Here is a 72,089-nt window from a genome sequence, read left to right as displayed (position 1 = left end):
GCTGCGTGTACTTAGCGTCCGGTGTGCGGTGGGAGTGGAAAATAAACTTGTTGGGTGAGAAGTACATGTTACAGTAGCTGCATTTGATGCACTTGGCGCGCGAGCTATTGTAGCGCGCGGGGATGAAGCTGCCTCTGCAACCCCAAGCGCACTCGTGCGACACGTCGAAGGCGAAGTTGTCGGGCAGCTTGGGTGGCCTGTTTTCACCCAGAAATGACTTGCATAGACGCTCGGCTTCGCGCTTGGTGATCATGCCGCAGCGACGCGATGAGATGGGCATGGCCCCTGCGCGCCGAAGGATCTCTAGCTGCACCGGCGTGCACTGCACGCACGTGATGCCCAGCGCCACGCGGCGGTTGTGGATCTCGTTGTAGCTGAAGTTTTTGAGAAGGGTGTTGGAGATCTGCGCCAGGCACAGGCGCTCCTGCCCATCGATCACCAACGACACGATGGGAATGCCGTAGAGGATCACCTGGCCCACCTGGTTGGGTTTGAGGTTGGCGTGGCCTGGCCGCGGCTGGCTCAGTGCGTCGGGCTGGAAGGCGCTGGACGGGGACGCCAGCAAGATGTCGTTGGGCCCCGGCAGCGGGCTGGAAGCCATCTCCTCCGCCGTGGAACCCTGGGCCGAGCCCTCCCGGCTTGCCTTGAAGACTGGAAGGGAAAGGAGAAAAGGTTGTTTTGAGACCTTTCGTTCTAAACCAGAGGCGTGGGGTGCATCACTTACTGAAAAATTACTGTTAAGACATAATTATTACTAGGCAAGGGACCAAGTTTCAGACACAGGAAAATCATCTTTTTTAATTTCCTTCAAGGTCGCCCTTTATTAAATGTAGTGATTTGGAGGTAGCAATTTTTCTACTGCCCCCCGCCCCCCCACACACACACACTAAAGCAGTCAGTTCCTAAGAAACTCAAGACCTTATCCCGGATTTATGGAAGCAGTTGGAATAAAATGACTTGCCTGCTAGAAATGAGAAAGTAATGACAATTGTAACTAGTACAGATTATAAAAGTTATGAAACTGAGGCTTGATCGTTAAAACCTAAATTTAAAGAGAGAGACCATTCACATTTGCTTGAAAATGAATTGATTTTGGTTAAAAAGAATTAAACCCAAACCTTTTTAAAAGTGATTTTTGTGGTGTTTGTGGTTTCCTTGGGGAAATTCACTACTGGTTGAAATACAGCTCATTTAAGCAAAAACGAAATCCCTTTTACCCAATCCTTGCCATTAGATATTTAGCTACTGTAATTAGAATGTGGGGTGAGGAGTGGGGGAAGAAAGGTGGAAAAATGTACAAAGCCATTCTCATTATCACTAGAATAGAGTGTTTCACTTTCATTTTTTCCCCAAAAAATCCTGTTTGTTGAACTAATTGAGTGGTTCTGGTTCTAGACAGGTAGCTTTAAAAGATGAAGTTGAAGATCTGTAAACATTAACTGTTTTCCTCTCATTCCATAACAAGGAGCAAGTAACTTCAGGCCAGCGTGTTAAACCAAGGCTCTGTGCAAAGAAACGGTTCTGGGCATCTTTATTGGTTAAATTTAAAAGGCAAATTCAGTTCAAAGCTAACTACCGTCTGTGACATTTTTTTCCCCTCATCTATGTTGATGGCTCTATATCTTTAGGGGGAATTTAGGTGCCCCACAGTAAAGATAATCCCTAGAGTAGGTAATCATGGGAGCTTTGAAAAATGGAAGCCTGAGATTAAGTATGAGATAAAATTCCTAATTTCATCTCAGGTCAACAGAATGCCACAATGGGGGAACATATCCCATAAGTTGAAAATATAGAAAAAGCAGGTGAAAGAAAAATTTGTGACATTGATGTTAAGTAAAAACAGGCTAAATGGCATTCCATAGGAAAACAGTGACCTTTCCAGTGCTAATTGTCCAGTGCGTAGGCCAAAAACTACCCTTTGCCCTGGAAAATCATCAGTGAAGGTAGCATGACCACTCTTGACCAAGTACATTGGATTTTGTTATTACAGCTATTTCAGAGGATACACTGTCATACAAATTGTCACACTCCGTGCTCCTTCATGGGCTCCTATGACATCTATACTGCTGCCTTTGCTCTGCTGCCCTGGGGATCCTCAGCTCTCATTACATTCTGTGGCCTCCAGGAAGGCCGAACAAACCTCGTCGCGATCAAACGGGAAGAGAGCCTGACTTGTCACTTTGGTTGGATCAGAGACAATATTGCTAGGGGGCAGGGCGTTAAATGGCAGTTCAAGGCACAGTGATACCTGAGCCTGATAAAACCAGCCCCAGCTTGGCCAAATGGCCCTTCAGTGCTCATTTCCCTCCCAAACAAGAGTCCTATTATTTCAGTAAGACCTGGGGATACCTCAAACTCTCACTCCCCAGAAAGGCTCACAGCCGGCGACCAGGCGGAGAGCTGGCTTTTAGTTAGGGACCCGCACACTTATCAGCCAGGGCAGAAGTGTCTCCTCCAGAGTGTCTTGCACTCTCACCCCAAAGTGCTCTCAAAAACTCCCGACAGAACAGAGACTCACATAAGAAGTTTCGGGTTGGGGATATTTTAAGGCTTGGGAGAAGAGACATTAAAAGTTACTTGAACTGAGATAGGACCAGCGAACTTCCCTATCCAGCTCACGAGCCACCGACCCCCAGCTTAATTCTCCTGGCTCCAAACCCATCCCCATAGAAGCCGGGGGCTGTCCCTCAACCTAACGCGGAAAATTCCACGGCTGGGGATCTCAAATGGAGAACCGCGAACTGTGTGCCGAGTCAGGGCCGGCGGGTTCAGGCAGTACCTGGTCACCCCTAGAAGTCTTTAGGCGCGTGGCTGCCGGCCCATCTTCCGAGGGCGCTCGGAGGCGAAGCATCCAAGCGGGTCCTCGAATCCAGCGGGCGGGACTCCGGCGGGCTCCGCTCGAAGATCCAGGCGCTGGTGCGAGCTAACGGCTCTGGAACCCCGGGTCTGGGAGGATGAAGGCCTGAACTGCAGCGAGGTGTCCCCTCGACCGCAAAAAGTGAGGGCGCGGAAACCTGCGGCAAGCGAGCCCCAAGTGGAGCGCAGTCTGACAGCGCCTTTCTCTGTCTCTGAACTCGTGTCGGACCGAGGGGACGCCACCCAGCGGGCAGGGTGACGTCACCGTCTCCCTGACACTCCACATTAAAGGGCTGGCATGTTACAGGGAGGGAGGGGGAGAGTGAAAGCGAGAGAGAGCAACATAGAGATCCTTTCTTATGCAGGCACGAAAGATACCACCTCACCAACTCGCAATTGACGACAACCTCCCCAACCCCATAGCAAAGCGCCGCAATGGGGCTGGATCGGCAGATCTGATTTAGGAGTGGAAAGCTGAAGGGTCTGCATGCATCCTGGGGACGTGGCTCCTGGAGGCCCTGGATTCTATAAGAACACCTCCAAATCAGCTGTATGCCTGACCGTTATTGGCCCCTTCTCATTTCTCCGAGTCACTCTCCTTCATGAATGATTTCTCTGGTATATGGTGCAAACAAGTAACCTCTCCTGAAGATACAGAATCTGGGCGAATAGATTAGTTTTACTGCTTCCTTTGAAACACTGTGAAATGAGAAAAAGGAAAGAAGTTTCCACATAGTTGCCAGATCTGAAACTTGGAAGGAAGCATGAACAGTGTTCCCCACTTTTGCATATACATTTGCTTTATAGGGGAAGATACAAAGAATCATACAGCTTTCTCTGTTTTATATAGTGTGTACATTTGGGTGAGGACCCCAGTGCATGCATGTGTACATTCATCCTTTAACTTTGCTTGGAATAGTTCTATAACCCATTTTCTAAGTTCTATGCAGGCTACCTGAGCACAAGGAAAAGGTGGAGTGGAAAGTCAGGGAGGTCCCCAACACTTGCTGGTCCCTGAACAATTGTCAATTCCATTGAAAAGAAAATTTTCTAAGAATCATATGCATCTCCCTCCCCTACAAAAGGGGACAACTAGGATGAGAAAGAACCTTTTACCATAGCTCCCCAAAGTGAGGCACACCCTAGGATATTAATGAAGTGTTGAACCTTACCTCCTAACTGACCAGTTCTTAGGAGTTGAACAACCACTGGTTAAAAGGAAAGAAGCTATTTATTTGAAGGACACTCTAAGAAGTTTACCTTCTGAGATGGGGTAGGGAATCCTTTAAGGTCTTCCTTTACTACCAGAGCTGAATTTTCAATTACTGCCAGATGAAAACACTGGGCAATTACATTGTAGAAATGATGGAACAAACTCCACTAAGCCCAAACCAGACTTGGTCATAGCATCAATATACCTCTGCTAAATACGAAAGTGTGAAATCTTAGCACTTAATAAAGCCAACTCAACAGAAATGTGAGGGGCATGTTGCTCAGGAGTTGCAGCTTTTAAAAATTAATATCCTGAAAATATTGTTTCAGAGTCATGAAAATTATAATGTTTGTTTGGGCAGAAGTTTCAACAGCAGTGGAATAATTTTGTACTTATCTCCTAGTTTCTAAAGGCATTAATTAGGCACAAATTAGGCTTTGTCCTAAGCAGCTGAAATCAACCCATCTCTCCCTCACCAATGCCCCTAAGGCTCCCATCTTAAAGGAAAGAAAATGTGTTTTCTGCCTGCCCAGCCCATTCCCTAAAAGAGCACCATTATCCTCCTCAAATCCCTTCCTCAGAAAGACTAAAGGCCTGGTGCACTCTTCTGAAGGCTCCAGAGCCAAACCTGGTTCTTCCTCCTTCTCTGCCTCCTCTTTGGGGTCAGGAACTCTCACAAAGGGAATTTATGGCTTGCTCACTATTCCCAGAGCTCAGGCTGCTAGAAAGAAAGCTTGAGTCTGGAAAGAAAGCCTGGAAGTGGGACAGGTTTTAAGACTGAAAATAGGGAGGAATGAACAATCCTATCCCCTTACTAACACCACAGGGAAATGTCTGGGCATTCTGGAAGGAAGCACTGTGTGTTTTTGTGGAGGGGGCTTCTGCTGCTGCTGCTTCTTCTTCTTCTTCTTCTTCTTCTTCTTCTTCTTCTTCTTCTTCTTCTTCATTACATAGCTCCCATTTTACCCAAAAGGCTTCCTTCTCCTCCCCTAACACATCCTGACTTAAAACAAAAACACCAAAACAAACCACCATCTTCAGAAATATCTTTCTTTGAAAAGAAAAATGGGCCAAATCTCTGCCTTTCTTCCCATCCCAGGTTACTCTGAGGAATGAATCCACACCTGGGTGACACATGTAGTGACCTCCTAACCTAAATCTTTAAGCATAAACATTTATACAGTACTCTGGGGACTTATTGGATAGAAGCCTGTAACTTTATTTTAACACAAAACAAGTTTCATAGGAAACAGAAACGTGGAGTATTAAGCAAAAATACATTTGCACAAATAATTGTAAGAATAGTGCAGTGTTTTATTATCCCCAATGGGCCTAGGGGCCTGTTTAAAAAGTCAGGTCAATTGTATTTTTGGAAGGTGAATGTGGAGAACAGTTGTTCACAGCAGAGCCCTGGAGAATCCTTATCTAGACACCGAATTGGAATGTGAAGTTGTTTGTATGTTTGGAATCTGTGAGCAACTCTCTGCCATCCACTGTCTCTTTGACCCTTTGCTTTCTTTACAGTTTGAACAAATCTCTTGCTGGCCCTCCTTAGGGTTCTTGTTAGTCCCTGCCCTGGCCCCTGGGACCCTGGCAGGCTCAGGGAGGAGTCCGTGATGGCGGGAGGAGGCTGTTCGGGGGCCGAGTTAATCAATGTTTTCCTATTCGAGCTGACATGCCTTTTACACGTCGGGACTCTCTTCAGCCGGCTAATTGATTCAAATTGTTTTATTGGTTAAACTGGTGTCACCCGTTTGCATGATCTATCACCGCACGAAAGAGAGTATTTCCATTCCCATCTCTCTTCCGGGTGGCTGCGGTTCACCCAGGCCAAGGACAGGTAGAGGAGCCCAGACGCCGGACCCAAAGGAAAACCACAAACCCAGCTGATCCCCCTCGGAACTGAAGAGGCGACGCCTAGAGTGCAAGCGCACGCGGCCGGTATGGCAGCGCAGATGGAGGATTACAGTCACGGCTATTAACATAGTTGAAGTGAACCCCAAACCCTGCAGGGACCAGGGCCCAACATCCTCGGTTTTGGAAGCAGTTTAACGGGCTGCGGACCCTGAGGGATGAGTGACCAACGTCAAAGCCAAGGCAGGAGCTGTCCGTGGTGCTGACGCGATGCGTCGCTCCAAGGCATAGCAGATCCTGGAAAAAGCCTCCCAGCCTGTAACCATGGGAGCCCTAGATTAGGCTTTGGGCTGGGGCATGGTCTGGTAGGCTTAAGGTACAGGTAATGGGTGTCTACTTCTGTAACATCTGCCACATATCCAAGGACTTAGAAATGCAGCCTTCCCACAAACCCACCCCCTTCCTTGCATTGACAGCAAGGAAGATAAAGGCCTTAATATAAATTCATTACAATCAGAAACGCAAGATATTATTTCCTCTCCTCTCCTCCCACTCCCAGCCTGCTGAGAAACCCATGGCAGCTACAGATCCAAGAACAACCCTCTATCCCTCTCTCCCATTTCCTATCACCACATTCTCACTTGCAGGCAGAAATACTACTCTTCTGTGTCCTTGCCAGAAGTGCAGATATTGGTATTTCTGCATTAGATAGGGCAAAAAATAGTCTGTCTGTTAGTCCAAGGTTTGCACAAGGAGACCCAAATGGCCCAGAAAGAAAATGGAAGAGTGCAGAAGTGGAGAACAGAAGAATTCTGACATATCAGACAGTACAGGGGATTCAGAGTCAGATGAAACTGGGTCCACATTTCTCCTCAATCACATACTAGCTGGGGAATCTTGTAACTAGACTTCCCAAGCCTTCTCAGAGTCTTCATCTTCAAGACAAGGAAATTGAAGGTAGCCTACAGGGGTGCAGCAAGAATTAAATAATATCATATATGTGAAGTGCTTGGCATAAAGTAGTTAAAAGCACCTTCCTTAGAGAATGGGGACAAGAGCCAGGCCTGTCCTGTTATATGTCTGATTTTTTTTTTCTAGAATAAAAGACACCAAAGCATTTTACCTAAGTGATGAGCAGAGGAGGAACCAAGGTCCCTGGAGGAACATTAGTTCTTTTCATTAAAATTTTATCCTACCTCTAATTGGTCTTGTGTTTATTTTACATACAGGTGGCCAGAACCCCAGCTACTACTTGTTTAATTCATTTTAAGGAAGTTCGCAATAACAATTACCAATGATAATCATTGATAACTCTTAGTTCTGATTTTCTATCACCAAAAGCTTTTCTGCAGCCTGGGGAGCCCAGGTCAGATACCCTGGTTTTGGCTCCATTGCCTCAGCTGGAGTTGCATGAGGAAAACCAAGGACAAGAAGTAAACCAGAGACTCATCTATGATGGAAATCATAGGAGAATGAGGAGGGCCTCTGCGGATTCTAGAGCTGACTCAATCTTTGAGCTTTCTCTACAATATTGTCTATAAACGAGGCCCCTTCTCCCTGGGGTCAGAGATGCCTGAGAGAAACACAATAAGAATCTACACCGAAATCTAAATCAGAATTGTAAAAAGAAAGGAAAGAGAAAAATGAATACATGGTGCAGGACCTGTTTCCCTGCCCCCATGACCCTTAGACTTCCAATGACTGTGGGAATCAATGAGTTCTTCTTATACTTCAAACAAGCACTTTTGTAAGAAATAGAACTGTGGAAGGAGAAATCAAGACTTAAATTCCCTTAATCAGAGGAAAGCATTCTCATAAGAAAACTTGCATTTTAGGGCTGGGTGTGGTGACGAATGCTTGAAAATCCTTGGAAGCTGAGGCAGGAGGATTGCAAGTTCAAATCCAGTCTTAGCAACTAAGGGAAGCCTTAAACAACTCTTATTGTTTCAAAATAAAAAATAAAAGTGTGGAGTTGTAGCTCAGTGGTTAAGTACCCCTGGGTTCAATCCCCAGTGCCAAATAAACAAACAAAAAACCCAAAAGCAAAACCAAACAAAACACGTTGCATTTTGGGTAAGTGATAGAGAAGGCTTTTACCTTACTAGTGCACAGAAACTAGGGACTAATCCCAACGTTTGCTGTTGTACTTTCTTTTTCAGTAAAGAGAACCTATATTTCCTCATAAATCCTCACAAACCTGCAAGTACAGAAAGGCACATGTGTGTTCAAATAGTTTACATGAAGTAATGAAATACAGAATGGAATATAAACTTAGTGTACGTGGTGGTCACTTAGCAAATGTTACTTGATCAAGATAAAATTCAAAAGCACACAAAAACACCCACAGATATACATAAGCCCATGAATGCATACTCTCCCTGAACACACCTGCAAATGTGCACCAAAGAGGAACACTGGCACAAGGAATAAGCCCACTAGACTTTCTTCTACCCACCCCCCAGCGCATGCATACACATATGCACCCGCCTCCTCCGCTTCCCTCCTCCCCACATTGAAAAGGAGGGGGTCCTTTGAAATGGAGGTGGTCCCAGCTGGAAAACCCCGGAGCTCATTTAGATCACATCACTTCAGGCTTTTGTCTCTGCTCCTGAATAACCTAGGCTGCTACAACAAAAGGATAGGCATCTACATGGAGTTTTCATTGGCAAAGATGCGTCTCAAAGATGCTGCTATAATAACGAATAACGAGGCAAGATGCTTGCCTTTTTTGATTGCTACTCCTAAAGAAGGGAGAGGACAGAGGAGAAAAAAGGAGAAGAGGAGAGGGAGAAAGTGCAGCTAGAAATAGAGGTTGTGGGAGAGGAAACCAAGGCAAGTATTTGGGTGAATATCTGCAAAATAGTCTTTAAGTGTACCAAGACTTCAACTACTACAGAGTATATATAATGGGGCTTATTTTATTTTACAACTGGCTCTTTTGTTTCAGGGAACCAATTTAAGAAGTAACCACTACTGAGGATGCAGACAGGGTGTGGAGCAGGACCTTTTAAAGCTTGCAGAGGGGTGGCAGGGGACTGGGAGTAGGGGGAGGGGTTTAGATTGTCTGTTGACATGTCACAAGAGAGAAAATGACATAGATACACATTTAACATCTCCCCAGCTGACACTGGTGGAAGGAACATTAGATTTTATTTCCTGGGGAAATGAAGGCAATCCCCCCCTCTTTCCTGCTCTTTTCCCCATTCCCTCACCCATCTGAAAATTTTACTTTGCTATTCAGCTTCATCTCATTAGTTAATACACTATTAAATTATCATGTGCTCTCTAGCTGGCCAATAGATAGCATGCCTTCAGCTTTTCTTCTGCATGCGGACTTTAACTCAGTGATAGCAAAAGGTGAAATTAGATACTACCAAAATAAATCCCAAGGTTAACAATACCTTCACTTTGAACCCTCTAAGTCCCATGGTTGAGACCCTTTCTTGTTTAAAAAGTTATTTTTAAATACACAAAAAGGGAAATTTTTTTCATTATTCTCTCCAAATATGCATTGGGTACCATATTTTCAAGAATAAAAACCAATGACTCAGATTTCTGCCCCTGATACTGAAGGCAATACCATCCCAAACTTTTTCAAGACGCATTATGATATCATCGACAAACTCTTAATGTTGGCAAATAATTAAATTTTCCATCTTTTAGAACTGTGTAACCTTGGGTGTCTTAGAAACAAATTGTACAAACAAACCATGGAGATGAGCACTGAGGGTTTCAGAGGAGATATAATGAACCAACTTTAATTACTAACTTGAAATTAAAAATGTAATATACAGATTTAAATTTATTTTCACCTAAATTGTGTATAAAATTATATGGCTTTTGCAGGCTAAGAAATGCTTTGTAACCAACCATGCTACTAAAAAGTCTGAAGTAGTTTCCAAAACCGAGTTCCCAGACTCACACAGTAATAATGATACATTTATCATTACTGATGACCACCTACTGGGTAATTATTGCTTTGTTACTACTATTACAATCAAGAGATTTCTTTATTTACTGTTAACATTCACTTAAAACTGAATGTTAATGACTGTTCTGAATTCACCAAAGAGAGTTTTCTGTTATATTTCAGAAGTACTTATGTTCTGGTTCAGAAATGGAAAACCATATCATAACAGAGAGGAAGGCTGGTTGAGTGCTTGGTTCTCACCCTCTCTTGAGAATGAAAATGACATTCTGGGGATTTCTGGAGCAAAATTTTCCAGCTCAGAGTTGCAAAAGGTTAACATAATGCAACCACTTGACTTGTGCTAATTATGTAAGTATTTTATTACAGGAGATTCATTCATTATTGATACTTGTTTGCAGTAACTTCCTGCTTGGGGGAGTTATATTTTATATGAGAAGTAAACAACCCACTGCTCCAGGGCTCTCCACCCCTCCAAATCTGGTTTTCTCCCACCCCTTTGTCTAGTTTCATAACCCTTCAGGGTTGTTATGTCCCTATTGGGGCAGAGAGACAATTCCCTAATACTTTCCTCTTCTTTCTCTATTTCCCTTCCCCATCCACAACTTCCCAGTTCTTTAAAGGTAGAGCTCAGGGTTTGCAAAGTTGAAGTGGGGACGAGGCGGTGAGAAAATAAAACTGGTGGTAGTGTTTTCTTTATATCACATAAACAGAAAAAATTCACAAGAAGTCCAAGACTAGATTACTTGAGACTTGAATACCAATTTTCCTCTTTGGAAATACTCTTAACTCTCAACTCAGAAATATCAGAAGTTAGGTGGACTTTTGGTATACTTAGGGATCAGGAGATTGTCATTAGAGAAGTGGGCATGAAGGAAGCTCTTAATCAGTGGGCAAGCTCTGAAGAAGTTCCTTCCACTGTGCCAAAGCCAGAGCCTCATCTCACAGTTAGTGGTGGTTGGTGCAGTCTACAGCATTTTTCTTCCCAGGGCCCATGCCAAGTTGCGCCAAGGAAACACATGGCTTTGTTTGTGGGATGGCTTCACTGAACCCCTCTGAAGGATTATGCTGTTTGCTTGCCTGAGGGATCCTCAGGAATTTCACTCCAAAAATGTCTGACGCTGGCTGGCTGGTGAGAGGTGAGTGTTTCCCTGAGGAGCCCAAAGTCTATGTGTAGGCCTCAAGCCTAGAAGCAAGGGTTGCTTCTTGGGCTTTCTTCTAGGTTCTGAGACCCCTACCTGAGGGTCTCAGTTCAGAGCTGGATGGATGCAAGATGCCAGAGGTCAGCATGCTGGAGACGCTGAAAGGAAGTCAGGCATTGGAGATGGTGGAAAGGCAGTGGAAGAGTGTGAAGCAGATAGTGGGGGCAGCATTACACTTTCTGTTCTTTGAGATGGGCTGGTGGGCAAGGACCAGCTGGAAGCTGGAGTCTGGAGGGATCATTTGAAAAGAACAAAATAGTATGGTTTGGAATGGGACAGGGGGAACTTGGAGGATGGCCTGTGAATTGGTTGGATGGAACAGGTCTGGTCACAGACTTGAGCAGAACTGATTGTGCACAAAAATCCAGGTTCATCCCCGGGTCTCTACTACCTACTCTAGAACTTCTGCACTTTTGTAGGCACAGGGAGGAGAGGGATGACTCTGGGGAAGAATGCTGGATGGGAGAGAGGGGATGGAGAGAATGCTGAGACTGGGTCCAGAACGAGTGTTCTGGGGTCTGTCCACGTAAGCCCCACTCCCCTGGGCTCCTTGTTTCCTTGCTTTCACCCCACATCAGGGTGGAACCTCTCTTCTGATCTACGGAGGAATGCCGTTCCCAGCAAGGCTTCCTTAATGGTCCTTTAACAAACTCTTCGATCTCTCTTTGGCCGCCCTGACTCTCACCCACCTCCTCCCTCTTCCCTTCTCTACTGCCTCCGTCAATTATTTATGACCAGCGTTAATTATTCACGAAAAGAGAAAACTCCAGCTTTGGGAACTTTTCTAGGAGGCATTTGAAGGGTTTCTCCCTTCCCCACCCTGACAGTGGGTTTGAGGATGGGGGATTTTCAGGACTGCATTTGGACTGATCCAGCAGGGAAAGGGAAGCAGTAGGAAAAAGGAATCCAGTGGTTGGGTTGAAGAAGAGGTGGGGGATGTTACCCTTGTCCAGCTCAACTTCGACCGGTCACTGCCTGTTTTGTGTAACCTCGAGAGACAAGAAGTTAGTTACTAGACTCGCCCGCGGGAGTCGCTGTCCGGGCTTAGCGGTGCTGAAACCCCGGGCAAGAGCCCTAGGACTGTGGGCTGCGGGGGGTGTGAGGACGATGTGGATACTGTCCCAGGCGGAGAAGACCTTTTTCACAGCTTCTCCAAAAAGTCTCGTTTGCCTTCTCTCTCCAGCACCCCTCCCCGTGACTCCAGGACGCTGTAACCAAAGATTAATTGCCTTAATCAAATCGACCCATCCTCTGCAATTAATCTTTTAGCAACAAATTAGAGACAATTTACCTTAACCTCGAGGGTCAGGAGGAGAGAGGAGGTGGGATGGGATGGGGAGATGGACAGAGTAGGAGACTTCGACAAAATTCACAAATGGTGAGAGGTGGGGACTTGGGACTAGGTGCGTTTAAGGCGAGAGGGGAGGGAGGAGGTAGAGGTCAGCTGTGGAGCTGTGCTGACAGAAATTCCTGGAGTCCCTTTCAACCCAATATTCTCCAAAGGAGGAGAGGCCGAGAGCGGAGGACAAGACCACTTACCTGTCCGCGCCGCCAGCGCGGTCTCCGGCCCTCGGCGCCCAGTCCTCCCGCCTGCCTTGCGCTCGGCGGCTCCTTCGCCCGGCTCTGCCTCCCGCGGCGCCTGCCGCCTCCCCCGCGCGGGATCCGCCGCCGCCGCCCGCAGCCTGCTGTACTCTGCGTTCCTGTTCGCTGTCGGGTCCTCCGTGGCAACCCTGTTCTGTCCCACCCCTCCCCTTCTCGAGGCCCCCCTCAGTCCCTCAGCTCTTCCCACTCCCTTTCTGGGCAAGTTTGCAAGTTTGGGGTGAGGGTCGATCTCCTCGCGCCCAGCTTCTCGGTTTAGCTTGCTCAGATCTGCACCCCCCACTCCCCAGCTCAGACCTGGGTCTCCGACGCCGCCTGTTGGTCAGGCAGGGCAGGGCAGGGCCAGGAGCACAGAGGCAGTCCCAGCCCCCTACCCTTCACCCCTCGGTACCCAATGGTCCAGCAGGACAGAAAAGAGGCGAAGATTGAAGGGCTGGTAATTAGAGTGGGGCTAGGGGTAAGAGGGAGCAATCAGCCTTAGGCGTGCGCAGCTTGGGCTGACAGCTTGGGCTTGTCCTATGTCCTGCAAGTGTGCTTCTCCCACAAGCAGTCCACTAAGAACCGGCACCCCTTCCCCAGTCTCTCAGGGTACGACCACCTGGGACGTGGTCGGGCCAGAAGGCCGGCGTCTATAGGTAGTGCTGGTCGTGGGCCCCTCTGCTGGGTCTCCAGAATCCAGATAGATTAAAGACCAGAGAGTGAGTCCTTCTCAGCACCCTCGGGGAAGAAAACTTTGCAGAAGCAGGTTAAAAAAAAAAAGAAAGAAAGAAAGAAAGAAAGAAAGAAAAGAAAAGAAAAGAAAAGAAAAGAAAAGAAAAGAAAAAGAAAAAGAAAGAAAAAAATTCCTCTCATTAAGAAGAAGCGTCAGACCAAAAGATGGGGCAAGCGCGGGACCTGGGTTCCAGGCAGAGCCCAGAGCAGAGTTCTGGATGGGGATGAAGAGGGTAAGGACCGAGTTCAGGAGGGCTGTGTGATGTTACAATGACAGCCTGTCTGGCCTAGTCCCTTCCTTGGCAACTTCCCAAAGTGCGGGCAGCGCTCATCCGGTCACACTACCCTTTGAACTTCCTGGGAAGCCTCCGTCTAGCCCTGGCTTCCCCCAGATATTGCGGAATGGAGGCGTTGCATTCTCCCGGTTCTCATCTTGTCTTTTTCATTGAAAGAATTGATGGACTGTTTCTCCTCTACCCCCTCCTTCTCTAATAAACGCTTCCCATAGATTATTCGACGCAGAGAAGGAAGGCGGCTGCTTAAAAAACAAAAAGCCATAGCCCTAATGAGTTCAATTACAATGTGGTAAACACATTGCCTCTACGCTTTAATTAAGCCTGCTGCCCAATTTTAACTCATTAGTAATTCATTAAGAGAACAGCCCCGTGCTGGCGGGTGGAAGGCACCACAGACCGACTGTGCGCGGCGGACTCCACACACGCGCAAGCAGCCGCCGGCCCTCGCGTTGCGCAGGAGCGAGTCAGATTTGCGACTCAGTGCCTTTAACGTGTAATCAGTCTAGTCCCGGCTCCCCGACCCCCCCCCCCCCGCCCCGACACAAGAGGCTTTGCCACTCCCAGCACTCCACGAGTCCCAGATGGAGTCTCCAGGGCTTGTAACAGGGTTTGCAAACCTCTAGGGTATGCGGAGGTGGTGCGGGACTGGGCCAAAAGTGGGAGGAGAAAGTCCCCCAAGTTAAACCAGTTGCCCACTTCAGAACTCAGTCTTTTTTCACTTTGCACAATAAAGCTTTGGAGCTCAACTCGGGCTTCCAGCTTCATATTTCCGGACCTTCTACCTCGAGAAGATTTGCTAGAAATCAGATCTTGGTTTTTGGAAGGGAGATGAGGTTGATGATGGGGGAAGAAGACTGTATTGTTGGTTAGAGAAGTGGGGGACTGAAAGGCGGGGGATAGAGCTCTCCTCTATCCTTTTTGACTCTCTTCTCCAGTGTTTGGGAGTGGTTTGGGGGTTGTGACCACATCTCTATGCCGGTTGAGAGCAGCTCTCTAGACCAGCTTTCTGTATGTAAAATAAAGAGTACCGCTGAGTGAATGACGCACTGGCAACAGGAGGACTGTTAGCGTTTTTGCTTTTAATAATCTGGGGAGAGAACTCATGCAGTTCAACCTCGACAGACCCCTCTCCTCCCACCCCCAATTTGGAGAGTTCTGGGAAGAGAGAGCGCGTTCTGAGCTTCCAGCAATTTGGATAGGACTGAACTTCTACTTCCCCAGGTTCCAGCGTGGAGTTTCTAAAGAGAAACAAGGCGCGATTGTTACGGACCAAGGCTTTGGTTAAGAAAAGGGTCTCGCGCGCCCTTGGTGCCCCAGCTCTGGGCGCTTTCTTTCACCGGAAGAATTAGGTGCCTTACTGCGGCCCACCGCGCCCCCTAGGTGAGGCTGAAAACTTTTCTCGCGGGGCCGGGCCTAGCTCCGCCCCAGGAGGGCGGGACTCCCCGCTGGGTGCAGGCGGGTTCCTCCAACCCGCCTCCCAACCCTCCAGGAAATGGTGGGGGCGGTTTGCCCTCTGCAACTGAGATCCCCTCCTAGGAGTTGCCGTTTGCTTCTGCTGGCGTCGCGCCGCTCCCTTCCCTGGAGTAAGATGCAACTCCTCCTGGAAGCGAGTGGACTGACGGGATTTCCTCAGCGGAGGGTAATGGAACCAAAGTCGTAGGAGTTTTTCTGATTTGTCAGTGTACAGTTAAGAACCTAGGCTTTGGCGAGAGAGGACGGGAGAGGGAGGGGGAAGGAGGGGGGAGGGGGAAGGAGGGGGGAGGGAGGGAGGGGAAAGGAGGGAGGGAGGGAGAGAAAGAGAGTGAGAGAGAACTCTCGGTCTAATCCACGCTTTCTGCTTCTTTCAATTTGGAGTTAGGAAATACTGCGGGATCAAATTGGGTACAGCAAGGACCAGGGTCATGCCAGACTTTACCCTTTTACCCTCCTTGAGTTTCCTCTGGTGGTTTCGGAAGAAACCCGGGCCCAGCCGAAACTGGGTCTCAGCCTTTTTCCAGGGGATCGGTTGGAAAGGGGCGAGGGCGTGCCTGGGGAGCATCCCGCTGCGCAGCGAGTGCGCGGACCCCGGCCCTCGGTAGAAGACTAGGTGTTGGTTCTTGCTCTTTTCCGCTGAGGCGCGCGGGCCTAGTCAGCTGCGCCCTGCCGCAACAGCGCCTTCTAGCGCCCCGAGGATTGGCAGCTCGGGTTCGCCTGGAGAAGGGCCCCTCTCCTGCGGAGTTTTATGAAAATATAAAAATTGAATCCCGGCCCTAGGCGATTTGGGCTCCTAACATGAAGGGGGGCAGCGATGGAATCAGAAAAGTATGCAATCTGGTCTCTTTACCTGTTTCCGGGCTTGAAATCCAGTTAGATGTCTACTAGGGTAACCCCAAGGCGCTCACCCCATGAGGGCATTTTTATCCACTCTGGGGGAAAAGTTGCCAGGGCAAACATTTCAGAAAGGTCCCTCGTGCCTGATGTTAATTACAACTGAAATAAATTGTCTTTCTTCATTTTTTCCCTTCCCTAATGTAGGGATGGGAGATAGGATATAATTTATTTCTGTTGACAGTGGGATAATTAAGTACATTTTTGGATTACTATGAATTGGCTGCTGAGGGAGGATCACTTTCCTCTAGTGTCAGATGGAGCATTTAGACTGGGCCCTGGGACAAGACAGTGGCCTTGTCAAGGGCTTTTATCCAAGCCTCATCCCAATCTGAACCCACTTCTTTCTTGACCTGGGATGTGGAGGACAAGGTTGAAGGAGGCCAATTTAGTGGGTAGAGCAGCCAGGGTCAGCTGAAGCCAAGCTTTTGGTTTCATGAAATTTTCTTTCCTTTTATTTCTTTTGCAACCCTCCAGAGTACCAGTGTCTGTGAAGGTAGACACTTAGAAATTAACTATTAATGTATTAAAACCATTTTTACCTTTTTGAAGGATGACTATTAGGAAAGGGATGTTACCCCATGGTGTAAGACTGTATATTGAGAGAGATGTGGAGTGGGAAGAATTAGAAGAAAAAAGGATTTTGGCAAGGTGCAGAAAGCAAAGATACCAATTTATTAGTGTCTAAGCAGACTACTCCCTACTTACAAGCTTGTCTTAACAGGAACTGGGAGAGTCTGAGCTATTGTTTATAAAAAGTATGACTTGCCACCCAGTGGGAAGTTCTGTAGGGAGCATCATGAGACTCACTGTTGTAGTAAAATAGCAAGCATGCTCTGACTCATGCTTGAGATATTTTCTGGGAAGGAGAAAAATGTGTTCATAATTAAAATACTATGTGCTAGGCCTGTGTTAGACATTTGAACATACAACTTTTCATTTAGTCTCATGTGACTTTCAGGAGTTAGGTTTTATTGTCCACTTTTCATAGATTTTGAGAAATTGAAGCTCAGAGAGGATCCTTCCTTCCCAAGGCCTCACAGCTAATAAGTTTTCAAGGTTTCAAGTTCACATCTGTTTGGATTCCAAATATGCTTTCCACTAATAAACCAGAGAGTGTACTACTTTACACACACTATGCTATTTTGATACTTATAATAACCTTGTTAAATAAATTTGACCTGTGTTAGTCCCATTTAACAATAATAAATGTAGAGTCCTTAGACTGTAGGGTTCTCAAACATGAGTGTGATCCAACATCTAGAGACTGATTCTATCAGCCCATCTGGGATGGGGCCTGGGTCTGTGGTATCTCACTTTGAAACTGGTATTTTGGGAGTGTATTTTGAGAAGTACCACTGCTGTGGCTTGGGTGTGTTTTACCCTCAAAAGGTTGATGTTTTGGAAGCATGGTTTCCAATGTGGTGGTATTAAGAGGTGGTGGGACCTTAAAGATGTGGGGCTTAGTGGAAGGTGGTTAGGTCATTGGGCATGCTCCGGGAAGGGATTAATATAGTTTTCTGGGGATCTCCATTAGTTCTTACGAGTTGTTATAAAAAAAGAGTAAGCCTGGTCCCTAAATCTCTCTCTGGCTTCCTATCCCACCATGATGTCCTCCACCACTAGTCCCTTAACAAATGCCAAATTGAGATAGCTGTCCAAAATTGGACATTTAGTCTCCAAAACTGTGTGCTAAATAAACCCATCTCTGTCTTTTCAATACTTACCTTCAGGCATTTTGTTACATCAACAGAAAATGGACTAATAGAACTACAACAGAGGATGGTAACTTGCTTAAAGTCATTAGGACTGGGGCAAACGGTTAACAGACTTCTGTTCTCCTTTCCTCTCCTTCAAGATCTCAGTGAAAGTTGATGGCTTCTTTATTGGAATTCATATAGTTAAACCCAGAGGCTGGCATGGAGAAAGAAATTTCTGAATATGGTAGCAGATTGATCTCCCAGAAGTCACTAACCTAGGAAGTGTCTTGGGGTTTCTTCAAATCACTTGCATCTGACTAACCTGGAGAAACAAACTCAGGCCCTTCAGTGAACAAGAGACACCCAACTGCTGGGACTCAACAGCATGCTTTAAAAGGAAATACCAAACAGAAAGTATGAGCCACACATGTGGACTTGTAGTCTCCATAGTGGTGTGGCTTGGAAGTGAGTGGGAAACATGGTGGAAGGAGATAAATGTTTAGGCCTAACTGGAAAATACAATTTAGGAGATGCTTTAAATCAGGAGCTGTAGGAATATGGATCTGGCTTATTCCAGTGCCTAGGAATAAGAATGTGCCTAGCCTGAACTGCACCCACAGCAGGTAAACATGGCCTTTTTTTTTTTTGCTTCTGTCACATTAACCTCTGTGAACAGAATTTTCTCCCTGGAGCAATTCTTCTGCTTATCTGTTTTTTAGGCCAATGCAAATGTTAATCACTAAGATTCAACCAAATCACTGTCCTGAATCTTGAAAAATAGGGTTTTTGAAAGCAGAAGTAGGAGATCCTTACCTGCCAAGTTATTCCTAGGAGATTATGGTAGAAACCAAAATATTTAGACCTATATCTAGCTTGGTCATTAGGCATTTAAAGCCTATCTTAACTGTGGTAAATCATGTTTTTGCATTATGCATGAAATAATTTGATATGTGTAGTTTTAATAGCCCATTATTAACTGTAAATGGAGTATTCACCAGTCCGGCTGTTTGAATGACATACATTATGTGTTAATCTAGGTAGTCCAGCAACATAAATGTATTTAATGACATGAAAAAGCCAGATTTTTCACACTTTCCTGTTATTATATCATATGGCACCAATGTATTTGAAAGGTAAGCTGCTCCCCTGCAGTAAGACACTTGAAAAGAGTTACCTTGTTTTTATTTCTTTTTTCTTGTCCAGGAAGATAGTAAATATCTACATTTTTTTTAAAAGCCTGGTACAAGTAGGAACTAGGAATTAGAGAAAGAATTGACAGAATTTTTTACAGGCCCAAAGTGTTGGCTTCAGGTCTTAGGGAGAATTATGAAATTGGAAAAGTCCCAGCAAGACCTTCTGCCCCTCAAAGTAACCATTGTGACATCCTGCTAATACTTGAAATCCTACTAATGGTAATTTGTTTCTTTGCACAGCTCTTGAAGCTCAAGTGATTGTTTATGATTTAGGGTGAATTAATTTATCCACTTTTCCCTGAGATTATATTTTGGTTGACTTGAAGGTATAAGAGTGTGAAGATGCCGGATACCTGGTCACAATCCACTAGGAGAAAAAGAGCAAAAGAAAAGGGCCTAGGGATAGGGATACAGCTCAGTTGGTAAAGCACTTGCCTAGCATGTAAAAAGTCCTCATTTGATCTCCACTACTAGAAAAAAAGAAAAGTCCCCAGAGGAAGATCTACTTCCTTCACAAATTTTCCAAGGGTTAGCTCCTGCCTGGCACTAGTTGAGATACTACAGAGACGCAGGTCAGGTGCCAGTGAGACTCCTTACATTCCACTTGGGGAGACAAGATTAATATTAATATTAATGTAACAGAGGATAAGATGGGACAACATGCAACCAGGATTAATATGATACTATGACAACAACAACAAAACCCCCCAAAACAAAATAACAAACATTTCTTGAATTTTACATTTTTTTATTTCAGAAGTCTTCAGAAATGAGTCTCCAGCAGAGGCATACAAAGAAACATGGAGAAGAATAACATAAGGGCAAAGCGAAAGCACTAGGCATCATTGCACCTGCCATCAAGAACTGCTGACGTCAGAAACACATCAGCCTCTTTTTTTGGTGGCTGGTCCTGATTCATCTTTTGGTGGAAACATCACTTGGTTGCACTTAGTGATGTCCGACCCAGATGGTACTTAGTGCTCAGATCATCCTTATGCTCCTCCCTTAAGAAAAGCAATGCTAACTAATATAATTGGTTTGATTCAGGAAGTGAATAGGACCACATTTTCTAGGGGAAGATGCTGTGCCATACAGGTCAGTGCAGAGTGGGTGGGCATTGATTTATCTTTTATCTCTAGGAATATGGTAAGATTTGGTGCTTGTGCATGGGCATGGTAAAGGTGGAAATGAGCTGGAGGTTTCCTGGCTTACTTGATCAATTTAGCAAAATAATGAGTGACCTGGTCTCACTTCTTACAATAGTTTTTTTTTTTTTAATTGTTGAGATTTGGGGTCCAAACTGAGGTAGTAATAAAGTATTACTTTGAGGGACATTTCCTTCTCTTCCTCCTGTAATCATGTTCCTTAGGAACCTCACGGGAAGGGTGGCTTTGTTCATATTCTCATATTTTAAAAGTTTTCTGTCTCTTCTCCAAGGATAATCTTGTGTTATCATTTGGGATTCAGCTCTAGTTCTTCCTCTTTGAAAATGTCTATTCCATACTCAGTGATTTTTCCTTTCTCGGATCTTTTCCAACACCTGGGCTCTCTCCTACCTTCTTGTCATTTACATACAGCCTTGCTGCTTGCTATGTCTGCCATGCTAAGAGTGTCCTAAACTGCCAGCTAAATACAAATATCTCAGTAGCCCATGGCTGCCTCCTGGAGAACAGGACATACACCACAGTGAGTTTATTCCAATTTTGTGTTGCTCTTTGATGGTTTAACATGTTGTTTTCAGGGCCTTTGAGGTTACCTTATACTTTGACATTCACAATAGCATGTAACAAAGAGATGAGAACTTAAAGGATGGTCGGTAAATATCTGCTGACCTTTGACTTATTTCAAGATACGCATCTTAGTTTTTTTCTGTACCTCTGACCCTCAGATGATTTTGTATGTTGGCTTTGCCATGATACTGGGTATGTTTTGAGATTCCATCATCAGCCAGGGCTTGGGAGTGATAAAACATGGAAAGGAACTACAGTGGACATACTGCATGCTGAGGAAATAAGTGGAGATGGATTGTCCTTGTCTGTGCTGCCCTCACTATCAACAGGTCTAGTCTATTTCTTACTCCCTTGAATATAGGCTGGCCCATGATTTATTTATTTATTATTTATGGTTTAGTGTATCGAACCCAGGGGCACTTGACCTCTGAGCCACAGTCCTAGCCCTTTATTTATTTACTTTTTAAAAATTTGAGACAGGTTCTCACCAAGTTGCTTAGGGCCTTGCTAAGTTGCCGAGGCTGTATTTGAACTTGTGATCCTCCTGCCTCAGCCTCCCAAGCGGTTGGGATTTTAGGCGTGTGCCATCTTGACCCATGATTTATGTTGATATATTTCACAATATCATGAGCTGTGATGAAAGTTATGTTGTTCAGGATTCTGAGTCTAGTGTCTTCTAACTTCTGCTTCACTCTTTTGGGAACCCAGCTACTAAACAGAGAAGCTTGGGTTAGACCACTGAATGATGAGAGACTTCACAGAGACAGAGGTCAGCCCCCTAGCCTTTCTGGTTAAAGTGAGGCCCTCTTAGATTTTGAAGCTCTCCCTGGCTCAGCATTTGAATGTGGCCACATAAGTTAGCACAGAATTGCCCAACCAAATCACAAGATCATAAGTAACAAAAAGTTTTTTTGTTTTCAAGCCGTTGATTTGGAGTTGTTTATTCAAAGCAATAAGTAACTAAAAGCAAGGCCTGTGTTTTAAGTTACTAAGATTTTGGCATCGCTGATCTTTAACTGAAGCTTAACTTGACCTATACTGACTGATAAAGCTAACGATTATAATTTAACCATATAACTTGATTTATTCAAATGGGTTTATTTTCATTAATGATATATTTTAATTTGTTTCTATCATTTTATTGTGTGTTATTTGTCCAACTTTTCTTCTTTTTCATCTTTTTCTTCATTTTATTTCTTTTTATCTTTTCCTTTTCCTGTGTTGATTGAATATTTTTAAAATTCAAGATTATCAGTTGAATTCAATTCAACTTACACTTATTTTAGTTTATCATCTTTATGTTCTTTAATGATTACCAGGGTCATTTAAAATTGCCTAACTTACTTAACAAACCTAACTATCTTAATTATTTTCCTGAATGATACAGTGATTTTATCAAGCTTTAACTGATTACTTCTTGCCCAACTTGTTGACTGTGTTGCTCTGTGTTTAATTTGTTGTACTTTGGTCTTATTTTTCAGTCATACAAGGTAAACATTATTAATATTGTCTTAGATGGTGAATGCTTATTTTTATTTACTCACACATTTACCTATATATTTATAATTATTTATACATGCATTAATATCTTTTGTCTCTCAGTTTTTTACTCACATTTCAGATTTTATCATTCGTTTTTGTTTTGGGAATGACTTTCTGTTGTGTGAAGTACATTTCTTTAGAATTTCCCTTAACAGGGCTTTTTGGTAGTATGATCTTCCCTTTTGTTTCTCTCTTGTCTATAAGTTATTTTATTTTCACTTAGTTTGACAGGTCATTTTTCTGGCTGTAGAATACTAAGTCCAGTGTTTTTCTCTATCAGCACAATAACAATATGAGTCCCCTTGTTCTGGCTTTCACTGTTGCCCTCATAAGTTAGCTACCATTTTAACTGCCATTTTGTTAGGTGAACTCTCTTTCCTTCCTGGCTATTTTAAATATTTCATTTTTGTCTTGGTGTTTTTCAGTTATAGCATGATGTGTATAGGTTTTTAAATATCGATTAAGATTACTTTGGGCTCCCTGATTTTGAGGATTCCTATTTTTCATCATGAGAACATATTTCGAAAAGTTCCCAGCCACTGTCTCTTTAAATGTCCCTTCTTACATATTCTCTATTGTCTCTTTTGGGAATATAGAAGTCTGCTTTATTCTATCCTGCATGCCTTGCAAATTCTCTTCCTGTCATGATTTCTGGTTAATTTCTTTAGACCTGCCTCCCAGTTTATTATTCTCTCTTTGGATATATCTAATCTACGACTTAAAACAATTCATTGAAATTTAAGTTCAAATTATTATATTTTATTTCTGGAATCTGTCTAATTCTTCCACATATTGTTGGTTGTCTTTAATACCTTTTGTGGCTTACAGTTAATTCCCAAACATCCCTTTTACTTCACAGTTACAGTTAATATAGTTAGTAATATTGTTTATTTTGTGTCAACTGATTCCATTATCTGAAGACTTTTTTTGGTTTGATATGCTGTCTATAATTCTGATAGTTCTCACTCATAGTGTCTTGGTTTCTTTTCTTTTTTTTTTTTTTCTTTTTGACTGTGAGTTACACATTTTCTTTGTACCTTTATCTATGGGAATTCTTTATGAAGTTATATAAACATCTAGAAAGAGTTTACATTTCATTTTGCTAGTCACCTATACACTATGAGCCCAGGATCATTTAAAAAAACAAACAGCACCCGCCCTCCAAATGAAACAACTTTATTGAAGTATAATACCAAAAAATTTACCCATTTTAAACATATAGTTTATTGAGATTTGGTAAGTTTATAGTGTTATACAACCGTCATAATGATCCAGTTTGAAAACTTTTCCATATTTCTCCAAGATCTCTTTGCCTGTTTATAGTTTTTTATATTCTTATACCTCAGGCCCCAACACCTATAAATCTACTTTCTTCCTCTGTAGATTTGGGGTTTTTTTTGACTGTTTTATATAAATGAAATAATACAATATGAAGTCTTTTATACATGGCTTCTTTCACTTAGCATAATATTTCTGAGGTTCCATGTACTTAGGATAATTTTAGGCTTGAAATTTGCTGAACCTCATAAGTAGCATGAATTAAGATCAACAAGGGCCAGCTTGGAGACACAGATTTTTCCCTCCATCCAATGCTAATGCTGAAGTAGACAAGTTTCCCTGTTGACTCTTTCTGAGTAGCAGATTTATTGATAAGTGACCCTCTTGCAGAGGGTATATCTCTTTGTGATCCCACCTTTATGTTAGATTCTCAACTTATCTCCAGTGTGGCCATCATAGTGGAAACTCAGTGTCTCCAGGTTTCAGAAGAGACCCTGGGGCAAAGCTAGCCTTAGCCCACGGCCCTAGACTTTTTCCATTTACTTCATTTTTTGCTCTCTCTTTTTCATACAATTGTGTCAGTTCAGCAATGCTTTCAGAAATATATATTTTTTTGTTTCCCCCAGTATTTTCATATATTTTAGTAGAAAGAAACCTTCAGAGTATTTCATTTGCTATCCTGCCTGAGATAGAAGGCTGACATGTTCCTTCCCCTTACAAGTGTCACTTTTTGCCTGTTTGGATCTCAGGTTGAGAATGAGGGGGAATCTTCCCATTCCCATCTCAGTCTCTCCTTACCATTGCCACCTCCTCCCTCTCCCCACTTACCTGTACAGTCTGATCAGTACTGTCATTCATGTGTCCACTTTGTTTAGCAGCAATTTACAATCACATCGGTACATTCATTCCCTCATATGCCTTTGCTAATCCTTTGCACTCCTGGTGGGCCAGGAAAAACAGCTGTTTCTCAGACTGCAGTGAGAGTTGCTAAGGTGTCTGTTCAGCTTAAGGCATGTCATATTCAAAGTTGAGATGGGAGGGGCAGGGATTAGAGCTGAATAAACTGAGGCTTTGAGAGGCAAAGTGACTTGCTGAGTTTCACAGACAGCTGGAACTTGAACTCAGACCCAGAGATTCCCTGAGACAGTGTTGTTTCTACCATGTCTTTCTGCCCCTTCTTGGTGACAGGGAAACTGGTATGGGAAAGACTAGCACTGATGCATTCATTGATTGAAGAGGTAAAGTTTTGGAGGGTCCGTGAGTTTTCTTCATCTTTGACTTCTGCATCTCATTGCACATTGTTATGTGCGAGTAGCAGTTGAGGAAAACAAACACATGAGCAAAAAACCCCAGCTGCTCACTGTTTCTGTTTTTAAACAATATGGATCATTTTGTAGGGAAATTTCTCACTTCTCAGCATGTTAGAGATGGCCTGCTGGCTTGACCCTTTAAGTGAAAGCAAAGGAAAGGTTACCCCAAAGTCTTAATCCCAGTCCATCAGCCCCTCTTTAGTAAGTTTCTTACCTCACTTTGGGGGAAGGATGATGATATTAATGTCCTTTCTAGCAGTTTAAAAAAAAACCAGACAAATGTGGCTTAGAGTGAAATCCTCAGTGATTGAAAATATCATTAGAAACAGGCTCCTGGTGTTCATTCTGTCATTTCCAAGGGCTTCTGATGAACTTCGTTTATGTGATGCACTGTGTGGAGCTGGTGGAAGCCCAGGACAGTGTGTGTGTGTGCGGTGACAGAGTTCCTTCTGTGGAGAGAGGTGGGAAGATAGAGGCAGGCGGGTGTCACCTACTCATTTGAAACTGGGGCAAGCCCTAGACAGGACCTGCAGGCTTGCTTGTGGTGCAGTTCCCAGGCCTTACATCCAAACCAGCTCCAGATTTGTCTGCCTGGTGCCCAAATAACGCACTGGTGAGACGTTAAAGCATCCAGTAGGGCCATCTGAGTCAAGGAGATGGACAATCACAGCCATGGGGGGGGGCGGGGGAGTTACAACTAGGAAAAAAAAAAAGCAAGCAAACAAATTAACAGCTGTTGGCCTGAATTCAATAGCTAAAAGAAAGTGGGAAGGAGTGGAGATAAAGAAATACAGCAAAAATTCTCTGTCTCTGTCTCCTGCTCCCCATACTTTCTGGGAAAATCAGATTTTTTGTTGTTAAAAAAGATCCCTGTGTAGGTTTGAAAAAATTGAAGGCAACACCAAACCCCTTTCTTCATGCTAAAGCACAAGCTCCTTAGGGTCTAATTTGCATGTAGGTAGATTCAAAACAGCTCAAGTTTTGCACATCTAATTGGATGGAATTTGAGTCTTTCCCTGAAGCTGTAAAAGAAAAAGCAGGCCCCAGAAACATGATGAAGTGCTCTTTAGGTGACAAAGACTGAAACTGCCGTTCTTAGGGCTCGCAGGAGATTCCTACAGCAGCCTTCAAGGCCACTCTCCCAAGGCAGTGCTGAATTGACACTTTTTTGTGCCTTACATAAGTAAGAAATGCACAAATGAACATAGGTGCAGCAATAAAAATCACAATGAATAATTGGAGCCGTTTCCAAACCTCATGACCTGATTTTGTTTGCATTGGATTCCCCTGGAAAGGGGAGGGCAAAAATTAAGAAGTAGGAATGTTCCCAGTCGAAGTCCCTAGGTTGTCTCTGGTGTTGTCACAACTTGCCTATTCCCCCTTGGCACTAACTACTCTAGTACAGATCTATTTTTGTCAGTTTTTTTTGCTGCTGTGACTAAAAGATCTGCGCAGAACAATTGTAAAGGGGAAACATTTATTTGGAGGCTTACTGCAGAGGTCTCAGTCCATGGAGGTGCATTCCCCAGGGGCTGGAGGTGAGGCTGAACTTCATGGTAGAAGGGTGTGGCAAAAGTGAGCCGCTCACGTGGTGATCAGGAAGCAGAGAGAGGTGGCATTTGCTGGGGGGCCCTCTCCTGCCCTAGATGCTTCCTTCTTAGAGGTCCCACCCAGGACAGCTCTTCTGAGCAAGTCTTTGGTGAGCACCAGGAGCTTGGCTTGACACCTCTGCCGCCCCCAAATCCATCTTACATATTGTTTCTGGACACTCTACAAACAAATAAACCATGTCTTCATGGAGTTTGCATTCTAATTGGGGGTAGGGGGAGAAGGCAATTAAAAGGTTAATGAAAAAATAATGAAGACAGCATATACACAACTGGTTCAGGGTGACACTTGCGAGAAGAAAATAAAAGGGGATAATGAGCTGAGGGGCTGCCAATGGGTGTCTTGCCATTTTAAATTGGAGTGGTAGGGAAGGCCTCATGCAGCGACCTTTGAGCAGCTGGAAGCTGGACAGACTACAGGCCACCAGCATAACTGGGACAAGGGGTTCCAGAGAAGCCCCCTGCAGAGGCTTCCGCAGTAGCAGGCCTGGTGTCCTCAGGGACACTGCCAGTGTCTTGGCTTTGACACTGGATGGGACAGGAGCCTCTACTGTATGGGAGCAGAGGGGGACTGATCTGCTCTTGTCTCCTGCCCTAGGGGTGATGGGGCAAGTTTGGCAAGTTCATTTTAGGCCAAAGTGAATGTGATGGATGTGACAGCTCACAGACCCCTGACCACCTTTCCGTTAGTTTGGAAACATTTTTTTATTATGTTAAATTTTTTTTTTTTTTAAACTAGGGGTGCTTGACCACTGACCTATAGCCCCAGCCCTTTTTATTTTTTATTTTGAGACTGAGTCTAACTAAATTGCTGAGGGCCTCTTGAGGTTGCTGAGGTGACCTTGAACTTGGATCTTTCTGCATCAGCCTCCTGAGTCACTGGGATTACAGGCATGTGCCACCATGTCTGGCTTCATGATGTTAAATTCAAAACACAAAAGTAAAGAAAATAGTGTAATGGATTCCCATGCACCTTCTGCCCAGCTTCAGGATTTACTGATCCAAGGACAGTCTTATTTTATACCTATAGTCTCCAGCCTTCCCTGGCTCTCCCCAGCCCCCAGTACTAGGGATTGAATTCAGGGGTGCTCTACCACTAAGCTGTATCCCCAGCCCTTTTTATTTTTTGAGATAGGGTCTTGCTAATTTGCTTAGGACCTTTCTAAGTTGCTGAGGCTGGCCTCAAATTACAATCCTCCTGCCTCAGCCTGGGAATACAGGTGTGCACTGCCATGCCCAGCTCCCCCTGGCTTTTTGAAGCAAAGACAGACATCATAGCACTTCATTTATAATTATTTCACTGAGTATCTCAAAAGCATAAGGGATAGACATAACCACAATACCTTTATCATACAAAAACACAGAATAAAAATGATTTAATATCTTCAAATGTCCAGTTCATCAGTGTTTGTTTTCTATATCTATCTGAATAATATTCAAATAAAGTCCATATGTTGCATTTCATTTCCTTAAAAATTTTAAACAGAATTGATTTTTTTTATAACAGTTTTGAGTTCACAGCAAAATTGAGAGGAAGGTACAGAGATTTTCCATGGGATCCCTACACCCACAGATATGCACAGTGTCCCCCATTATCAGCATCTCCTACCAGGAGGTGCATTTGTTGGAACTGATGAACTACATTTATGTATCATTATCACCCAGGCTGTAGTTTATGCTAGGGTTCAAGTTCACTCTTGGTGTTGTGTATTTTATGGATTTGGACAAATATATGATGACATGTGACCATCATTATAGTACCATACAGGCTAATTTCACTGTCCTAGGAGTCCTCTATCTACACATATTCATCTCTCCTCAACCCCTGGCATTCACTGATCTTTTTGCTGTCACCATAATTTTGCCTCTTCTGGAATACCATATAGTTGGAATCATGCAGTATACAGTCTTTTTGGATTGGCTTCTTTCATTCAGAAATATGTATTTAGGTTTCCTCCATTTCTTTTCAGTGCTTGACAGCTTGTTCCTTTTTAGTGCCACGTAGCATTCCATCGTCTGGATGTACCGAAGTTTATCTGTTCATCTACTGAAGGACATTATGGTTGCTTCCGAGTTTTGCCAATTATCAGTAAAGACACCATAAACATCCATGTGTGTGTGTTTTTGTGTGGACATAAATTTTCAACATCCTTAGGTAAATGCATGATTGTTGGATGTCTTTCAGTTTTCAACCTATAGGTTCCTTTTCCATCTCTTTCTCCTCTTTTTGGGGTGCTGGGGATTGGACCTAGGGCCTCACAAATATGAGGCAAACACTTTACCACTGAGCTAAATTGTATCCCTTTCTATCTTTTTAAAAAATCCTTCCATTTTATTTGTTGGAAAAAAACCTGGTTTGCTTGTTCTATAGAATTTTTCAGTTTGGATTTTTCTATCTGGATCTCAGTGATGCTAACTTGTTTTCTCTCTCCATTAGATTTCCTATAAATTGGTCGTTAAATCTAGAAGTGTGATCACTCAAATCTGAATTTTTTGGTAAGAATACGTTACAGGGGGTGTTGTACTCAGCCTTTCCTCAAGGGCTCTGGGAGATGGAGTGCTGTAAGGTTATTGAGGGAGAACATTTTGGGGATGGGCGTGGCTAAGGTCTTTAACTTGAGCTAGACAGATGGTGTTATGGTTTAGATGTGAGGTATCCCCCAAAAGCTCACATGTGAGACAATGCAAGAGAGTTTAGAGGTAAAGTGATTGAGTTATGAGAGGCTTAACCCCGTCAGTGCATTAATCCCCTGACAGGGATTCATTGGGTGATAGCTGTAGGCGGGAGGTGGGTCGCTGGGGCGTAACTTTGGGGTATATATTTTGTCCATAGTGAGGGGAACTGTTGCTCTCTCGGCTTCCTGGTGCCATGTCCTGAGCCACTTTCCTCCACCACCTTCTTCTACCATGATCTTCTCTCTCATCTCAGGCCCTGAAGAGAGGAGTTGGCCATCTTTGGACTGAGACCTCTGAAACCATGAGAGCCAAGTAAACTTTTCCTCCTTAAAATTATTCGTGTCAGGTGGTTTACTTGCAGCAACCAAAGCTGACCCAAAAATGGCTTTAACTTCACCTGCTGAGCATAAAACCAGCTCCTGGTTGGAGGTGTGTGTGTGCCTGAGCTCGTGTGTCTTTGTATCATGAGGAATTGATGTGTGATCCAGGTATGCAAAATGTCCTGGCTTCTCAAGGAAATGGAACCTACTAATGACAAATAGAACATTCAGATATCAACAATAAAGACTGTGTTGACATCACTGTCAGGAGAAATTGGGGCCACAGAGACCCAGAAGAGACAGGGTTTCCACGTCTGACTTGACACATGTTGTGGCACACACTCTCGCTTATTCATTAGATCAACTTCTCCCTCTTTAATTTTTCAAATGCTGTATGGCAATTACATTCGGTGTTGTATTTAATACATAGCATATTTGTTCTTAGACTTTCATGACTCCTGTTAATTAACTGCACAGTTTTCTATTAGTGTGAGATTCTACTCACTGCAGTACCGGGAAGTTTTCCTATTGTTTTGACTGTATTGCTTCTTTCTGGACTCCTAGGTTTGCTTCAAGAAATTCAAATTATGAATCTCGGTGAGTCCATATTCATTAGAGGAGAACGTTCCGGTTTAAACACATCTTCTCCTTTGTTCCTTGACAAAGGAATGAGTCTTTGGAACTGGGTTGATATTGAAGAGTGGGGTGCCCATCCCAGGCCCATGGCTGGTTTTCAAGGAGTTGAGGGTGTTTCTGTAATGGACAAGGAAAGGACTGCATACTGTGTGTCCCCCACTGTGCACTAATGACAGGCAGAGTCTCCTCCTGTCCCACCCACAGAGCAGACTTCTTGTGCTGTTGAGGTGCAGAGGTGCCGTGTGCTCTTCCTGGCCATGCTTGCCCATTATTTTAGGTTCCACGAAACCTTCCCCAGCCCCGACCTCCCCAGGGCTCTGTAGTCTAACCCCAGTTTAGTAGGCACATTTGTCCTGTGTGACTCATGACTTGTCTCTGGTGTGTTGACATTATGCCTCTACCTGATATGTAAAATCTGAGAGCAGAAATGTCCCCTCTTGATTGTCTGCAGTACACCCCACCAGCCTGCCGTGCCACAGACACCCAGTCATTACGTGCTCATCATTGTTTCCTATTTGAGGGAGGTGAGGGGCGGAGAGTGAATTTGCATAATTAAGCTTATGGAATAATCTTAAACGTGGAATCATAAAGACATCGACAATCAAGCTGACATACGCATTGAGGTCTGTTCAAATTCTTATCTTCTCTCCTTTCCCTCAAATATGTGCTGGGCATCTGGTAGGTCAGATGCAGAGGGAATGCAGACTGGGCTTAACTGGAGGAGAGGCACTCTAGTACCATGTGGCCAATGCTCTATTAGAGGGAAGTCACAGGAGATGGGATGTGAAGGGAAAGGGTGAGAGAGTCCTCTGATAACTCCTTCTTACCTTTGGTGAGTAATTCTTTCCAAGAATGGGTTTTGTAACATTATGGAGTAATGGTTTCTACCCTGATTATCCCTTAGCACTGGGAGAAGCAGTCTCCATGTGGTTTTAGAGCCGAAGCCCTGGAGTTAGATCTGGGTTCTAGTCACAATGCTAGGTGCCCCGGGGAACGCCTCCTAACCTCCCTAAGCCTCAGTTTCCTCAAATGAAACATGGGGATCACCATTATCCAATTAGAGGAGAAAGAGGGGAATTCAATAAGATGACACAGGAATTAGGGGGTCTGGCACATCATGAATACTTAGTAAATGTTGGCTGTTCAAATACGATTAGAAAATGTTCATTCTGGCTTTATCCTTTCTTCTCCTTCTGCCTAGAACTCATGTCCCTTTCCTGTGGTACCATATGTACCACTGAGCCTTAGAGAAATGTCTTGTTGGATTCTTGTATTTCAGTGCCAGGGGAACTGTTCAGATAGGTGGAAAACGGACGGTGCACAGGAGCTTCGAGTCCTTCTGTGGGTCCACTTTCCATCACATCCGCTGCCTTTTCTGGGCGTACTCTTTACCAAGTGCAGAGCCAAGGGGTGAGGATTTCTGTCTGTCCCATTGGGATGTAGGGGGTGAATGAGTTAACATTTACAAAGTGCTTTGAGCTCCTTGGAGAAAAGGCATAATCTAAGTATTCTCATTAGTGCATGAATAATAGATGAGCATAAAGCACTTTGCAAATATGAAGTTCTTTAGCAATGCTAAATAATACTTCCACCCACCTACCTGTGAGTGGAGGGGCTGGTTCTTGGGGCTCTGATGGTTCTAGTCTTCGCTCTCACTAATGCAAAGCCTGACCTTAGGCAAAAATCACCTCCCCTTTTGGGTCTCAGAACAGAGGGATCAGAATGGGTGATGTGGAGGGCAATTCTATTTCGGTGCCTCTTTTTTAGGGTTCTTTGTTTAGATGGGGAAATAGCTGTAGCAGGAGTCAGAGTTGTCATTTGTGGATTTCTCCAGTGTGGAATGAGACACTGATAGATTCTGACACTGACGATGCCTGCTCTCTTCTACTCTTTGGGCCCACTGAGAATGGGCTTACCTTTTCTCTTAGGGTAGGTTGGGGGGTGGGTCTTGCATCCAGGACAATGGAGAAAAGACTTCCAGGATTTGGGTCCTAGAAAATACTTCATGACTTTAGTTGGGGTTTGTATATGAGGTGTCTCCCAAAGCTCCCGTGTTAGTGCAGGAATGTTCAGAGGTCAGTGATTGGATTATGAATGGTGACCTAATCCATCCTCTTTCACCTTGCAAAACTGAAACCTCGTGCCCAGTAAACTACAACTTCTCATTCCTCCCTCCTCCTCCCCTGCCAACCACCTTCAACTTTCTGTCTCTGACTGTGACTCTTCTAGGTTTGTCATATAAATGGAATCCTATGGTATTTGTCTTTTTGTGACTGATTTAATTTCACTTAGCATAATGTCCTTGAGGCTCATCTATGTTGTAGTGTGTGTCAGAATTTACTTCCTGTTTAAGGCCGAATAATATTCCATTGTGTGTGTGTGTGTGTGTGTGTGTGTGTGTGTGTGCGCGCGCACACATGTGTATCACTTTCAGTTTATTCTTTTATTTGTTGGTGGACACTGAAGTTGCTTCCACCTTTGCTTTCAGCTGTTGTAAACATGGGTATGAAAATATCTTTTTGAAACACTGCTTTCAATTCTTTTGGGTTGTTTTTTTTTTTACACAGAAATGGAATTATTGGATCATATGGCAATTCATTTTCAAACTTCTAAGGAAATGACCAAATCTGTTTAGTCTCTAAAAATATAGACTGGAAAGAATCTTTGATGGCCTCAGATTCTCTAGGCTGCATGGTGGAACTGCTCTGGGGTAGAGCAATTCTAAAGCCAGGGATCAAGCTAAAATCCCCCGTTTCTTTTGCCAGTTGGCCCATGAGATGACAGAACAAGACCAGGCCTGTCACACAGCCCTTGTGATGTCTTAAGAAGATGTTCCTGTGGCTTGGCGCCTTCTCTCCAGGCCATGTGATGGTTCTCACTTCTCACTACCTTTGGCTTCCCCCACCGAGGCTGCTTTATTTCACCTGTGCAGCTTCCCTTGTCTTACTCAGAGCATGGACAACTCTCACCTGCTTTAAACCACAGTTCTCTGCTCCTGTAGAGCCTCCCAGATCCAACATTTGGGAAAATCACAAGCTGGGAAGAGAAGGATGTTTCCTACAGAACAAGCCTGGGAAATGGAGATCTTCTGAGGATGTGTCAGGTTAAATATTCTATCAGCTGAGATGTGTGTAGCTGCAAGTCACGTTTGACTAACAGTGGCTAATGAAAAGAAGATGTTTAATTAATTCATAGAAGTGGAAGTCTGGGCAGTTTTAGATTTGTTGTGAGGGCTCAATGGTGTCATCTAGGAACCTGGATCTTTCTATGTAACTCCAGCTCGTTGGCTTTTATTCTTAGGCTTTTGTCCTTATTGCCGTGTGGTTACAAGTAGTGAGTGGCCTCAGCTTCAAACAGTAAATCCTCACATATTCACGTTTAAGGTTGGAGGAAATGGAAGCTCTCATCTTCTCTCTTGTTTAACAAGAAAAATCATTTTTTTTTTTTTTTTTGGTGCTGGGAATTGAACCCAGGGCCTTGTGCATGTGAGGCAAGCACTCTACCAACTGAGCTATATTCCCCAGCCCCAAGAAAAATCATTTGTTCAGAGGCTCTGCCAAGTGAAATTTCCCTTAGAGTTCATCAGAATCAAGTTGTACCTTCCTGCCCGAGACAATCACTGGGCATTGGGACTGGTATTGCTAGTCTTGGACAAATTACAGTTGATCTGTTGGGGACAGAAACATGTTGCTACCTGAGCAACTGTGGGGTGCCATTCCCTGAGAGAGCAGGGGTTAGGAACTGATAGTGTGTATCACAAATATATGACCCAGAGGAAGAATTGGCAAAGACGGCAGTTTTTATATATACATTGTAATTTAGAAAGACATTTAATGAAGGACTTTTAAACTTCTCTGTTAAACTTACCAAGGCAGAAAGACTAGATACCTTGCCCTATTTCTTAAATATTTCCTTCAACCCCTCTTGATCTTTCTCCAGCTGTGCTATAGAGATAATAATAACATAACTGAATAATATTTCATGGTACACAAATAATTTTTACATACATCATCCATTTGGCCTTTATGCTAACTATGTGAACTATGTAAGAAATTAATATAATTTTATTATTTTTTATTGGACTTAGGTTTAGAAGGTTGAGCTAATCATACACTCTGCACATGGAATGCTAGCATCTCTTTTTGTGCCTGACCTCTGTCTATTCATAATTAACTAACAGTTCATTCTCCTTTTTCACATTCTATCACCCACTCCAATTGCTTTTCCTCCATATAGACAAATCATTCTAACTATGTCCAATGTCTATCTGGTTATTTATATGTATATTTGAAAAATGTGTATTTTGTTTAGCATGCATGCAGTTTCGTTTACATAAAAGGTAAAACCCTGTAGGTCTCATTCTTGTTTGTACGTTTTTCACTCTGCACTGTTTTCAAGCGTGATTCCTGTTGCCCTGTGGTCTACTCCTTGCCTGGAAATGCTGCATAATATTCCACCACGGCCTTTCATCATGCTTTACTCAGCTCTGCCCCCTGGTGGAAACCTTAATGGCCTCCCACTCTACCAACAAACATCACTACTACACTATTTGGGGAAGTATTTGAAAAAGGAGAGGAAGGGCCATGTATCTAAACTCCTTTCTTTCCACTTACCAGGGGCCAGAATGTCATGCTTCAAAGACTGTCTGACTTCAAAGTAAGTGGAGCCATTGAATCAGATAGTGTTATAATCAGAGTGGGCCTTAGAGACCGTCTAGTCTAACTCTCCCAGTTATAGATAAGGAAACGGAGGCCCAGAGGTGGGAAGTCAATTGTCTGAGGTCCACACAGGTAGAGACAGAACAGGACAGGCAACTGGAGACCTGCACACCCAGCCATTGCCCTTTTCACTTCCCTGCACGCAGCAGCGTTTCTCTGCCTACCTGGGAATGCACACTGTAACTCTCAGAGACCCGAAGGGGCTACCAATGGTGGTGCACTGCAAATGTTTAACAATTACCTTTCTGGGTGTGTGGGTGGGGAGGGAATCAAACCGACTCTATTTGTAGTATTTGACAGTTTCCATGGGGTAAATTCTCCCACTCTGGCCAATTTCAAGCTGCCAAAGGGCTGTCACTGAATGTGGTGTTGGAGCCCTGGGCCCCAGGAATAGGACAACACATGGGTGTTTCCAACCACCCAGATGCAAGAGTTAACTGCCAGAGTATAGATGAGAGTTAATTTGGTAAAATGGTCAGGAGATGATGCATTTTTTAAAATTTTCAGTATAATTTAGTTGATGGTAAGCTTAACCAAAATGTAATATCTAATAAAGGCTGTGTTTATTATCAGCTCATGAAATTCATGAAAATTGAATACTCGGCTCTCCTGAGCTAGGGTGAGTCAGCTCTGTGCACCATGGCTTAAAGGAATGAACTCCTCTCTGTGTAGCAGCCTGTCTTCCTGGTTTATACGTTTCTCTTGATTCTTTTGAATACTCTTTGGTGGCAATATGAAATATGAATATAGCAGGGGAAAAGGCAGAGGATAAGTGAGTTATTCTGAAGATAAATTTTGTGTACAGCTGGAATTTTAGCTCCTTCAGCTCCCAAACTATAAAAGTTCTCTCATAGATGAACTTTTAAAAGAATTGTATTGCACTCTCTTGTTCTTCATTATACACAAGGCATCATGACTTTTACTGACAACTCAAGGCATATTTACGAGTGGAAAGCTGATTGCTCCTGGAATAAATGACCCCAGGCTGCTGTGCTATTTGTGACTCTTGGACTTGCTTTTTAGAGGCTTTGTTTGTTTTCACTCATTGTCCAGAAGTTACAACTTCTTTGTCAAGCTCCCTCCTCTTTCCAACTGACTAAAGACACAGAGAGCCAAACTTATTAGAATCCTATTTAAAAATGTCACTAACCTGCTGGAACACAGTCCTGATGAATAAGACGCTTATATTTTGTGTAGGCTCTTGCAATATTTATTGTGGCTACTCAAGGGACTTCTGGTTTCACTTCTAGTTCTTGTGGAATCTCTGGAGAGGAGCTATAGCCTGCTTCCTATGTTCTAGATCAGCGCATATTGCTGCAATAATACTGTTATTATATATGAATATATAGCATATGCACTATGCAAGGATTCCATTATAGAAGAAAGGAAAATTTGTCTCTGGGCTGGGTACTATGTCATATAAAAATAGAGCAGTCCTAGACTGTAGTTTGAGGGATCCAAAAATGCATGTGGAACGTGCATTCTTCTATCTGGTGAACTTTGCAAAGGATAGTAAGAATGAAATAGTAACATTTGGAGCATGTCTCTTTGCTCTAAAGTGATTTTTTCAGCACAAATGCAGTCTGTGTATGAGGAAGTAGATCTAGTGTTCTGGAATTTTCCCTGCACACACCTGCACATCCCCAGGAATTCTTCTTGTTGGGATTGGGAAAGGCACTAGACTGTACCCTGTGACCGGCCACTGCCATCCAGCTGGGACATTGGGATCACGAACAAAATTCCTTGTTTCATCAGTGTAATCAATCTTTTAGATACAACGGAAGGGCGACAACATTAGGTCACTGTCCCCTTGCTTTCAAAGAGGAAGTGGCTTTCCACATTTCCACCTTCTTCCCAAACGTGGGAAAAACCGTCTCAAGCACAGATGGAGAAAGCAGGCTCTTCTATGCACCCCATTCCCTGTCTCTCCTTCACCTGTTCATCTCTTATTCCTGTGGAGCTTTGAGGCTTTTGGGAATTCTCAAGCCTAACGAAGAGTGGCCTCATGAAAATTCCTTTCCTTAAACCCTCATTGGCTCCTGGAGAGCACTGGGTAGGCCACAGCTCAGAGGCAGGCCCAAGGCTGGGACTGGTGTAGGGAGGGCAACTACCAGAAGGCACAGGGCAGGCTCCCTTTCCTGCCCTGGGCCCTGGCTGGATGCTGTTGACATCATTTGAGCAACTTCTATGAGGTCTCTGGAGCTGGGGTCACCACACACAGGGCAGTGGGGAGCCCAGTAGCGAGGGCTTGCTCCCCCAACTCACAGTCTAATTAACAAGTTGGGTCCTTTCCAGTTCCTTTCCGTGGCTCTCGTGGGCCTGGGCTCCACTGGGGGTGGGCAGACAGTCTTACTTTAAGCAGCGTATTGATCCTCACGTGGTCCTGGTGCCCTCTTGGGGGAGCACTCTCATGTTTTAAGTGCAAGCAGTTAGTCTCTTGACTGGCTTGTAAACAGGTTTTAATGGGGCTATTAGTGTAAAAGGACAGGAAACTTTCAAAAACAGCCTCTTAAATATTCATGAGGATGTTAAATCTGGCGCTTAATCACCAGTGTTTGCACACAGCTAACGGGGAGGGAGGATGGCTAACAGGCCGCCTTCACTCTGAGCAATTGACAGGGCATTAATAAACGCTCTTACAGCCATGATTAATGGCCAAGAGAATGGGACATTTTTCTTTTCTTTTCTTTTCTTTGAGCAAAAGGAGCCCCTCTCCTCTGGGGACTCCTCTTCTAGGGGGAGCAACCCTGAGGGGGAGGGATGGGGCTTGGAAGGCATAGAGGCTGAAGGGGTGTCTTGGATGGATGGATTCTTTCCCTTCAGAAATGGTTACTTGGACTCCCCAGCTGACTATCCACTTCTTGGAGGATGGCTTCCTTGGGGGCCACTTTCCAAAAACTTCAGCAGAGAATCTCCAAAGATTTATGTACCTGGAGAATTCTTAACTCAGCCTCGGGAAGACCCATGAGGGACGCACAAGAGCTCCCTGGCTCTGACCAGTTGCCTCCTCAATACCTGAACTCTCCTCCTTGGAGACTGGTGTTAAACACAAAGACGGCCAACTGTGGCACAGGGCCTATGTGAGTAGCCCCACCCCTCCCCAGTCAACTTTCTAGGTATACATTTAAATTTATGGAGAGGCATCTTTCTCTAGGTTCTTTGCTATATTTGATGTGGAATCTCCAATGAAAAATTAATGGAAAGCTTACTTTTTAACTGGTAAATTATCTGCATGTCATGCTTCTGGAATGGACTTTGGAAACTGACTGGGAAAGTGCTTGCTCCTTTCGGATGAGCAAACTGGGATGAAGGTGAATCAACTTGTCCAAGATCAAACATGGTGGAAGAGTTAGGAATGGATCCCAGGTACCATGAGTCCTGGTTCATACTCTTTTCACAGGCCCCTGCAACAGCATGACACAACTTCTCCAGGAGAGCCAGAAAACATCCCAGTCTTCCTTCAGAGGGGCTGCAGGTCCAAGAGTCTGTGCAGCCCAGGTATGGCAATACCAAAATCAGGTGAAACACCCCACAGTTTCTATGTAGCAGGAAAACACATCTTTATTATCTGAGAACAACTGAGCAATCCACACCTGTTTCCTCCCCACAAGTACCAGTTGGTATTTTCAGTTGACAAGTTCCATTTGGAAGTGAAACCAAGGCTACTTGCCATGCATAAAGTCAGAAATCCATGAAAGCTGCTAGAAAACACCCTACTATGTTTTATAATGATATCTTAGGAAAGAGAAGTCTATCCACTATCCATTAAACCCTTCCTAGCCCCCAGTGCTTCTGCCTACCCCACCTGCTTCCAACCAACCCTTTGTGCCCAAGCTATTGAATTAAGGATAGGGGTGGATAACAAGGGTCCCCATCCAAAGGTGTTCTTTCTTTAGTTAAAACTTGACTCCAGGGCTGCTGTAGAAGACAGGGCCAGGCTGAGTTTTTTTGTAAATATAATTTCATCATCTCGTACATTCCTCAATAATATATGGTGGCTCCCACTTCATCAGAACCCAGCCCAGACTGGCCCTTTTCTGCACATCTTGTTTTAGCCTCCCTCAGAGCCAACGCATCCTTCCTTTGGAAGGAGTGGTGCAGGGAACGCTCTACAGATCAGATGGATGTTCTTCTTAATCATGGATTTGTTCAGAGACATTTTTTTTTTAATGGAATGCCAACCAGGAATAAAAAATCAGCCTCTCTTGCTAAACAGTTCGCATTAATGACTTCCATAAGAGCCAATCTATTGATTTTTTTAAAAAACAAAACTCCACTTGTCTCTTTCATTTGGATATATAGTTGTTAGGTATTATTGGTAAAGCAACCAATGTGAGAAGTAGTTTCCTTTCCACAATTAGAATGAATGTATTTTGACAGTTTTTTTTAAAGTGGTTTTTTTTTTTTTTGAGAGAGAGAGAGAGAGAGAGAGAGAGAGAGAGAGAGAGAGAGAGAATTTTATTAATATTTATTTTTCAGTTATCAACGGACACAACATCTTTGTTTGTATGTGGTGCTGAGGATCGAACCCAGGCCGCACGCATGCCAGGCGAGCGAGATACCGCTTGAGCCACATCCCCAGCCCTTTTGACAGTTTTTAACCAAGAATTGTTGTAATGTTTGGTACAAATCCAAAGCCCATATAAAACTTTAAACCCCAGTAGAGAGGAACTATTCCCTCAATGGATCGACTGCCAGTTGTCTTTTTAGGTTATCAAACTGACACCAAATGTAGGACAATATGGCATCGGTTTTATGGAATATAACTTATGACTGCCCTTGTGCCTCTTATGCCAAAGCCTCCTGTTATATAACGTTATTTTTGACTGGCTTGTTTAATCAGTCCAATGAAGTAGGACTCACCATGGTTCACGGAAAGCATTTGGATTGGGGTGGAGGAAATTCAGGTTCTACTCCCAGTAGTCCCACTCCATTATCATATATATTACGCAAACCTCATTTTCCTCACCTGTAAAATGAGCATAGTAAAACCTGCCGTAGCAATCTATTGTTTCGAGTAAACCAATGCATACATTACCTACTGGCTGTTTCCATTTGATCCCTCACAGACATCTTAAAATGAACCTTTCTCATATTGAGCTGAGAATCTCCCCCTTCCAAACAGTCCTATCATTCTCTGATCAGTAGCATCATGAACTCCTTAGGTGCTGGTGCCAGAAACTGGAGTCCTCCTCCCGCCCTATTTGGAACTAATCAATAACACATTCTATTCTGTCCTCCAAGTCTCACGTCCATTTACTCCAAGAAGCAGCCTAGTGCTAGTCATTCTTATCTCTTCCTGGGGTGGAGTGTGTAGTCTCCTTCCTCTTCCTGCCACACCCACTGTTGCCTCCTCCAGGACGCCCACCCTCGGGCTTTCTTTAAAAATGAAATCCTCCACTGGCTGCTAGAAGACTCTACCACGGCCCACCAGGCTACACACCACAGTCCTGCTCTTACTTGCCTCTTCAGTCACAATCCTACTCCTGCTCCCAGCATGACACTCTCTTTTGCCCCTTTTGTGCTTCTCTCAAGGCCCAGAGTCTTCACACAGACGGTGGAGGGAAGCTCACTCACTCCACTCATCTTTCAGACCTCGGGGTAAAGACCAAGTACTAGGCAAAGGCATCCCTGCTCTGGTGCCCACTCCCCAGTAGGAGGGCTTCCTCTTATCACGCTATTCTGTAGAATTTCAAATTAGGTTTCTCATATTCATTTGTATAATTATTTGGACATTAGCTCCATGAGTTCCCAGAATATGGCGGCTTTGCCTCTGTGCCTCCCGTGCCTTGACAAGTGTTTCTCATGTGTTAGACAGAAAACAGGATGGGCCCATGTGTGAATGAATGAGTAGACATACACCAATACCAATCCAAGCTACTTTCCTACTCCTGTCCATGGGACACTCGAGTAAGCAGAGAGATGAGATGTATCTATTGAGTCAGATATTTTGGGGTGTAAGTTGACAGAGACTCATCTTGGACTAGTTTCACTATTAAAGGAGAAGTTTAATAGCTGTGGTAGCCTAGCCACAGAAAAAGCATGGCTGGAGCTGACCTCAGGGACTCAAAAGATGGCGGCCAGCTTCTCTCTGCTTCTCCTCCTCTGTCTCTGTCCCTCTCTTTCCCCCAGACATGGAATGGAGAAGCAGCCACAGGAGCCCCAGACCCACAACATTTTAGCCTCTCTTCCCTCAAGGAGAGATTCAGCTGGATCCTTTTCTGGGCCACAAACTCGTGCCTAGTCACCGTGGCTGTTGTACCCACTGTGGTCAAGGGGATGGAGCCATCACTAGTCCCTCCCAAGGCTTCTGAGGTTAGGATCTATTGCCAGAAGAGCGGGTCTGTCCCCTGGGGAAAGACAGTGACTAATACAGAGTGTGAATTCTATAGGATGGAAGGAAAGCAGGTGATCTAGACTCCAATGTTCATGATTCGAGCTTCAAAGTTCTAGACTCACGGCACAGGTGAGGTTCATCAGAGGTGGCTTTACCTGTGTACAGGGTGGGTGACCATTCTCTTGAAATTCCATGAAAGGAATTTTGGTTAGGATGAAGTCTTCAATGGTTAATTGCAATCCAAGAACCCAAATAGAGAGTTAGTCTTGTCTGGCGTGGTGATGGGCCGCTGTAATCCTAGGGACTGGAGAGGCTGAGACAGGAGTACCACAAGTTCAAGGCCAGCCTCAACAAGTTAGCAAGACCTTGTCTCAAAATAAAAAATAAAAAGGATTAGGGATGTAGCTCAGTAGCAAAATGTGCCTCTGGGTTCAATTCCCACTAACAACACCACTTATAAAAAGAATCTTATAATTTGTGGTGCCAATAACTATTAGCAATTTTTTTTGGGGGGGGTACTAAGGATTGAACTCAGGTGCTTAGGCCTTTTAAAATATTTTTAAATTTAGAGACAATGTCTCTCTGAGTTGCTAAGTGCCTTGCTACATTGCTGAGGTTGGCTTTGAACTCGTAATCCTCCTGCCTCAGCCTCCCAAACTGCTGGGATTACAGGCATGCGCCGCTGTGCTGGCAACTATCAGCATGTATCTAAATGTTTTCTCCCTTATTTGTGGGGAATTAGTGGTGGAGCCTACAGGAATAAAAAGGCAATGAGGATCCATCCTTTTGGCAGCTGAATTAATGAGTGAGGTTTTGAAGATGCTATATTTCTACCAATCCTCCATGGCCCAATTAAATGTCACCTCCTCACTGTCACCCTCCATGAGGACTAATGGTTAGAGTCCTATTTATGGAATCATTATGAGGATTCAATGAGCTAGCAAAGCTGAAGCACTTAAAATAACACTGTATGCTGTAAGTCTTCAATAAGTTTTAACTGTGGGTACAGTGGTACCAAAAAGAGATGTCATGACCTCTCTGTGTCCTGGGTCAATGTCCATTTCAGTACCAGGGAATGAACCTAGGACCTCACACATCCTAGGCAAGCACTCTCCACTGAGCTACATCTCCGGGCCTTCATCTATCTTTTTCTTTAGGAATGAATGTGGGAGCCAAACTAGAAAATTTCTGGTCCCAAAATCACCATGCATGACTGTTTTTCACCTAGCTCTCCAACAGAATTGTGAAATTTAGACTGTGAATCCAACATTTTGTGTTTAATGCCTACTGCTACAGAGTGTCAAGATAAGATTTTCCTGAGTCTCCTCATTAGAGATTCTGGCTCAGTAGGTCTAGGCCATGGGCTTGGGAATGTGGAGCTTTAACCACATCTTCAGCGATTCTTCTCTCATTCAGGGGGTTCCATGGACCATGGTTTGAGAAACACTGGGCCCAAGAGAGGAGCGGTAGGGATGAGGAGGGATGAGGAAAATGACCTGCCTATAAATGTGTCCAGCTGCATATAAATGAGCCCAAATACACATTTGGGTTCACCAAGGCAAGAGCCATGTCAGGACTTACCAAAATCTCCAAGTGTCCCCAACCAGGAAGAGAGCTCTGACATCTTTGTCTCATGGGCCAACCAGGTACCCTCCCTTGCAGGTGAGCATTTGAGAGGCTTGAAGCATCTACTATGCCTACTACTTAGCCCATGGTCACCCAGGCCAATGACATGGTCACAGCACTGCCAAGTTCCCCACTTCACACCCATGCACTGCCCGGCTGCCGGTTTCAAAGAGGGGATGGCCTGGAGTGCCGGAGTTCATAGGTGGCCGCTTGGAGTGCCAGAAGTCCCATAGAATGAACGTGTTCATGGACAGCGTGGTGGATGCTCTCCTGGGATCCTTGTCACCTTGTGTGAAGAGACATCCGGGAGGGTTCGGGAATAGCTTTTGAATGGTCAAATGCAATCCTAAAGACCCTGTCCTTTGCAGGGTGTGTATTAAGGCAGCCTGTCACAGGAGAATGCATTACCAACTCGTATGCTTTTGTATTAAGCATTATGTCTCATCTTTACAGTCAGATTAATGGAGATTAGTGGCTTCCACTTAAGAGTTTAAACATCATGCTGACCCAAATTGTTGGAGCCATCATAACGTGGCGCTATATGTCCAAGGACTGGACCAGCTGGTAGTTGAATGGGGGAGGGGAGGTGTACATTCTCCCAAAGTGATTTCATTAATTGCTCAGTGTAAGAAAGCTGGGGTGCCTCTTTATGCATAATGCATATGTAGCACTGCCCCTACTTTCCACACACTTAACTGCCCATCAGGCCCGTCTGGGGATGCCCCTTTGCTAAGAGGACATTTAATAATCAACGGTCACTCATGCTGGCTTTCCTCTGGCTTCTGTGGGTGGAGCCCAGTCCCTGAAGTCTCAGATGGTTTCATTAATGTCTTTTATCCATTCGAAGGATAAAAATAAATCTCCCCAAAGCTCTTAGAAACCCACCACCCTGAAAGTATGAGGAAAAAGGAGGAGGGCTGTTAATTAACAAACTTAAACCATCTCAGCAGGAGTGCCCGGCTGGGATCCTCAGCCCAGGAACCACGCCCAGCCTCCCCTCAGGCCTGAATCACCTTTTATTTCTGGGGCAGGTTTAGTGACTCCCTGCGGTTATGGTTATAAAGTTGAACAGGAAATTGCATATGCATTTTACCTAAAGCCTAATGTCTGTTTTTTTCTTAGCAAGCTCATAGAATCCAGTATTCTTTTACATAACCTCAGAGGGGAAGAACTTGGTCAGAAACAGTCAAAGCCTATTTGGAACTAACCTGCTGTACAAGCTGTGTGATCCAAAGGCATGTTTAGCTAGACGAGGTAAGAGACTGGGTTTCATTGGGTGGCCTGTCAAATCTGAGGCTGCCAAGAAAGGAATTCCAAAAAGCTTGGCATAATGGTAGCCTCCACAGATATGGGAAGTAGGCTGGGATAATGGGGGGTGTGTGTCTGGATCTGGTGGAGGGAGAGGTGTGTTTAATTTGATAAAGCTCTGACTAATCCCCTAGCCCCAAACCCAGTGGTAAATCATTGATCTAAACTGTCAAAAGGACATGCGGAAGTTGAGGCTTCATTTAATATTCAGAGAATGATATTGTTCACCCAAGTTTTCTTTTTATCCTATTTTGCATGTGTAGGTACATAACACGGAAAGACTTCTTAAAAAGTGGCTTCTTTCTAGAAGTATTTAAAAATATTTCCATAGTTTTATCTTTCAAAAAATTCCCCCAAACTCTGTATACAAACTATTATTTGAACTGCAATATTGACTAATCCAATGTTGGTGACATTATAGCTTTATGGAGAGAGGCAAGATAAATATTATTTTCTCATGTTATAGATGAAGAATCCAAGATTGGGAGAGAAGCTGCTTGGTAAAAGTCACATAACCAGTAAGTGGCAGAGTCAAGATTTGTGTGATTTAAAATTTATACTGATGACAATAAGATTCCTATTTTCTGTGCCATTTTCTGCCAATCAGGGGAGGAAAGAGGGACTTCCTGTAAGTGGAGTAGCCAAGCCTGTATGGGCGGCTGGCCCTACTCTGGCCTGGTTCTTATAGGGGAATGGAGTTCAGAGGTCATCCCCTGGAGGGTTGCGAATTCGCATTAACAGAGTGTTATTAATGTTGGGTCAGAGATGAAATCATCCTCAATGCCTGAAGGCCTGTAATTCTTACATGGAACAAGGGGACTGGGGAAGTAGAGCAATGCTATTTCTTTACTTCTATAGGACATGATCATTTGTAATATCTTTGCTGTGAAATATTAAAGTGGCAACTGAGTCCGCTCTCATGTATGCCTCCTCCTATCTACGACTGTGTGCTTCTGATAGATTGGCTTCCAAGCTGTTCCCTGACTAATTTTGTTCTCTGAAGTTACTGATGCATAATTGACCTTGGGGAACATTCCAGAGTCCCCTTACCTCTTTCTTTAAGCAAGTTAGCTCCTTTCTGAAGGACTTCAGAGTTTCTGTTATTACAGATGATCTATGGCCTTACTCCTAAGGGTGTGGTCAGGGTCCAGCCATCATCATCACCAGAAGCAGCAGTATCATCCGCTGGGAACTTGTGAGAAAGGCAAAATCACAGGCTCCACCATAGACCTCCTGAGTCAGAATCTGCATTTAACCAGACCCTCCAGAGAAGTCTGAGAAAAAACACTCCACTGAGCCCACACAATACTTCTGGTGTCTATCTCTACAGATATAGTTTTATCAAAGTGGGAAATATGGGTACATCTTACAACTTTGGCTGCTGGTGGTAGACTTGGTTGTTTTTCTGTCACAAATCCTAAAATTCCAGGTAGGGTATTTGTGGGCTGTATATGGGTCAGATGCTTCCATTTGGACCAAACTTCTTTTATAGACATGAGGGAGGATTGGGAATACAACCCAATGGGAGAGAGCTTACCTAATGTGTGAGACCATGGGTTTGATCCCTAGCACCGGGCGGGAAATGAGGTTGGATTACAAATTAGGTCAACAATTTCAAGAATGTCCACTATGTGGACTTTTAAAGGTAGTTGTGAGGATTGTAATGACATAATATTTGTTGTGGGTTGAATTGTGTCTTCCTAAAATATACGTTTAAGTCCAAATCCCTGGTACCTGTGAATATGGCCTTTGGTGGAAAAAGATCCTTTGTAGATGTCATCAGGTTAAGATGAGGTCACGCTGGATCAGGTTGAACTCTAACACATGAATGATATCCTTAAGAGAAGAGGGAAGTTTGGACACAGAAACACAGGAAGAATACCATGTGATGATGGAGGCAGAGACTGGAGTGACAGATCTACAAGCCAAAGAACACTGGTGATGGCCGACTACCACCAGAACAGAGGAGAAAGGATCAGGATGGATTATCTCTCAGAGTTTCCAGAAGGAACCAAACATACCTACCTATGTTTGGTTGCTGCCTCTAGAACTGTGAAAGAATAAATTTCTGTCCTTTTAAGCTACTCATTTTGTGCTAAATATTCAAGGCAACCCTGGGAAAGGAATATATTACCGTCTGCCCAAGCACCAGGACACAGCACAATTTGGTCAAGTTCTTTGCCACTTTACTACAAAGACAATTTCTCTTCCAGTCTGCAAGAATGTGTCCCTTATTTCTAAGACCTCAGCAAAATGACCTTTTATTTTTCACATTTCTATCAACATTCTTATCACAATTGTGCTGCTTCCTGCTTCCGTGATGGGTCCTTGTTGCATCCTCACAGGGCAGAAGGGGCAAATGGCATGCCCTCACATGGTGGAAGGCAGAAGGGTGAAGAGCATTCTTCTAGGAAAAAGAAGTCCTCATGACTTAACCATTTCTTAAAAGGTCTCACCTATTAGTACTAGCACCTTGGTATTAAGGGACTTGAGTTCTAAGAATGAATTTTGGAGGGACATGTACATTTAAAACCCAGCATTGACATTTATCAGCCCATATTGCCTGTGAGTCACTGGCTCATACAAAGGGTGAAATCACGGCCAGGTTCTGAGTGAAGTGAAGGAATGGTAATTTTCCAGCACTCATCTGCTTTTGGCAAGTAATTATTTTCTACAGGCCTGGACTAAGCTGAAACCCATCCAGAAATCCTAGTCAAAACAGCAGGCATCTTGGAAAACCATGTTCATGTGTTGGATACCTAAATGGGATGTATGCACTACCAAATAAATTGCAGATTGAATTCCTATTACATATTCTACTGGATTTGATCTTTTTTTTTTTTTTTTTTTTGGTACCAGGAATTGAAGCCAGGGGCACTTAACCACTGAGCCATATCCCCTGTTTTATTTTTTAAAATAAAACTCACTTACTTACTGAGGTGACCTTTGAACTTGCAATCCTCCTGCCTCAGCCTCCAGAATTGCTGGGATTACAGTTGTGCACCACCACCCCTGGCTGGATTTGGTCTTAAAGCATGATGACCCTGGTCAAAGCCAAGAATTGGTTCTCCTGTCAGGGACACTCCTGCCTTTCTCAGAACTCTCATGGAGAAAAGTAAAACCAAATGTGAAAGGAGCTCTTCCTTCTTGCCTGCACTGGAGTGCTTATTGATGGTGATCTGCTGAGGGAGCCCATAATTAGTATCTCTGCTCCCTGTCTCTCCTACCACCAAAGGGTAGATCAGATGAACAGATCCAATACTGATAAGGAGTGAGGTATTGCACAAAAGGAACAATTTCAGACACTAAAGATGACAACAATTTCAATTTAACTAGTGGAAATCATTCATTTAAAATACTCCTGATGTCACTGAAAGCAAAATAAACTAAGTTGGGTGATTGAAACAGGAGAGGAATTGATTAAAAACTCATAAAATTGCTGGAAGGGTTGGGAGACCTGCTGAGAAAACAGGAATAAAGGGAGGCCAGAAGGTGAAGTTCTAGTCAGGGTCCTACCACAGAACAAGTCAGGGATAGGAGTAGACTGTTGGGTTGCTTGAACCACCCCAATACCTTATATAGCTGGTTTTGGACTCCGAGGGCCACCATGGGAAAAATGTTCTTCCCTATCCTTATTTCATGGAGTCCCTTGTCCTGAGCAAAGGTCTAGGACCCAGGTGGCTCAGCCCAGCTTATAGGTCTGGGCCCAAGCTGCAAGCAAGGATGAGAAGTGTCTGGGGCCCCAGCTTCTCTGGTGACAGGCAGCTCTCTCCACCAGTGGGCCTCGTCCAAACACTGCAGGGGTTCAGATGCTAGGGGGGTCACAGGGAGACAGTTTTTCTTCTCAAAGAAGGTACTGAGCATTCTGATAATGTCAGAACTGGCCATATCACAGGGATTTATATTTCCTAAGTGCTTCATCATCATTGTCTTTTTCTATTATGGCAACCCTTCTTGAGAGAGGCAGGGTCAGGCAGAAAGGAGTTCTGCTGCCCAGCCCATGGTGGAATCCAACAAGACCCAGCCAATGACCTACCTGCACTTTTACTTGGGCATCTGCACCCGTTTTTTTTTTTTTTTTTTAAATTACAATGTAGAGGTGTTCAACCAATTGAATGTGTGGAACTCATCCTCTTGTTCTTCAGGTTCTCATTTCATTAATTCCCCACGGCCTACCTCCTTCTTTCTGTTCCCCAACTTCCTCCCCTCCCTCTACCTGCTCCTTCTCACAAACTTATGAACAACCTGCTTAACTCTCAGTCATTTCTGTTATTATAAACAAAACAGAAAGAGAAAGAAAAGATGAATGAAAATCCACTACCAGAATGAAGAAGCATTGCTATTTGCTAATCTTGGATATTTTTTGTTCCTGTCTTACTCATCCCTCTCCTCTCTTCCTCTCCAGAGGCAAACGTTGAATTTGGGCCTATATTCTTCAAGTCCACGGTTTCATACTTTTATTATATATATGTAAATAAAACATGGTATGATTTGTATGCTTTGGAACAAATTGATGAAAAAGATGTTTTCCTGCTCTTTGTGTCATTTATTATTGATACATTTGGACTTATTTCTATTACTACAGTGCCCTCTGGCATCTGTGCTGCTAATGAGAACTCTTCTCTTGGTCTAACTGTCATTTTTTTTTTCAATAATCAATTTTTGTTTTTTGATGGCTTTTAAGGTTTTCCTCTTTATTCTTAATGTCTTGTAAATCCACTACAATGTATCTAGTAAGCAGATTGTTAAAAATTTATCCGTTTTGGGTACTTTATCAGAAGGCCCTCAATCAGAAGAACATGAAAACCATTAACTGTTCATTTTTCTCTTAACCATTAATTATCATCGATGCTTGGCACTCCTCTTTTCATACTAAATTTCTTTTTCCCTATTGTTTTAGGTTGCGTGAACATCTTCGTGTGACTTTCATTAATTCTTTATTTTGAGGTGTCCCATCTACAGTTATTCCAGAGATTGGATTCATTACACTGACTTTTTCAATTGTGTCTTTTCCAACATCATTTCTTGAAGTTTTTGTTTCATAGCCCATTTTATTAAAAATATTTTTTTAGCTGTTGATGTACCTTTATTTATTTATTTATTTATATGTGGTTCTGAGGATCGAACCCAGTGCTTCACTCATGCCGGGCAAGCGCTCTGCCACTGAGCCACAGTCCCACCTCATAGCCTATTTTTAACAGCTTGATTGAGATATAACTCACATATCATTACCATTCTGCCATTTAAAATGTACAATCAATGGATTTTTGTAAAGCACATGACACTTTGTAAAAACTGAGGTAAAATATACACAACAGAAAAATTTCTATTCTTAACCATTGTTTAGTGAATGATTCAATGGCATCAGTTGCATTCACAAAATTATTCTGCCATCACCACTGTTTCCAAAACTACTTTTATTCATTACTGCAAATAAAAACTAGGTACCCATTAAACTAAAATGTCTCATTCTCTATTCCCCCATTCTATTCTAGATATTTTATACAAATGGAATCATGCAATATTTGTTCTTCTGTGTCTTGCTTATTTTACTTAGCATAATATTATTTTCAATGTTCATCCACACATTGCAGCATGTGTCTGAACTTCATTCTTTTTCTTATGGCTGGATAATATTCACGTTTGTCACATTTTGCTTATCTGTTGATGGGCACTGGGTTATGTTTGGATACTGGGGTTATGTCCATCTGTTGGTCATTGTGAATAATGTTGCAATGCATAGTCATGTGCTAATATCTGTCCCAGTTCTTGTTTTTGATTCCTTTGGGTATGTACCTAGGAGTGGAATTGCTGCTCATGTGTCAATTCAGTATTGAGATTTTATTTCCTCTCTCCTGCCTCCCTCCCTTCTTTCTTTCTTTCTGGTGCTGGGGATCGAAAACAGGTCTTGTGCAAGCTAAGCACACTCCCTCACCACTTAGCTACACCCCCAGCTCTGTGTTTTCTTTGAGGACCCACTGAACAGTTTTCTATAGTAGCTGCACCATGTTACATTCCCATGAGCAATGCTTGAGGATTCCAGTTTCTTCATATCTCTTCCAACTCTTGTTATTTTCCATTTTAAAAAATTACAGTCCTCCCAGTAGGTATGAATTCATATCTCATTTTGATTTTGATTTGTGTAATGTATTTGGATGGAGTAATTAATTTGAGGAAGTAATTAAGATTAGATGAAGCTATAAGGGTGGGCTCCTAATCAGTGAAGATTAGCATCCTTATAAGAAGAGATACCAATTTCTCTCTCTCTTCATGCATACACAGGGAAAGGCCATGTGAGGATGCAACAAGAAGGTGGCCATCTGCAAGCCAGGAAGAGAGCCCTCACCAGAACCCAACCATGCTGAAACCCTGATTTCAGACTTCCAGTTTCCAGATGGTGAGGAAATAAAGTTCCATTGATTAAGCCACCCAGCCTGTGCTCTTTTATATGTTTTCCCTAGCAATAAATACAATTTACATTTTCCTAATGCCTAATAATGTGCAAGATCTTTTCAAGTACTTATGCACCATTTATATATCCTTTTTTGCACACTTTGAAATTAGGTCGTTGGTCTTCTCGTTGTTGAGTTGTAGTTTTAATATGTGTCAAAAATTCTTGTCCTTTTAATATAGATGCTATTTCTTTTCCTTTCTTAAACTAATTGCCAGTTCTACCTCCCATTCATCTCTGCCTAAAGCATCCCTGATGCCCTTATTATTTAGGTTACGCTCATCTCTCCTTCATTCCACCTGCCTCCTAACTCTTCTCTCCTCCTTGAATCCATTCTCCACACCCAAACAGAATGCCAAGACCATTCTGTCACTGTCCTGCTCAACACTGTTCAGCAAATCTCAATCCTCAGCAATACATTTAAAGTTTCTTTACATGATTTATAAGGCCCTCTATAATTTGCCTGCCATCTCTCTATTCCTAACCCTCTAACCTCATTTCTTGTTATTTTCTCTCTGAAAATGTAGAACATGTCTCTCTGTCTATTTATCTCACTCTCACCAGGGTTCTTCATTGGAAGTCCTATTTGCCTTGTTTAGTAAGAAATTGTCCAATCATCTTACATGCAGAAGTTAGAGCAAAATAAAGAAAAAGGGGAGAGAAGGATAGAATGATAAAAGAACCCATCAAATATAAATTATTAAATAAGCAAAAGGAAGTCAAGTAGAGGAAGGAGACTGGGAGAGAGGAGGGGGAAGGGAGGGAAAAGTGGGGTATCATGAACTGAAATACATTCTCATGCATGGATGAGTTTCTCAGGATGAACCCAACTGCTATGTATAACTATAAAACTCTAATAAAGAGAAAGAGAGAGAGAGAAATTGCCAAACCATCCCTCTTGCTCTTTCCTGGCTTTGCACAGAGGTGGTCTCTCAACTATCCCATTTCATCTTCCATTGACCTGTAGTCCTCAGTATCTAAATGGCATTTTCCTGTGGTGGTGGCAGGGTCTGCAGATGTCCCCATCACAGCACTTACTGCACTTGGTCACTGTTGTCTTACTTGCCGCTCCCCCAGGTAGGAGACTGATTGTGTCTGGTCTTGGTCTGCTCAGTATTTAACATGATGCTGGGTACATAGACATTCACTGCATGTTATGATTAACAGCAGCATCATTCCTACCTCATTGAACTATTATCTTTGTGTTTGTTGTTGAATGTGACTGACAACTGGTAGACTCTGCTCTTGTTCCTGGTATTCCTTCTGCCAGTGTGTCCTCCTCTACTTCCATTATCTCTTTCTTGTTGACATTTGATTATAATGATTTTTTTTTGCTTCAAAGTAGGACTTATTTATTTTTCATTGCAAACATCTTTATTTTTCACATTTTTGATTGGTGTATTATAGTTTTATGTAGTCATGGGATTTGTTGTTACATATTGTACATGCACACAATATAATAATATAACTTGGCCAATATCACTCCCCAGCACTTCCTCTCTCCCTCCTCTCTTCCACCCCTGGATCCCTTTCCCATACTGATCTCCCTTTGATTTCCATGAGATCTGCCTCCACCTTTCTTTTCCTTTTTTCTCTGTAGCTTCTGCAAATGAGATAAAACTTATGACTCTTGAATTTTTTTTAAATGTTTTTTTAGTGGTAGGTGGACACAATGCCTTTATTTTTATTTATTTATTTTATGTGGTGCTGAGGATCGCACCCAGTGCCTCATCCTCACTAGGCGAGCACTTTACCACTGAGCCAGCCCCTGACCTTTTGAGTTTGACTTATGTCACTCAACCTAATGATTTCCAGTTCCATCTATTTTCCTGCAAATGACATAATTTAATTTTTCTTTGTGGCTGAATAAAACTTCATGGTGTACATATACTCCATTTTCTTTATCTATTCAACTGTTGATGGACACCTAGGCTGGTTCCATAGTTTGGCTCTTGTGAATTTTGCTGCTATAATTATGGGTATGCATGTATCACTGTAAATATGATGACTTTAATTCTTCAGAAAAAATACCAAGTCATGGTAGAGCTGGGTCATATGGTGGCCCAGGTGGTTGAGATGGGATTTCCTGGTGGAGGGACCAGCAAGAGAAAAAGATTGGAAGTGAGTTTCCTCCCCTACAATATGCAGAGCACACTTCCTAAGCTGTCTTCATAACCTAACAAATGTAGCATAAAGTTGCATTGTATGGAACATAATGTATAATAAAAAATTACTCATCGTTTATAAAATCAAATTTAAGTGGGCAGGCATCTGCGTTTTCATTTACTAATTCGGACAATCTTAATATGGTGGCACTCAGCACAGTCCCTGGCCCAGAGTAAGTATACAGTAAATCTATGGTTGTTTACCTCTGGAGTAGGGAGGGGGACGACAACCTAGAGGTAGGAGGAGTCAGAAAGTGATGAAGGCAGAATTTGGCCTTGCCGTCAATGTCAACCCTTCCCTTTCAGGGGTGAGGGTGTTTCCTGCCAGGCATGGATCTTGTCTTTGGAGAAGTCTCCGATCACTGTTAAAAACTCTCTAGAGTGATGCTGTGTCTGGCTGCAGGGTGACAGGTCCCCCACAGGAGCAGGGACTCAATTGTAATGGAAATGCCATTTATGGTTTTGTCCTAGAGCATGTCACTTAAAGAACCCGTCTTTATCTTCTTGGTAGTCTGAGTTCTGAAAATCCGGGCAACTTCTTGTAGAAAAGAATCTAAGATGCTAAGGTGTCCCAGGATCTGTGTGGCTTGGTTCCCCACACAGCTCCCACCTGGGTCCTCTGAGGAGTCCGCATCATCTGCCCCCTCCTCTGGCCACCCCAAGGGACCCGCTCCCAGCACCAGGCTTCCTGACCTACCGTCGAGGGGAGTCAGGCGCTTCCGCCCTAGGTGATATGGCTGTGTCTAGATGTGCTTAACAAATTGCCTGTTCACTCAATTACATTTTATTTAATCATCTGTAATCATATAAATTATGCCTGATGGTAGTAAATGTTCGTGTCAGTTCCTAATTACAGATTGATTAATTGGCTGGGGTGATCTGTATTACTACTTATATAAGAATATATGAGGATGATGATAAATTAGTCCTGGTAATCTGAGCCCAGGAACATGGAACATTTCCAATTGCATACCACTTTTTGGGGGTGGGGAAGCCATGGCCCTTTCCCTGCTTTGTTCTTCTCAGATGCCCCCAGGAGGGTTTATGTTCTATTGATTGATTGATTTTGGCAACACCTGAGTCAAGAAATATTTATTATTATTATTTAGTGACTTCTGTGTTTGTGTAAAATTTTTGCCGTGTAGGGCTTCTCTTTTTGGCTGTGGCAGAGATGAATAATGACAAGCTCATTAAGTTCAGTTGGACTCATTACAGCCTGCTGGGCCCAGAAAGTTCCCGGGGTTGCATTTGGCCTGGAGAGCAGGAATCCGGAGAATGAAGAGGTTGGGGGGGGACTTGATCAATATAACGTTTCCTCATTAGGTGATTTTTGTCTTTTTTGATTCTCTGGATGATAGAATGTTGGATGGTGCAGAATGGACCTTGTACTTTTTTTTTTTCTAGTAACAGCAGAGCTTTGATGTGCTATTGCTCTCAGCTTTTGAGGACATAATCTCATTAGAATGCACCCTTCTTCCATCATCCTTGGACCCCTCCTGCCACTCGTGTGTTGGCTGAAAGTAAAGATGAGGCAACATGGGGTAAGGCGTGGGAGGCCAGGGGAGAGTCTCAAGAGCCAGGCGTGGACCCTGGCTTCAGGGAAGGGATCTGAGACTTCCTTCCAGCTTCCTTGGCTTCTGAGAGGTGACAGGCAGAGGAACGATGGCAAAGAAGCCTGCGGGTGTCCCTGTGCTTGGCACACCTTCCCACCGGCTTGTTACTGGAGAGGACCATCAGCCGGCCTCCTGCCTTCACAAATGAGCCACAGTAGGAGCAGGGATTTAGAGTCACTCGTGATTATGGATGACCTTCCTTTCCTGGGGGATTTTCTGATCTGGCTGTTGTTATCAGAGACACGACGTAAATCACAGCCTCTGGAATCCACAGGCCTGAGTTCCAATCTCAGCGTCACTTTACTTTGTCACCTTGGGCGCATTACTAAGCTGTGCCTCAATTTCCTCCTCTGTAAATCAGGGATGATGGTAGTTCTATGTTGTGGGGGTGTTGTCAGGACTCTGTGAGTTAATAAACTCACATCAAGAAATGTGAGTTTCATTATCTAATTATTTGATTTCAAATGGTCCCAGAGAGATATTAGGATGGATGATGGTTATGGTTTAGTTATGAGGTGTCCCCCAAAATCTTATAGTCGTGTGGTCACAGTGACAAATGAAGCTAAATAAAAGAATTGCTAAACTCGTACTGAACGAGGCGACCGAGTCCCAAAGCAGTGAACCACTTGCTTCCGGATGACAATTCACTTAGTGTTGCAGCGGCGCTGACACTTGCGCCTTCTGAGTCTCAGTGTTAGGGTGGAGGCAGAGTCCCTGCAGAGAGGGCCTATGAGCATTTGGCCAGGGGACTTCAAGTGTCCTCTCCAACCCTTGCTGGTCCTCCCTTTGAGCTTTCTTCTGCTGAGAAATCAATTCTTGTCTTTTTCAACACAGAGGCTACTCTTGAGAGAATCCATGTTGTCTCCCTTTATCTCCAATTAACACTGTCTCCAAGTTGGTGCAATGATCAACCTGCTTCACCTGGACATGGCAGCCCCTGATGTCTCTGGATATGGTATTCCCTGATGTCCCTGGATATGACACCCTTGATGTTTCTGGATATGGCACCCTCTGATGTCCCTGGATATGGCACTCCCTGGACATGAGACAGAAGCCATACTGATCCTCCTAATTTTCTTTATGAGTTAATCCTTGAGTATTCCAGGGTTTTTTGTTGATACCTCAATTGAGGCAGCTAATTTTTTGTGTGACTAAGGATATCACACATTTTAGGATTAGGGAATCTGACACCTGATACCAAGTTTTTATCAGTAGAAAGTTTTTGGCTGCAAGTAACTAAAACAAATTAATCTAAACTAAACCTAATTAAAGTTAACACCTCATAAGGGGTTTATAAATTCATAGAACAAGGTTTCCAAAGTTAGGGCAGTTCCGTGGGAGTGTAGTTCCAGCAGCTCAATGACATTTTAGTCTCTGCAATTTGTTTGACCTACCTGTCTTACCCAGTTTACCCTGTGGCCACATATGGTTGCTGTGGCTCTAGACATCACACATAGAATAAGCAACTTGCAGCAAAAACGTTTCCTTCAACTTCTTTATTAGCCGACACTCCCCAGCTTCCTTTTTCTCAGGTCTCATTGGCCACAATTGGGTCACATGTCCATCCTAAACTAGTCATTTTCAAAGGGACTGAGGCAACTGTGATTGGCCCAGACTTATCATGACTGACTCCTTCATGATCTTGGGAAAAGGGGAACCTTTCTGGAAAATATGGTCAGGTAGAGAGTGACACAGGAACAAAATTGAAACTGATAACCACCCAAGAGTAAATGCATGTGTGTGCTTGTGTGTATGTGTTGAATTCGGAGAAATTGGTTGTTGGGTGAGTAGCCAACAGTTACTTCTGTTGAGGTCCCTTAGATGCAGGAACCATGAATACCCACTCCGTGTCAGCTCCATGAGTAATCAAGTGCCTCCACAAAAACATCACAGTGAGTAAGGCATGTTCTTCAGGAGGACTTGGTTCTTATTCAGCTCCTCCCGTTTTTCTCTTCATAGCAACTTTATTCTGCACATAACCCAGGGATATCAATTGGTGACTCTGCTGAAGAATTCACACTACCACTTGTGATAGAGGAAGGACTCCAGGGGGACACTATTTCCAACCTACCCTGCCTCCATTTTCTTCAACTGACCCAGTTGGCACCACCTCTACCTTCCGAGGAGGATCCCCATGACTCTGAGCCAATTGGAGCCTGGGATTCCCCTGGAAGTGGGTATAGGCCCGGGAATAGGTAGGTTGGCCCAATCAGATTGGCAGGAAGACCTGAAGTCATCCCTAGGAAGAGCTTCCTCTCTCCCTCCTGCTCTGTGGGAACAGGAAGCCCAGCCCTGTGGCTCCTGGCAGCTGTCTGTGGATAAGAGATGGGTCTGTGGCACAGAGGTGGCCCCACAGACTTAAGTTTGGCTGCCGGTCCCTTGAGCATCCCACGCTACCTGGGCTCACAGCAGACAGGGGCATAGACACCGGTGGCCTGACAGAATCTCCTCCAACAGCCCTGCCCGGTGGCATCATCACGGGTGGGAGAGTGGAAAGTGGAATCTGATTCAAGGAAGACAATGCTGACAGATAGCGAGGAACCAGGGTCTCAGTGACATCCCTGAGCCAGCCCTGGAGTTAGCCCATCTGACCTTGCTAGTAAGAAACCAGCTTTTCCTATGATGCCACCAACTTGAATGGGGATTTCTGGTTTCTTGCTGCTGGAGCACCTTTACTGAAGCTGGCATCCATTAGCATTTTCTTCTACAAAGGAAAGAACGGAGCAAGAGTACGGGGCTGCCTCGGGTCCTGCACCCAAGAGTGATGGGTGACGACAAGTCCTGTCTTCTGACCCTCAGGTGACCTTTGTTTTTCTCTCCCACTCTATTCCCTCCTATCACCAGGGACCACTCTCCAGTGGTCAGGAGCCTGTTGAATTGATCTGGGGGTGTGAGGGGTGGGTAGGATGTTTCCTAGGAGCACTGATGGGTCCACCTGGGAAATCTAATTCCTTCTGAGTTGGCTGCTGGCTGCCATCTGGACACAGATCATTATTACCCTTCCCTTTCTTTGTTTAACTGGCTCTGAGTTGGGAACAATGGATTCCCATGAATTGGGCAGTAAGCAATATCTCCTACTTCCTGGGGGAAAGTTGCAAAACAAAGGATGAGGGTGCCCCCCCCCCCCGCCCCCAAAGAGGGAGGGTGCCGAGTGGAGAGGAGCCACACATCAGAGCTGAAGACACAGGCTCCCCTGGGCCTGGTCACAGGGGAAGGTCAGGCTTGGGCAGAACCAGCAGCTAATGCCACTGTGGGAAGGTTGTCTTCGGGGGTGCATACCTGTGCATGTCTGTGACCTTCTGTTAGTCCCACAAAGGAACTTCCTGGAAGGGTCCCTCTGCCTAGAAGTCCATCTGTGGTGCTGACGAGAGCTTGGCTCTTCCACAGGGAGCTCTGGAGCTTAAATGGCTCATCAGCGTTGTCCCACTTACCTGGCCTTTATACTTTTGCCTTCATCTGTCACTGGAGGTGGGCTGCCCTGGGGGAGCATGGGGCTCTCTACAGCCCAAGGGGCCCCTGAAGTAGCCAACCGCTGAGGGATGACCATTGACTGCACTTCTGGCAGCCAGGGCCACTAGTCCTTCTTGAAGGACTCTGTATCTCTGTCCATCATACCTGCCCCCCAGCCACCCTGAGAACTTCCTGTCTTTGGGTTCATCCGTATAGAGTCAAGGTAGCAGCAGCCTAGGGTATGATAAGCTGGTCTGCGTTGCCCATCTGTGTATCTTCCCAGGGGTTCTAGAACACTGAATCTGCCTCCTTTCCCATCCCTGGTGATGCCACCAGGCAGGGCTGTTTGAACAGGATACCATCAGGCCACCTGGGTCTAAGCTCCCTATCTGCTGTGAGCATAGGTATCCTAGGATGCTCAGGAACTAGCAGCCAGCCAGTCACAGAAGGAGGGCCTAACAGGCTGGGAAGCAATTCTGGCTCTTTTGTAATGACCTTGAACAAGGGCCAAGGGCAGAGGTGGCATTGTGTCACCTGCAGAGCCTGACATGGCTTCTTCTTTCCCATCTGAAAACTTACATGATATCTCCTTTGCCGCTTCTAGTATGAGCTATCATAAAGATAAACCAAGTAACAAATATGCCAAGAACAAATCCAAGGTCTGCAGATGGGAAATAGTGCCACCGTCATGTCTGCTGTTAGAAGTGTTGTTAGATGGGCTGTGTAAAAGCCATGAAGCACCATTTCTCCAATCTAGAGAGACAAGTGCAAAAGGCACAGGTTTGACTGGGGCACCGGGCTCTTCCTCTGCATCCCAGTTCCCCTGACAAACCAGAGGCCTTTCCCTGGAGGATGCAGCCCGAATCCCACCTCTCTGCTGTCTGCCCATTTCCACGTTCACTCTTGCTAGCGTGGTCTTCTGGAAGATGTGGTTTGGTGTGTAACCCCGGGGGAGGGTCAGGGCTGGGTGGCAGGATTGGTTCCTCATTTTCCCCATCCAGGGCCTGCCCACCTCAGGTCTGGCCAGCCAGGACTTTGGGCAGCAGAGCTGTCCTCAGATGGTGACCCGCAGTTGAGAGGAGCAGGGGGAGCTGCTGGGAGGTGGGTATGGAGTTCTAGCTGCTCCGCGGCTGCCTTGACTTGTGGACCATTAGCCCTGGAAGAGAATTTAGTGGTCATTCATCATTCTTCCAACCCCATCTCTCTCAGTCCTCTCCAATCCTAAATTCAGCAAATATTTTGGGGTCTCCTTAAAGATGCCCAGTCCTATTCTGGGGATAGAGATGCAATGTTGAATAAAACCAACCAAAACCTCATGGAAATCATGCACTGGTTGGAGGGGGGAGGAGCACATAACAAATCAGGTGGCTAAATATATTTGTATTAGATGGTGATAAACATGCAAAGAAAAATCAAATGATTAAGGGGCCAGAGAGTGCTAGAGACAGAGAGCAGGAAGAGTGCAGTGAATTAAATAGGGTGGTCAGGGAGGGCTCTTCTGAGAAGGTGACATTTGAGCAAAGGTGTGAGAGGGTAAAGGAACAGCCATGTGGATATCTGAGGGAAGAGCCTTCATTCCTGAAGGAGTTCAGCATGTACAAAGGCCCTGAGGTAGGCCCTGGCCTGGCAGGCTTGAGCTAAGTCAAAGAGACCTGGGGCTGGAGTAGGGTGGTGGATGCAGGGAGAGAGGCAGCATGAAGAGGCAATGGGGCCTGGGAGTGCATTAGCACAGGACCCTGCAGGGCTCTGAGGGAGGCAGGGAGCCCTTGAGGAGTGATGTGACTTGACTTCTTCAAATGGTGAGTTAGATGGTAGGAGGCAAAGTGTGAGCAGGAGGGTAGACAAGGAGCTGCTGTACCATCCAGCAGGAGGGTGGGGGCACGGGCTGGGCTGGGAGCAGTGGAGAAGGGGTGGAGTAGTTTGGCTGGAGGTAATATTGGAGATTCATACAGGTGAGGAAACTGGTCCAGAGTGATGTGTGCAAAAAGGGAGTGTTCTGCCTACACTACAGCCAGAGGCAGACCAGGGCCAGAGCAGCCTGGACAAACTGACTTCTTGGCCTGAGCCAGGCCTTCCTGAGTGTGATGAGCCTGTTGGCTCATGGCCCTGTGCTTGTGTGTGTGTGTGTGTGTGTGTGAGTCTGTGGTAGTGTGTTCTTGTGTCCAGGGGAACTGGCCTGGACAAGTAAAAGCAGCAATTGGAGGAGAGCCACTTTCCCCTGTCACCTCCCACGGGTCCCTCCCCGCCTCTCCCTACCTCCAGCCTGCTCCTGCCTCCTGGCCTCTTCCTTCGGAGCCCACCCTGCGGATGGTGGGAGGGGCTCCTCTGGCTTCCCTGAAGCACCCCTGACAATGGGAAGGGCGGATCCCACCTTCAGGGCTCCACGGGGGACTCTTCTTTTTCCCCTGTAATTCTCTCAGCCCAAGTCCCGGGGGACCAACTCATGACTGGGCATCTCCCTGTAGCAGGAGGCTGGGAAGCGGGCAGGATGGGGGGAGCTGAGGTGTGGGGAGAGGACAACTCACACAAGACAGGGCAGAAAGTGTGACTTGTGATACGTCTGCGTGTCTCAGGAGGAAGTGGGCACTCCATCCTCACTTGGGAGACACACCTAAGACCCTCGGTGGGAAACAGGATTGCCATTTGAATACTGAAAGACCATGCTGGCCATCCCTGGGGCCCAGAAGTCTCCCAGGGCACTGTGGATGGACCTGGGCAGGTCTTGGCACTGGCTGGATATGCTCTGAGCTTTGGGAGCGTCCCCTTGGTGGGCTATCTTAGATGGACCTTTCTGGAGTATATACAGGCCCTGGAATCTAAAGCCTGAGTTTCATCTAGGGGCACTGAATGTATGAAGAAGCAAATGCCGGTCCCTGTTATCATCCACCAGCCAGAATGGACCCCATTCTGGATGATTCACTTCGTCCCTCAAAATCAGTGCTTCCTAAACACGATAAATAGAATTTTCTGGAAACCTTTTTTAAAAAAATGATTTTATTTCATATAAAACATGTAAGCAGCCAAACAGTGATAAGCCCTCCCCATGTCCCATTTGTGCTTTAGTGTGTCACCAATGTCCCTGTCCCTGGTGATGATGGCATGGCCCCCTTAGATTCACCTGATTATTGAAAACTCTGGCTTTGTTTTCTGTGGCTGCTGCAACGAATTCCCACAATCCAGGTGGCTTTAAGGAACAGGAATTTATCCTCTCACAATTCTGGAGGCCAGAAATCTGAAATCAGTTTCCTTGGGCTGAAATCCTGCTGTGGTCAGAGCTATGTTCCCCCTGGATCTAGGAAAGAATCTACTTCTTGCCTCTCCCAGCTTCCGGTGGCTGTAGGCATCCCTTGGTTTGTGGCTGCATCTCTGCAGTCTCTGTCCCTGTCTTCATATTGCCCTCTCTGCTCTATGTCAAGCCTTCTGTGTGTCTCCTGTCTGAGGATGTGTGGGAGTGCATTTAGGGTCCACCTGGATTATCTGGGAGCCTCACTTCTTCACATTGGCAAAGACCCTTTTTTCCCTTAAAGGTAACATCCATAGGCTCCAGGGCTTGGGTCCTGATGTCTTTGGGGGCCTGAGGGAGCAGAGGAGGTATTCCCAGGGAGGAGGCAGCAGGGCAAAGGCCTCTGGAAGCCTGCAGGCCCAGCCTTCCATGATGTGAGGACAAGGACATATTTCTTCTGAATCGTTCCTTGCCCAGGCAGGTCCTGCTCCGTGTCTTTGCTGATCCTTCAGGGACAGTTCCCATGCTCAGGGGTGAACTCTCCTGGCTGGACTAGAGGTGTCTCATCCACAGCCTTTCCCAGTCTGCACTGGGCCCTCCAAGCATGCTGTAGGACAAAGCTGGTCCCTGGAGACATCACGACATGAGAGAGAGTGGCCTTTGGTGTCTCCCTCCATCAGCGATGCTTCCTCTCTACTCTCTTCACTCCTCCTTCCAACATTTCAACACCATCTCTACAGACAGGTCCTGCTCCTGGTGCTGGGGACAGAGTGTTGAAAGGCACAGGGGAGGTCTGTGCTCCCCTGGAGCTTCTATTTTAGAGGGGACAATCAGTGGAATAACGAGTGTGCAAATAAATGAGCAAGACGATTTTAGACAGGGGAGTGTCACAAAGACGACGGAATGGGACAGGCCACAGGGTGGGAAGTGGGTGAGTTCAGACGTGGCATTTAAGTGGCGTTTAAGTGAGTCAGAATGACAAGCAGGAGCCTGACACGTGTAATTTGCAGGCAGCACATTTAGGCAGTGGACGTCTCAATAGCCAAGACCCCAGGAGAAAAGGACTGGTGAGTTATCAGAGCAGAAATGAGAGTGGGTGGCATAGGGTGACATGAGAGGCAGGGAGGGGCCAGCTCAGGCAGAGCATTTTTAAATCCAGAGTGGACTTTAATCTAAAGGAACTGGGAAGTGGTGTTGGCTCTGGTGTGGCCGACAGCAGGTGCCCATGTCCAGTTGGTGCAGGAGTCTGGCCCTCGGGGGAAAGACGCACACCTGGAAGTCACCAGCCTGCAGGAACTCAAGACTCGGGATGAGCAAGCCCGCCCTGGGAGTGTGAATGGAGATGAGCAGAGATCCCAGGCTAAGACCACAGGTGGCTAATACCTAGAGGCCAAACGGAGGAGAAGATGCCAACACGGCACAGAGAAGGAGAGGCTGGGAGAACGGAGGGAGGCCAGGAGGGGAAACGCAGCTCAGGACAGTGCAAGGACAGCATCAGCCTGTGCCTCTCTCTCCAGGACAACTGCTGACAGAAACACCCCCTCTGAAGTGCCGGCCTCCTGCAGTGGGTGTCTTTTTTTTTGTACCAGGGATTGAACTCAGGGGCACTCGACTACTGAGCCACACCCCTAGCCCTATTTTGTATTTTATTTAAAGACAGGGTCTCACTGAGTTGCTTAGCACCTCGCTGTTGCTGAGGCTGGCTTTGAACTCGTGGTCCTCCTGCCTTAACCTCCTGAGCTGCTGGGATTACAGGCATGCACCACTGTGCCCAGATCATGGGTGTCTTTGAGAGGATCAGACCCTCAAGCAATAATTCCAGCATGCGAGGACCACCCGCTTCCATATCCAATAGAAGTTTCTCCCCACTGCCAGGTGGATCTGCTCTCTTGCCCACCCAGCTCCTGGCTTCTTCTATCTCTACTACGTTCACTTGTCCATGCCCAGCTGGACATGAGAAGTGTGGTTTGCAAATATTCTGCTACGCCAGGGCCCATCTCCCTGTAGTCTCCCCCCTGCCCCAACACTGAAATCTTAGCACCCCTCCCCCCATCCCCAGACTGCTCTTCTCTGCTCCTGCCATAAGCCTGTCAAGGCCCTCCTCTTCCAAGAAGATGGCTCTTATCACACCAGTCCTCTTTCTTTCCATTGACTCCCTGTAATTTTGATTCAGCTCACATTCATGCTGTTTGGTACTTTTTGAAATTTCATGGAATGTTACTATTGCACGATGCCTACTATGGACTGAATTTGTGTCTCCCCTAAATTCACAGGGCAATGCTCTCCTGACCTCAATGTGACTGTATAGTCTTACCTCCATGTATATCTGTGGATTTTGCACCCATGGATTCAACCAACAGAAGTTTGAAAATATTTGGAAAAACAAGTTATGTTCTTGCTGACAGGTACTGTATAATTTGGCCTTTTAGGGCTGCACCTGAACTGAACCTGCACAGAGACTTTTTTTTTCCTTGTCATTATTTCCCAAAAAATACATAAATAACAATTCATTTAGCATTTATGTTGTATTAGCTGCAAGTAATCTACAGCTGATTTAAAATACTCAGGAGGATATGTGTAGACTATGTGCAAATACTACACCATTTTATATCCCCACTGCCAGGTGGATCTGCTCTCTCATTTATTTATGGTACTTGAGCACTCTTGGATTTTGGCACCCAAGAAGGAGTCCTGAAACCAATCTCCCATGGTATACTGAGGAATGACTATACTTGGACATAGGGCTTTTAGAAGGTGATTAAAGTTAAATGAGTTATAAGCATGAAATTTTAATCTGATAGAATTGATGGCCTTATAAGGAAAGAGATAGGAAGAGGAAGACAGAGAGAACTCTTCCCCTACCCCAAACTCCAGCACAGATTTGAGGACACAATGACAAGGTAGCCATCCACAACCAGGAAGAAGGTCCTCACCAGAACCTGATTGTGCTGGCATCCGATCTTCACTTTCAGCCTCCAGGTCAGTGAGAAAATAAATGTCTATTGTTTTGTTACAGCAGCCCAAATTGACTAAGACAGTGTATGTTTGATAAACTCTTTGCTACTAGGCCGGATTGTTGTTGGTGTTTTTAAGAAATTCCACTGCTGTTTAAATGCATCTACAAAGACACTCAGAACATATCAGAACAGAGCCGTTGCATGTTCATAAACTGGGCACACTGAGTGACCAGTATCTGAGACAAGGGCAGCACAGCACTAGCACCTGCAAGGTCTCCTGCACCCTACACCAGCCTCAACCAGTCCCAACAGAAACCACCATTCTGATTTCCAAGCACGGATGGTTTTGCCTGGTTTTGTACCTTTTGGAAACAGAACCATGCTGTGTTCTCTCTTTTGTGTCTGGCTTCTCTTGCCCCCCATTTCATGGTGACATTCATCCATATTGTTTTTCATGGTTGTAGACTTTCATTCTTATTGGTATACGACAATCCACTGTGGGAATAGATCACCATGTATTTATTTCTCCACTTGCTGGCTGAGGGGCATTTGGAAAGTCTCTGGTTTTAGCCATTACAAGTAGAGCTGCCATAGAAATTCCAGGAGTGCAGATGCTTGGGTCACAAGATGTGCATATGCTCAGCTTCCATGGGAACTGCCAAACAGTTTTCCAAAGTAATCAAATTGCTTTGCCAGCCATTACTTACCAGCCATCTGTGAGAAGAGCTATTTTTTTGGTTCTCCTCTATGCCCTTGTCATAGTAAGGAGTAGATGCAGGGTATTCAAGAAACACTTGCTAAATGAGTAGAGAAAATTTTCTTAATGTTCAGCCATACCTGTGAATGAAACAGGTGGGTTAATCAGGAACTCAGCATATTTAGGAACTCCTATTAGCCATTGGGAAAAAAAAAATTGCTCTTTTTGTTTGAGTCTGGTTGGGAAAGCTGTGGCCCCATCTCTAACTCCCTGTTTTCTGGATTACCCCATTAAACATCTGTGATGGAAATTTCTTTGGAGAAGAAGCCTGGCACTGCAATGATGCGGAACCCCTGTTCTTTCCTCTCTTCAGATATTTCTAAGCAATAAAGCAGAAAGTTGAGAAGAAGTTAGAGGCAAGGGGGAATCAATCATGCAGCTTGGGAGCCATATTCAAGGATGAGAGAGGAAGTTAGGATGCAAAGAGTGGTCCGTTGGAGGGTCACTTTGGGAGAAGGGCAGAAATGGCAGGAGCAAGGCCTGTTGCCCCCACCAGCTCCGATCACGTGCACACTGTCTACAACTTGTGCCTCAGCAAAGCTCCTGGAATTCCGAAGAGAGGAAGGAGGAGGCCAGGGGAAGCTGCTACCCACGTGACAAGTGATCAGTTCCATCGAAAAATAGAGAAGTTCTTGCAAGGAACCCAGCAGATTTCCTGCAGGGAAGAGAGCTCGCAGCATCTCTCCCCTCCCTTTTCTGGATACACACCAGATTCAGTGCTCCTTTTAAAAATGTTCAGGTTGGAAGAAAGAACCAGAAGAACAGATCGGGTCCCTCTAATACTCAGACCACACAACGGGAGCTTCATCTTCCTTGATAGGAAGTTAAATTTTTATTAATATCACATAAAGATTTTAATTAGCTTTTTGGGGGGCAATTATATTGTCGATTCATACTGAGTTTGTGGTGAACTGAAAAACCTGTCTACATTTTTTTTTTTTTCAATTTAAGTTGCTGTCCTTTCTAGTTGGCCTCCGGCAACATTTTTTTTTTAAGGCCTAATTTTAATACTTATATTTCCCTTTTTTTTTTTCCATCACCCAGATTAGGCCTAGAACCTTGGTAACCATTAATAAACCAACAAGTGCCCTTACTTGGCAACTTCTCAAATTCTTTTTCTTCCTGGATATAGTCTCTTTGCTCATCCCCTCACCTGGAAGACTTGGTTTAGGCAATTCTTTCTCAGCTTGCTCAGCGGAACCTCCCCTCCCTCACTAGCAGCTAAGAACTGGCATCCCTGGGAAGACAGCTGCTTCCGCCAGGAGCCCAGATCCAGGAGATTCTAGGAGTGCAGTCGCTGGGTCACAGGATATGCATATGCTCAGCACATTCTTTCCCCTTTCCTCCTTCCCTGTCTCCTCTCGTTTTTTGTTTGTTATTACAGGCTCTGGCTCTCTGGCTCCTTCCCGTCTCAGATGCACTAGTAGAGCAGGCCAGAAAGGAGCATGGTACCTGGGATGCACACTCCAAGGGTTTCTTGGGCTAAGCCTGCGCTGCTTCTGGTGAGAGGTGCCGTGGAGAAGGAGATGCTGGTTAGTAGATGGAGAGAGGCTTGAAGAAAAACATCAACTACCAATGATGAGAAGGACCCTCACACTGCTCCCAATCCAGCCAGAGAGATAATTGAATTGGAATTTTTCTTGGAAAGGAGTGGACATAATTAGATAAGTAAATTGTGTTCTCCCTCCCTACTTCCTGTCCCCATCTTTCTTTCCCCCTTTCCTCCCTCCCTGTCTCCTCCTGGTTTTGTTTGGATCTGGAATGGCTCCAAAGACCCATATGTTAAAGGTTTGGTTGCCACTGGTGACTTTATTGGGAGGAGGTGAGGACTTTAGAAGGTGGAAGACAGTAGGTTACTGGACTGTGTCCTTGAAGAGTATATCTTGTCCTTCACCTCTTCCTCTTTCTGTTGCTGCCTCCCAGACACCACGAAGTGAGCCGCGTGGCTCCGCTGTATGTTTCCTGCCATGATGTTCTACCTCACCACAGGTCCCCAAATCAATGGATCCATGGAGCTAAGGAACCCTGGACTGAAACCTAAACCCTAAGTAACTCTGGACTGAAATTCTGAGCCAAAATAAATCTTCCAACCTTTAAGCTGATTCTCTCAGGTGTTTTGTCACAGTGTAAAAAGCTGACTTACACACTTTCCCTCCATCACCGTCCTCTTCCCTTCCATATTTATTGAGGATGCACTAAGAATTGTACACTTTGCTAATCCCTGGGGATGTGGCAGTGAGTGACAGTCACAGCACAAACCCTCATGGATTGACAGTCCAGAGTGAAATACAGAAAATTAAAAAAAAAAAAAGATTGCTCAAGGAATTATGTGAAGATAGTTGTGATAAGGAACAAAAGGAAATACACAGGGTACGGTGAGACCATAGAGAGCTGGAGCCTTGCCCTAATCTGAGGATGCTTGGGAGCTCTTCCCAGAGGGACATGAATTTGAAGAGAGCTCTTGGTCTTTCAGTTTGATTTGTAGGTGAGTACTCATTTAAAAAAAAGGGTTTGATAACCAAAGGTACAAGTTTCTCAGACCACCTATCTATAAATAATAAGGTCGACTCAGACGAATTGTTAGTTGGTAGGACTGGGACTAATGCTGGTTCCTGCATGGTTACAATTCTATAAATGTCCTTTTCAGTAATAGGAATCGTGTTGTTAGTGACAAAGATCTTACTATTTTTAAAATTAAGGAAAGACAACTTTGTGGGATGGAAACTGAAGCACAGCTATTGTTCAAGATGGTGCTCAGTGGCCTCCAAGGCAAAGCGCAGAGAAGGAACCCTGAGAACCTTGGCAGGAGGGTGAGCTGGGTGCATGTGGACCTTTGTTGCTCAGGATGCCAGGGAGAGGAAGGAGGGTTGAAGACACAATCTCCTGGTCATTCAACCCAAGATTCTACACCTTAATAAAAGAACAGAGTGAAATCTGAAGCTGGGCTGGGAAAAAGGTACAGGAAGTGAGTGTCCCCAACAGTGTCACCAACAATGGGTGCCTTGGCCTTGGAAGACTCAAACAATAATTGGATGTTCAGCAGTTCCTGGATGCTAACGCAGCTCCCCTTCTCCCTGGAAGACTCTGAAATTCTGTGATGAGAACCTGATGTATTAATACGGATCTTTTAGGACTGAGGAATGCAGAAACAATAGAATGAAGAACTGACCTGGAGAATGTGGTGACTGTAAACTAAAGAAGAGAGACATCGAGGGCAGGAATTGCAGGGACAGAGAGACTGCACAGACCCAGGCAAGATAGAGTGGTCTTGAAGTTGAAGACAGAGGTAGAATGTGGTTCTCCTTAGAGATTGTCAGAAAGACCAGTTGGTTCTCAGTCTTGGGGGATTAGGAACAATTCTGCCTGAGGCAGAGGGTTGGAGCAGATGACCTTTCAAGATTCCTTCTCTCCTGATGATGCTGAGAAGACATTTCTCATCGCCTTGACAGTCCTGGAATGTCTTTTCTTAATGGGGAATTTATCTGCGGGATTCAATTTAACTGTTGCATTTGTATTTTGTTCATGCACCTGCCCTGGGGCAATGGTTACATTTTAAATAAATCAAATAAATCAATAAATATGATACGCCTCACTTTAATCATTACATAATGCAAAAAATTATGATAATGCCACATTAAGTTGCAAATTAAGACATGCAAAAGTAAGGAAATGTGGAAATGAATGTTCTCCCAGCAACATTAACTCCCTTGCCTGGTGATGCGGTATAATAAAGCCCATATTTATATCTGCCTACCTAGCACCCTCTCATTCAGCACAGACCAAGGCGGGGGAATATTGCCATTATGAACCTTAACTTTTGTGTCTGATGGCTTGTTGTAAATGTGCCATCTTAAATGAAGTATTAGGATAACTCCTTCTGGGAAGACAGGAGGGTGCACTGGTAGCATGGCAGGCTTCAGGCAAGATTTCCGGATCTTGCAATCCCGGTTCTGTCTCTGAAAGGTCCTTGTCATGTCCCCAACTTACTCAGTTCTCTGCCTTTGTTTCCTATCTGCAATATGGAGATTGAAATTCCTGTCTGCAGTATCTGGACTTTGTCCCCTCTCCCCCCAACATTACCAGCATCCACCAGTGAGTCCCATTTTTATTTATTTTTGTGCTTCATTTTTCATTTCATTTTGAAGAAAAGGGCTCTGCTGCTCAGAATAAGTTTCCGATCATAGCTCTAGTCCTGGTTTTATAGACCGGGAGATCAGAAGGGTGAAGTCATTGGGCCAAGGTCACATCGCTGGTTGCTCTTGGAGATACCTCCACTCTAAGTCATGACTCCTTTCCATGCCATGCAACCTTGTTCTTGTTCCCATATGAAAGCCACTTTCTGGCCAGTCCCTGACTCCTGGCTGGCTCCTGCAGCAGAAATCCAGTCCATGTATGTGAAAGACATAAGAGGGGTGGGCAATGGGGATGGTCCAGGTGTTGGGGTCAGGTGATGCATGTTCAGTACCACCACACTCTGTGACCTTATACCATCCTGAACCTCAGCTGCTTCTATAAAATGGCAAGAAGAGAAACCAACACTCCAGGATCCAAAGAAACAAGGTATGCAAAATGCCCATCATGGATTCCCTGCTTCTTGCAGGTACTAAAGAAGAGTTGGCTGAGATTTAAAAACATTTCTTATTTAAACTATGGATGTTGCCCCAATTTTCCTTGAGCTGCCTGAAATTCCATCCACCATGGTACATTTAAATAGGTGGAGCATTTCTCTCTCCCCACCAAATAACCATACCACCCTATTCACTCGCAGAGAACCTAAAAGAAGGGTACACTCTAACCCCCCACCACCTTTAATGGCTCCCCATGGCCCAGGGGGTTAATTAAAATGCCTGACTGTTAAAATCTGCCAATATTCCAGAGGCAGGGCAATTTCCCACTCTCCAATTTGCTCTTGGCCTTGGCATCTCTGTGCCTTTTCTCCCTGGTGCTCCCTCCTCCTGGGACACCCTCTGCACTCTTCTTTCTCGCTTGTACTTCCATCCACAAGGACCTGTCTCTTCCCTTCAGGGCTCAACTCAAATAGCACATCTTCTGTGAGTCTTTCCTGACTTCCCCAGAATAATGTGCCCATGTGCCTCTCTCTGCCTCCAGATCCCTTTCACTTCTTCAATGGCTGTTCCTTTACCATATTTGGGAGTGTGTCCCCAGACCTAGTCCCATTGGTTGATTGAGGACAGGAATCGGATGTTGCTCGCCTTTATCACCCCGCAGCGATGACTAGCTCAAAGCCTTCCATGCTGGATAAGCCCTGAATTGAATAAAAACTAAGTGACATTAGCCTGATGCTCATTCTCTTATTCCAAGAGGCTGTGGCTGGGGGAATGTGCTGGGTGCTTGTGAAAGGGATGCATAGAGGGCAGGGAGGGGTTAAGCCCAGGCTTCTGCCAAGGGAGGGCTCTGCAAAAATGGAATTAAGAACCTCACCAAAATCAACAGGAGCCTGGGAGAAAAGGATGCTAGTTGTGTTGTTTACAGCTTCATTATTTCTCTGCAATCTTCTGGAAGCTCATCAGTGTAATTATCCCAGCCTCTCGCCAGGGCCTGGAGTTTTCAAGTCTCGGGGCTGGCATTATTTGGGCTCAAACTGGGGGAAAAAAGCAATTTGTTTTTCCTGTGGTTTTACTCAAAAACTACTGACTGGGGTTCATAATCACACTTGAGCTGCGTCCCAAGGAGCCTCATGTTTTATAGATCCTATTTCCTGGGGAGGAGGGGGTGGATGCAGGAACTGGGAAGGTAACTTCCTGTTTCCTGTAAGAGTTGTGGGATTGATGTAAAGTTCACAGTGACACCAAGACTTGGTGGGCAGAGTTCTGTGCCAGGTACTGAAGGTGACACCTAAGAAATAGGAGATACGCTCCCTATTCCTTAGGCACTCATGCTGGACCTGGACTTGTCTTGGTTAATTAGCTCCATGGCAGGGATTTATTGATCACCAGTTGTATGCCTAAAACTGTGTTAGAAAGAGGTAGTTTTATCACAATTATGGAGCCGGTATTCGGTTTTCAGTGCTGCCAAGATGTCTTCTCCCTTTCCCTTGGGTGCCCAGGAGGGCTTCAGGGACATGTCATCCAGGCTGCAGATCAGCCATTTGCATGAATGTGAGCGTGGGTTTCTGTTGCAGCTTCCATCAGATTCCCTTGGGAGTGACGTAGACATTGACTCCCTGTTCCATCACTCCCTATGCATGGCTTTTAACCTTAAATTATGAATAAGGCAAATTTGCAGAAAGGTGCAGAAAATATAAACTCCACAGCTGCCTGGAATGATCGATCACAGGCTGGCATTTGGTCATATTGGTTCCAGGTCTTTCTTTCTCTTTCTTTCTTTCTTTCTTTCTTTCTTTCTTTCTTTCTTTCTTTCTTTCTTTCTTTCTTTCTTTCTTTCTTTCTCTTTCTTTCTTTCTTTCTTTCTTTCTTTCTTTCTTTCTTTCTTTCTTTCTTTCTTTCTTTCTTTCTTTCTTTCTTTTCTTTCTTTCTTTCTAAATAGAAACCTGCCATGTACTCAGTTTTCCTTAGAACCTCCTTAACATATTCCCTCTTACAACAGGCCATTAGCTTGAATAATGTCCCCTTTTGTCAATAATGGGAGGAGCACCTGGCAAAGGTAAACACACCTGTGCTCCTCAGGTAGAGCTGAGAAGTGGGGAGCGAGCAGTCACTCACCCTCACTAACTCTGAACTCCATGTCCTGTCATCTGCCCATTATTCATTTTTTTTTTCCTGAGAAGGAAGACAGACTACCCTGTGATGTGAAAGGATTTTAGGAAGCAGATGGCAACAAAGAATTCTGTCCTTGCAGCAGGGAGGAGGGGAGCCTTCTTATCCTCAGATGGGAGCCTTCTTGTCTCTCAGAAATCAAACTGCCCCCCCCCACCGTTACCCTCCCCTCTACCAAACCCCTTGCAAAGCTGTCAGTAAGTTAGTTTAAGTGATGGTTTTTAAAATTATTTTTTAATTTGTTCTTTTTAGATATGAAGAATAATAAATAGCTTGTGTTTTGACATGTTGTACACACATGGAGTATAACTTATTCTAATTAGGATCCCATTCTTGTGGTTGTACATGTTGTGGAGTTACACTGGTTGTGTATTCATATGTGGATATAGGAAAGTTATGTCCAATTTATTCTACTGTCTTTCCTATTCCTGTCCCCTCTTTTCTCTTTATTTCCCTTTGTCTAATCCAATGAACTTCTATTTGTCCCTCCTCCTCCCCTATTGTTTGTTAGCATTTACATGTCAGAAATAACATTTGACCTTTGGTTTCTTGGGACTGGTTTATTTCACTTAGCATGATAGTCTCCAGTTCCATCCATTTGCCTACAAATGCCATAATTCCATTTCTCTTTATGGCTGAGTAATAATAGTCCATTGTGCATATATACCACATTTTCTTTATCATTAATCTGTTGAAGGGCACCTAGGTTGTTTCCGTAGCTTAGCTATT

The 72,089-nt window shown here is 44.5% G+C and overlaps 1 protein-coding gene and 1 long non-coding RNA gene across 2 annotated transcripts in view; one reads left to right on the top strand and one right to left on the bottom strand.

Moving 5' to 3' along the window:
* The window catches only part of Skor2 (SKI family transcriptional corepressor 2), a 40,807-nt gene extending 40,159 nt beyond the window's left edge, over window positions 1–648 (bottom strand). Inside the window, exon 1 of the mRNA XM_078030069.1 lies at window positions 1–648. This exon is cut by the window's left edge and continues 2,006 nt beyond it. Within this exon, the coding sequence (XP_077886195.1) occupies window positions 1–601 (601 nt within the window). The 5' untranslated portion in view covers window positions 602–648.
* Window positions 649–15,100: 14,452 nt separating this feature from the next.
* LOC144370114 (uncharacterized) lies at window positions 15,101–50,435 on the top strand. The gene is made up of 3 exons (XR_013430054.1): window positions 15,101–15,298; window positions 19,677–19,889; window positions 50,290–50,435. It is a non-coding gene; the product is annotated as an uncharacterized LOC144370114 (long non-coding RNA).
* The last annotated feature ends 21,654 nt before the right edge of the window (window positions 50,436–72,089 follow it).

The sequence above is a fragment of the Ictidomys tridecemlineatus genome, chromosome 13 (assembly GCF_052094955.1).
Source record: "Ictidomys tridecemlineatus isolate mIctTri1 chromosome 13, mIctTri1.hap1, whole genome shotgun sequence".
Classification (NCBI taxonomy): Eukaryota; Metazoa; Chordata; class Mammalia; order Rodentia; family Sciuridae; genus Ictidomys; species Ictidomys tridecemlineatus.
This window is presented reverse-complemented; position numbering and strand designations above follow the sequence as displayed.